The 72089-nt window shown below is 38.9% G+C and overlaps 2 protein-coding genes and 1 pseudogene across 5 annotated transcripts; 2 read left to right on the forward strand and 1 right to left on the reverse strand.

Annotated features, from left to right (window-relative positions):
* The first annotated feature begins 20968 nt into the window (after nucleotides 1-20968).
* On the forward strand, nucleotides 20969-24442 carry SCGB3A2 (secretoglobin family 3A member 2). Its single transcript, XM_054489687.1, has 3 exons — nucleotides 20969-21116; nucleotides 23701-23903; nucleotides 24281-24442. The coding sequence occupies exons 1-3, from the start codon at nucleotides 21062-21064 to the stop codon at nucleotides 24302-24304; spliced, it is 282 nt and encodes a 93-aa protein (XP_054345662.1). The 5' UTR covers nucleotides 20969-21061; the 3' UTR covers nucleotides 24305-24442.
* Nucleotides 24443-30909: 6467 nt separating this feature from the next.
* Nucleotides 30910-50403, reverse strand: C4H5orf46 (chromosome 4 C5orf46 homolog). 4 transcript variants are annotated; one of them, XR_008502824.1, is made up of 5 exons: nucleotides 50297-50397; nucleotides 45437-45581; nucleotides 40807-40864; nucleotides 35633-35676; nucleotides 30910-33976 (listed from the first exon to the last, which is right to left on the reverse strand). XR_008502824.1 is itself a non-coding variant. In XM_054489685.1 (4 exons), the coding sequence occupies exons 1-3, from the start codon at nucleotides 50364-50366 to the stop codon at nucleotides 40816-40818; spliced, it is 264 nt and encodes an 87-aa protein (XP_054345660.1). In that variant the 5' UTR covers nucleotides 50367-50397; the 3' UTR covers nucleotides 30910-33976; nucleotides 40807-40815. The 4 variants fall into 4 exon arrangements, 2 of the variants coding, with proteins under 2 accessions (XP_054345660.1, XP_054345659.1); XR_008502823.1 differs by lacking the exons at nucleotides 30910-33976; nucleotides 35633-35676 and adding exons at nucleotides 35702-36692; nucleotides 39352-39515; XM_054489685.1 differs by lacking the exon at nucleotides 35633-35676.
* Nucleotides 50404-66085: 15682 nt separating this feature from the next.
* Nucleotides 66086-67324, forward strand: LOC129036256 (elongation factor 1-gamma-like; annotated as a pseudogene).
* Nucleotides 67325-72089: the final 4765 nt, after the last annotated feature.

A 72089-nucleotide genomic window follows, 5' to 3' on the forward strand; every position in this document is an offset into this window, starting at 1 on the left:
ATTTTTAGAAAAATGGGTTAACTGCACTAGAGAAAACTTAGAATTAAGATGGCCACAATGGGGAAGTTTTAATTTGGATAAAATTCTTTATTTGTGAGGCACATTAGAAAAAGGGGGATCAAAAGCCCCATGAAAACAGTGGGATGTATTCTTTCATTAGTATGCAGAGGCCTCTAAAAGACGATATGAATCAAAAATTGCCTCCTTAAAATATTCTTTGCAAAAAACAAATGAAAAGCTTAAGCAAAAGACCAAGAATATGATGAAAGAGGACTGTACTCTGACTGAACTAACCTCAACTATTCCTTCTCTTTATGCAACTCTACCTACATAGTCTGAGTCCACTAAACTTTTTGGTAAATTACCCTTTCACCCTGAAGATGATGAAAAAAAAGAAATCAAACAGATGTCTTACAAAGCGAGACCTGACCAGCCGGGCCTGCCTGCTGTAACTACTTTCACTCCATGGTCCAAAACTAAGCTTAGAGCCATTGTGAAGGACTTCCTTGATCCAAGTGAAAAATCCTCAAAACTTCACTGAGGAATTTAGAATCCTCATAGAAGCTTACAATCCAGGACTTCCTGACCTTTATCAATTTATTCACGTGGTGTTGGGGCCTGGGGAAGCTTGGGAATGGATGGCAGCAGCAGACTGGGACAAACCTGAGGTGGATATTAAAGACCACTCCAAAAGTTCTTCATGAGAAGGACAAAAAGTAGCTGTAAAAATTGGTAAATACCCTTTAAATTTAATTCCTAAAATTTGTCCACAAAAAACTGATTGGCCCATCATACAATCTTGTAAACAAAAAAAGGATGAACCAGTTTCAGATTACAGAACTCGCTTAGAAACACTGTGAAACATGTAGGGCTCAAAGTATAGCAAGGAGTATTTCCTGCAGGGATTGAAACGGCGTTAACTGCTCTGTTCATATGGACTCCATCCTGAACTTAGCAGTTTGATGAGAACACATAAACTGGAATAGGAAGTTACAGGAAAGACTAAATTGGTGGCCTTAACTGAACATTTGGAGATGACTCTAGAGCAAGAAAAAACTCAAAAGGCTAACAAACTTATGACCCTTCAACTACAATAGTTACAGGGGCTGGGAGCAAAGGTACCGAAGGGACCTTCTCATTCTCATTTTAAATCACAACCAAAAGGACCTAGAACAAGAAGTTCTTTACCCCAAGATGTCTGCCTTCATTGCAGACAATCAAGACACTTGAAAAGAGATTGTCTGCTTTTATTTCAGTATGCCAATAAGCCTCCCTTTAGGCCGACTTTTTCCACCCCAAAAAGAACCCAAGAGACCTCAGCCCTTCTGATAAAAATCAACATTGATGAGACTCCAAGGAATTCTCTGGTAAATTTCTCCCTATAATACCTTTAAATAAACATGGAGAAACAAAGGTTAAAATAAATGGGGAGTCATGTACAGTCATGGTGGATACCAGAGCTACCCTATCTACCATAAACTCCACTTCAATAAGCCAACAAATCCCTTGGAGTAAAAAGATCATTCCTGTGGTGGGGGTTTCAAATCAAGTACAAGAGGATCTCTCATCTGAATCCATCCAATTAACTCTGGGGCCTTTTCATAATAACACACTTTTTACTATGTGATACTGCTCCAGTAAATTGGCTAGGGCAAGATTTACTTTCAAAACTAAAAGAGCACAAACAATTTTCCTTGCTCCTTTCAAATAGCTTCTCCTGAAAATTCTCATGATAGTACTTATAATCAGAGGCCAGGGGTTTTCATCTTTATATTTTTTCTAGAGGCTGTCCCAGTTATTATGGCTTGTATTACCAGGGTAACAGTAAAAATGAGATCAGGCCACTTTACGGAGCACTATGATCCTTAACCACTCTCACTCTCTGAACAAGGACTGTGACCAATTTGACTCTAAGACTGTCGAACTGCTTATATCGTCTGAACCTTCACTTGGTTAATTTGGTTCAGTTCATTTTCACAAGAACTCCTGTTAAGAAGTACGGCTTGGTATTTTGGTATAATCATCTTCATAGTCCTAATAATAGTCCCCCTGTGCACTGTATCTCTCAAGTCCTAAATGTCTTGTATGTGGCCATCCATTGAGAGTTAAACGGTCTCACTCCAATTGTGTCAGCAACAACATAAAGAAACATTCAGCTGGTACAAAGCTGTGACTTGTAAATTTCCTATTGACATTAAAGAAGACCTGTGAATTCTGTAATGAGACTGAAGATATCTTTCATGATGGTGACAGAGAATGGTGTCAGTTCCTAAAGTTTGGTCAATCTCTCTAAATGGAGAGACCGACCAAAAATGGGGAATTGTTAAATCGAACTAAATATGGCCTGAGAAAGCCTCTGTGACTCCATTTTTGAGTCCTTGTGGATGAACTGTATCCTACCTTAGTGGGTAGATAAGATTGAAAACCTAACTTAGGAATATGCTTCTATGGCAACAGCTGAGTCTCAGCCCATCGCATCAGCCATACTTCAACCACTCATATGCTGCTGACTGTTCAAACTGTGTTCAAATAAGGCAGACACTAAGCTGTAACCAATCCAGCTGTTTCTGAACCTCACTTCTGTTTTCTCTATGCCACTTTCCCTTTTTTTGTCTATAAATTTGCTCTGATCACGAGGTATCCCTGGGGTCGTTCTGCATCTGCTGTGATTCTGGAGGCTGTCCAATTCATTAACCTTTTTTTTCCTTGCTCAATTAAACTCTTTTGAATTTAATTTGTCTCAAGTTTTCTTTTAACAATGTAAACATTTAGCAATGGGGAAATGATATGTAGCCAAGACACTAATCCTGGACCTATAACTTGGCAAAGTACAACATGAACTTTTGTTCTTCTTTGAGTTGCACCCACATGATGGATGACTGGCATTTTTTTGGAAGGGTGTGGAGCTTACATATGCAAGACATTAGGACCAAGGTCAAAGCCTGACTGATTACACTGGTAAAGATACAAGAAGATACTTTTAGATTTAGCCAGTTCATTACTTAGATAGATATCAAAAGAGTAAACCAAAAGTGCCAAACCCCTGTCATTCATGTTCCACACATCAGAAAAGACCACACCCAAACAAAAGGGCCAATAACTGCACTGGGAACTGCTGCTGCTGAGGAGCGAACGCTAGACTGAAGCTAAAAGGTTTTGGATCAGTAGTGGGTGGGGCCGGAGTCTTCCCGGACACTGAAAAATCTTCCTGTCTTGTCTTACACTAATCTGCTTTATAATCCCCATGAGCAGATACTTCTGCTTGAGAATCCATATTTATTCCCAGTGATCAAGTCATTCCAGATCAAGGACAAAGCTTATCAATCAATCAGAGTTTAGGGTTTTGGAGCCACACCCTTGCATCTAACTCATCTTACACACTCTTGGCTTGTCTGATTGTAAACTAAACATTGTTCGATATCTGTCATGGGCAGATGCTATGCATGAAGAGTGGTGGGCATAGAAAAGTGAAAGACACTGTCCCATGCAGCTTTCTTGGCATACCTTATTGTCTCTGTTTTTTAAAATAAGCCTTTGTGAATTCTAATGTTATTTCTCATCTCTCTGCCTATCAAATATTTGAATTCAAGAACCATTTGAATTCATGAGGCCTTCAGTGAAAAATCCAGCCCACATTGATAGTTTATCTCCCCTTTGAGTGCTCTCTAGATTTTGCTTTGATTCTCTCTTATTTGTCATTCTGTGTTTCATCCTCCCAGGCTTACATTCCATTTGAATTTCCCTGCAGCAACTAGAAGGCGGCTAAATGTTAACCAGTATCATTACATGATACTGATTTCCACTAAACAGGATTCAATCAATATGGAAAGCAGTGCTGATAAAAAGAATCAAATTCTGTAAAATATTTAAGAAGATTTATTCTGAGCCAAATAAGTGTGACCACAGCTCATGACACAGCCCCAGGAGATTCTAAGAACATATGCCCAAGGTGGTCTGGCTATGGCATGGTTTTATACAATTTAAGGAGACATAAGACATTCATTAATACATGTAAGTTGTACATTGGTTTGATCAGGAAAGGTGGGACAACTCGAGGGTAGGGGAGAGGCGAGCTTCCAGGTCTTAGATTCAAATATTTTCTCTGGCAATTGGTTGAAAGAGTTTATCTAAATACTTGGAATCAATAGAAGGGAGTGTCTGGGTTAAGATAATAGGTTGTGGAGACCAAGGTTCTTATTATGCAGATGAGGTCTCCAGGTAGGAGGCTTCAGAGAGAATAGATTGTAAATGTTTCTTATCAGACTTCTTTCCTGGATCAGGAAAAAGACCTGGAAAGGGAAAAGGATTCTCTACAGAATGTGTATTTTTTCCACAAGAGACGGCTCTGCAGGGTCATTTCAAAATATGCCAAAGAAATATATTTTGGGGTAAAACAGTTCAATTTTTTTCAGGGACTGCTGTCTGTCATGTTGGTATCTTATTGCTAAAATGAGTCTGTTTTATAGGTCTGAAGGTCTCTGTTTTAATGTTAATGCTGGTCAGCTGTGCGTAAATTCCAAAGGGAGGAAGGTATAATGAGGCATGTCCAACCCTTACTTTCCAAAATGGCCAGAAATAGTGTTTCAGGTTTACTTTAGAATGTCCTTGGCCAAGAGGAGTGGTACATTCAGTTAGCTGCGGTGCTTAGAATTTTATTTTTGGTTTACAAGAGTTAGAAACAGATTGTTTTGCCTTTCTTCAAATTTTGGGAGATTGATGTAATGAGCTGTGACTTTTGGCTATATTTCATATGCTTGTGTTTATAAAAGTAAGTTTAAGACTCTTCTTCTTCGTAATGTAGGCCTGGGTGGAGGTCCCATTGGACCATGCCTTTTTCAGCAAATAAAAGAGAGAAAATTAACTCTACTTCAAAGTCTCCAAAGTCACTTCTCAGAAACTGTCTCCTTTTCACCTGGAAGGAAGGCTATTAGTGATGCAGGATCTTTTGCTCCTTAATTCCGCTTATATCTAGGTTCCTGTCACATGATCAGGAAAATTTAGGCACACAGACACATTGAAAGGTGAAGAGAGTGGAATTTATTAAAAAAAAGTTCTCAGCCAGGCACTGTGGCTCACGTCTGTAATCCCAGCACTTTGGGAGGCTGAGGTGAGCAGATCACGAGGTCAGGAGTCTGGGACCAGCCTGACCAACGTAGTGAAACCCCGTCTCTACTAAAAAATTACAAAAACTAGGCCGGCGCAGTGGCTCATGCCTGAAATCCCAGCACTTTGAGAAGCCGAGGTGTGCAGATCACAAGATCAGGAGTTTGAGACCAACCTCGCCAATATGGTGAAACCCCGTCTCTACTAAAAAGTACAAAAATTAGCCAGGCATGGTGGCAGGTGTCTGTAATCCCAGCTACTTGGGAAGCTGAAGAAGGAGAATTGCTTGAATCTGGGAGGCAGAGGTTGCAGTGAGCCAAGATGGCACCACTGCCTTCTAGCCTGGGCAACAGAGCAAGATTCTGTCTCAAAAAAAAAAAAAGAAAAAAAAAAAGTTCTCAGCAAGGGAGTCCTGCCAACAGGCTCCCACCTCAAAGACTGAATACCAGGCCACCATGCATGAGCTGGAGGCCAGGCTCCTTCCCCCTGTATAAGGCATGAATCCCTGGTGGCTCCACCCCATTCTCCCAGAGTGGAGATGGGCCCCCCATCCATTGCAGGCATGCCCAGTCAAGGCCCTGGGCATGTTCCCTAATCTGCACAAAATCATCTGATATAAACACCTGTGGGTGGGTCAGATATTCTCTGGGAATCCTCCCCCTTATCTGCCTTCTGCGTCTATCATTCCCCCATCTAAAGAAGTACATCTAATTGCCATTAGAGTAAGGATAAGGATAAGGATGAAGACCAATCTTAACTGCTCCCTGCTGACAGAAGGCGCTTTATGGGGACAGTCAGATCGCCCTCAGAGGCCTCTCTAAGGGTCCCTGGTACAAGGGGCCATTGTCCAAGTCTGCAGTTGCATGACTTTTTGAAGTTTGATGGCCTGGAAGTGAGAAGAGACAAACCGAGTTATTAGAAAACATGTATCAAAATGAAGCAAGAGAGATGGCTAAGGACAGCTCAAAAATCCTGAGGCCTTTCACTGGTTTGTACAGGGAGAAGGAGGCCAGAAGCCTGACTGATAAAGAAATAACAAACTTGGCCGGGCGCAGTGGCTCATGCCTGGCACTTTGGGAGGCCGAGGCGGGTGGATCACGAGGTCAGGAGATCAAGACCATCCTGGCTAACACAGTGAAACCGCATCTCTATTAAAAATACAAAAAATTTAGCCAGGCATGGTGGCGGGTACCTGTAGTCCTAGGTAATCGGGAGACTGAGGTAGGAGAATGGTGTGAACCTGGGAGGTGGAGCTTGCAGTGAGCCAAGATCACCCCACTGTGCTCAGCCTGGGTGACAGAGCAAGACTCCATCTCTAAATAAATAAATAAATAAATAAATAAATACAAGAAATAACAAACTTTTACCTTTTTGTCAGCATGTCAGGCTTCTGGGTTCCCTTACCCTGAGCCTAATCCTAAACCAACCAGTTTAAGGTTTGGGAAATTAACTTCTCCCAGTTTGGATGCATCAGAGGGGAGTGTCCTATAGTACAAAGACACAATTACCTATCAGTGAAGAGAGGGCAGAGGAAGAAAAAGGAAAAAATAAGTGTTTTTTTCAGAGGAGTCCCAGAGGTTCAGAATGCATTCAAAAGGGGTACAGAGTGAAGATGAATGGCTACTCATCTAGAAAGAGGGGTCAAGGCATCCCAGACTTCTTTCCCTTCCCATTGAATATCTGGGGTACATGAGGGAGAGAAAGTGAGGTGTCCATTTTTTATTCTTCATCTTTATATCCCCGAGTCTTGGCAACCATGACAGGTTGCTCACCACAGGTGTCAGAGCAGTTTTCACCCATGTTAAGGGGGGCCTAGGGAGTGGGAATATCTGCTCTTACCTACATATGCCCTATCTCCCATGCTGTCAGTAGCCTTTGAGTTCCATAGGCCTCATTTATGCCATAGATACTAGCATGGCCTTTATCCATAAAAATGGGAGACTTGGCTTAATTGGCAGGAATTAGTCATGTTCACCTGCACTGTGCCTTTTAACTTCCATTATCTGCCTCTGAATCCCTCAGATCCAGTTTTCTTTTCTAGGGCTTTGACTCAGAGCTTGGAATTGAGTTTGGGACAAAAATGTGTGTCTCAGGGTAGGTTGCATGAACTTCTTATCATAAACCAAATGCTAAGGTGAAGCTGTGGAATTGAGTTCTCCTCCAGCAAGGGAGAGAAAAGGATGTCCTGTGACATGCCCAGATAACTGGTGGCTATAGTTATGCTTGCTAAGATTTGGGTACATAGTGCTTGGCTTTGGTTAGCTCCCTTGGTTTTATTTTCCCAAAAAGGAAACCTCTGGGTTATGGGCACCCTTTTTATTCCCTTCACCTGGCAGGATTTGCTGGATCATTGCTCAAAATTAAAATGCTAATCCGGATTTTTGCATTACCAATCTCTTTTGTTCCTTCTGAGCTGCAGTTGGAGATTGTTGGTTGGCTCACTGGAATAAAGAGCATTAGTCTAAAATGTAGGCAAAAACTTAAAAACAACTAATGAGTTTAGAATTTAATGACAAATGTATGGTAAGTTTTGAAACATAATTTGTCTCTCTCAAATTTTCCTTTTTGTTAAAAAGCAAATCATAATAAGACTGAGTTTGCAAATTAGACTTGAGTCTTATACTTGGACTGATTATTTGCATAAACTGCAACAAGAATAATTATTTTTGCACAGATCTTTTATACTGGCTTTGATGGAATGCTGTTCCACAAGAAATCTCAGACAGGACTTCCTAAAGCCAAGTCCAGCCATGAGCTTTTACCCTCAAATAACTGTGACTTGGGTAAACTTTCTTCTTGAAGGCTCAAGAGCACGGGGTTCCTGGGCCTGTTACAAAGTGATATTCTTTACTCACTTAGGTTAGAAACCCCATACAAGATATGAAGTCAGTTTTCCCAACGGCTTTGATCGGCTCTGCAAGTTGAGTCTGGCTTCTTAAAGGGAAGCATACCTTTCTAGTCAAAGCCTTGGTGAAACAACCAGTTTCTCCAATTGAGTCCAGTTGCAAAAGAAAATGGATTCTTATTGCATGGATGGAAACAACTATATTGCCATAAGTTAAAAATCCTCACAACTAGTTTCCAAATTCTGGAGAAGTCAAAGAGATAGAGACAAACATGCTCCAAATTTTGTTCACAGGAATATAACTTACTCAATTATTCAAGGCTGTAAATAGCTCAAAATAAATTCCCTTGATTCTGAAAAATAAAACAAGGATCAGCAATATTCCAAGCAAAAGTCAAAAAGATTACTTCAGTTTTCTGTTAGTTCAATCCATAGTTAACTCTTGTTTTGCTTGAACATTTCAGCTCTTCTTTTGTCTTGTACATTTTTCCTTTATTCCAATGGCAAAATCTCCAAAGTTAACAGAAAGCTGCATTTGAGAGCAGCTGTCAAAGTTCTATAGCTGATTATAAACCATCTTTTTAAGAGGATCAACATGAGACAATTGTCTGTGAATAACAAAATGTCCAGGGTGATTACAATCAGAAACATGGTTGACAAAAAAATGTGATTGTCTCTGTGGCTTACAATAACTTAGCATAACAAACGTCACTGTTATTGATAACACATACTGAGACATTATAATTTTAGAAATCCCATACAGTTTTGGAACATATATTAATATATTCCATAAAATATACCCTAAAGAAGATTAAACATCATTTTGGAAATCCCGTGTACCTAAACACGTCACATAATCCTGTTTACCTCTCTTCTGGATTCTCCCAGGGCTCTCAGCAGCACTTAAAAACTAGGTGTTAGGAAAGATAATTTTGAAACTGAAGTTTGATTTTGGGAAGCTTGTTAAATCTTAGAGGTTTAAAACACTTGATGTTATGGAATAGAATTCCAGATTTCCACTAGTTATTTATTTTGCCAAAATCATGACTCAGAAATCTTTTAAAAACCAAAAAAATTTATAACCTTTTTGAATTTTGTCAATCTTTGCAACCGAATTCCTTTTGCAAGATTAATTTTATAGAAACCTTCCATAACGTGTTTAAACTGTTATCTTTATCTTATCTAATTCAAAACAATCCTTTAACCTTAGGTAAAAATTTGCATTTTGATGACATTTGCATTTTACCAATAATCTTTAAGGCTGCTTTTATTTCTCAAAGATTAAGTTCATGTGAACCAAAAGGTACCACTGCTTTTATCTTTCCTTTAAAAAATATTTTGCCTAAGTGTTTATCCTTCTTTAAGTCAATTAATTAGAGCTCTTTTTATAGACATCACACACACAACTACACAGACAGGCAGAAGATCCAGTAGCTATAAGATTTTTCATTTGCCAATATCCTAATTGGATTACAAGCCTCTGGGTAGAGCCCTTTAAGAGCAAGGCTAGGAAAGCATGCAGTTTCTAGGGGTTAATAAACAGGTACAGGTGGAAGACAAAACAGATTTTGAGAGGGATCCATCTACCTCTAAATCCTGGGGCTCTGTGAGGAAAACAGGGGTCTCTCCCAAAATGAAACTTAAGGTGCCTCTTCTGTTTTTCCCAAGAAGTCACAGGCCATAAGAAATTATCTTAGGGCCTCTCATGTAAGCATTAAGAGTGGCAACACAAAATGGAGAAAAATAGTTTAGTCAACCAAGAAGAAATCTTTTTCTGGCAAAACAAGATCCAAGAAGAGAAAAACATAAAGGCCTTTTAACTATACCTATAACTTGGATATCCACTTTTAATTAAGCTGAGTGCTCTTTAAGAAAATCCTTTTAAATCCTGTATTACCTGACTTTAGCCACACCAAATGGCCAATTTTCTGGTTTCCACACTTTATTAAAGGTAACCTCGCAGGTGCTCAGAGAAAGCAAAATTCAAGACAGTTCACTGAGGGAAAGAAAATCAACAAATGGCAAAGGTCACACAGATATCAAACCAGAAAGGACTCATTCCCCAAGCCAGGATTTAACCCGGGTGCCACTGTAGAATGATGGAGAATAAAAAAAAGCATTGCCATGAGGTTACAGGTCATGCTCCCAAGGATGTAAAACAAGATGGAGGCTTGTTTCATGCGCGTCCGTGTGAAGAGACCACCAAACAGGCTTTGTGCGAGCAACATGGCTGTTTATTTCACCTGGGTGCAAGTGGGCTGAGTCTGAAAAGAGAGTCAGCGAAGGAAGATGGATTATCATTAGTTCTTACAGGTTTTGGGATAGGTGGTGAAGTTAAGAGCAATGTTTTGCGGGCAGGGGTGGATCTCACAAAGTACATTCTCAAGGGTGGGGAGAATTACAAAGAACCTTCTTAAGGGTGGGGGAGATTACAAAGTACATTGATCAGTTAGGGTGGGGCAGGAACAAATCACAATGGTGGAATGTCATCAGTTAAGGCTATTTTTACTTCTTTTGTGGATCTTCAGTTACTTCAGGCCATCTGGGTGTATACGTGCAAGTCACAGGGGATGCGATGGCTTGGCTTGGGCTCAGAGGCCTGACATTCCTGCCTTCTTATATTAATAAGAAAAATAAAACAAAATAGTGTTGAAGTGTTGGGGTGGCGAAAATTTTTGGAGGGTGATATGGAGAGAGAATGGGCGATGTTTCTCAGGGCAGCTTCAAGTGGGATTGGGGCGGCGTGGGAACGTAAAGTGGGAGAGATTAAGCTGAAGGAAGATTTTGTGGTAAGGGGTGATATTGTGGGGTTGTTAGAAGAAACATTTGTTGTGTAGAATTATTGGTGATGGCCTGGATACGGTTTTGTATGAATTGAAAAACTAAATGGAATAAGAGAAGGAGAAAAACAGATATAAAAGGTCTAAGAATTGGGAGGACCTAGGACGTCTGATTAGAGAGTGCCTAAGGAGATTCAGCATAGTCCTGCCAGCAAAGATTATTTATTTACTTCAAGAGTTAAGAGTGGCAGTTTGGGGTTAGCACAAGGAGATATCAGCTGTGATGGCTTAGGGAAACAGTGTAAACTGGCAGTGTAAACAAGAGCAGGGCATGTACGAGTAGTTGAGAATGGAAAATAGGAGTATGACTAGACTGAAAATAGTAGGGATGTCAAGTTTTTTGGGGGCACAGTCTAAGTTGGTCCGATGTCTGGAATGAGACTGGGGACTAATAAAAAGGAGCTCAAATGGGCTGTACCTTGTAGCAGTCTGAGGACAGGCCTGAATTTTGAGAAGCGAAAGTGGTAAAAGTATTGTCCAGTCCTTTTTAAGTTGGTGGCTGAGCTTGGCGAGGTGTGTTTTTAAAAGACCTTTAGTCCGTTCTACTTTTCTTGAAGATGGAAGACCGTAAGGGATATAAAGGTTTCACTGAATACTAACAGCCTGAAAAACTGCTTGGCTGATTTGACTAATAAAGGCTGGTCTCTTATCAGACTGTATAGAGGTGGGAAAGCTAAACTGAGGAATTATGTCTGACAGAAGGGAAGAAATGACTGTGGTGGCCTTCTCAGACCCTGTAGGAAAGGCCTTTACTTATTCAGTGAAAGTGTCTATTTAGACTAAGAGGTATCTTAGTTTCCTGACTCAGGACATGTTGAGTAAAGCTAATTTGCCAGTCCTGGGTGGGGGCAAATCCTCGCGCTTTATGTGTAGGGAAGGGAGGGGGCCTGAATAATCCCTGAGGAGTAGTAGACTAGCAGATGGAACACTGAGAAGTTATTTCCTTGAGGATAGATTTCTACAATGGAAAGGAAATGAGAGGTTCTGAGAGGTGGGCTAGTGGCTTGTACTATAGCATAGCCTGCCTTTGCTGGTGTGTGGTGATTAGGCCTGGTGGAACTGCTATCAATAAATCAAGCGTGATCAGGGTGAGGAACAGGAAAGAAGGAAATATGGGGAAATGGGGTGAATATCAGGTGGATCAGAGAGATACAGTCATGGGGGTCAGGTGTGGTATCAGGAATAATGTGGGAGGCCAGATTGAAGTCCGGGCCAGGAACAATGGTAATTGTGGGACTTAACAAAGAGTGGGTACAGCTGAAGGAGCTGGGGAGCAGAAAGTATATGCGTCAGGTATGAGGAAGAAAATAGATTTTGGAAGTTATGAGAAATGTAGAGAGTGAGTTGAGCATAGTTTGTGATTTTGAGGGCCTCTAAAAGTATTAAAGCAGTGGCAGCCGCTGCACGCAGACATGAGGGCTAGGCTAAAACAGTAAGGTCAAGTTGTTTGGACAGAAAGGCTACAGGGTGCGGTCCTGGCTCTTGTGTAAGAATTCTGACCTCACTAACCATGCCTAGGAAGGAAAGGAGTTGTTGTTTTGTAAGGGATTGAGGTTTGGGAGATTAATCAGACACGATCAGCAGGGAGAGCATGTGTGTTTTTACGAGAATTATGCCAAGATAGGTAACAGATGAGGATGAAATTTGGGCCTGACTGAAGTAATGGGGTCTGTCTGTGAAGCCTTGAGGCAGTACGGCCCAGGTAATTTGCTGAGCCTAATGGGTGTCAGGGTCAGTCTAAGTGAAAGCAAAGCGAGGCTGGGATGAAGAGTGCAAAGGAATAGTAAAGAAAGCATGTTTGAGATCTAGAACAGAATAATGGATAGTAGAGGGAGGTATTGAGGATAGGAGAGTATATGGGTTTGGCACCATGGGGTGGATAGGCAAAACAATTTGGTTGATAAGGCGCAGATTCTGAACTAACTTGTAAGCCTTGTCTGGTTTTAGGACAGGTAAAATGGGGGAATGGTAAGAAGAGTTTATAGGCTTTAAGAGGCCATGCTGTAGCAGGCGAGTGATAACAGGCTTTAATCCTTTTAAAACGTGCTGTGGGATGGGATCTTGACATTGAGTGGGGTAAGGGTGATTAGGTTTTAATGAGATGGTAAGGGGTGCATGATCGGTCGCCAAGGAGGGAGTAGAGGTATCTTATACTTGTGGGTTAAGGTGGGGGGATACAAGAGGAGGACACAAAGAAGGCTTTGGATTGGGAAGAATGGTGGCAATGAGATGTAGCTGTAGTCCAGGAATAGTCAGGGAAGCAGATAATTTAGTTAAAGTGTCTCAGCCAAATAAGGGAACTGGGCAGGTGGGGATAACTAAAAAGGAGTGCTTAAAAGAATATTGTCTAAGTTGGCACCAGATTTGGGGAGTTTTAAGAGGTTTAGAAGCCTGGCCATCAATATTCACAGCAGTTATGGAGGCAAGGGAAACAGGCCTTTGAAAAGAAGGTAATGTGGAGTGGGTAGCCTCCATATTGATTAAGAAGGGGACAGACTTACCCTCTACTGTGAGAGTTACCTAAAGCTCGGCATCTGTGATGGTCTACAGGGCTTCTGAGGTGATCAGGCAGCATCAGTCTTCAGCCAGTAAGCCAAGAAGGAGTCAGTCAGAGAGCCTTGGGCCAGAGTTCCAGGGGCTCTGGGAGTGGCTGCCAGGTGAGTTGAACTGTCCAATTTCCAGTGGGGTCCGGCACAGATGGGACACGGCTTAGGAGGAATTCTGGGCTGCAGGCATTCCTTGACCTGGTGGTCAGATTTCTGGCACTTGTAGCAAGCTCCTGGGGGAGGAGGTTCTGGAGGAATGCCTGGCCACTGCGGTTCAGGTGTTTGGAAGTTCTTGTGTGCTGGAGATGTGGCTGGGGTTTGTCTCACAGTGGAGGCAGGGAATTGAAACTTTTTTTTTTCTATTATTGTACACCTTGAAGGTGAGGTTAATTAAGTCATGTTGTGGGGTTTGAGGGCCAGATTCCAATTTTTGGAGTTTTATTTAATGTCGGGAGCAGATTGGGTAATAAAATGTATATTGAGAATAAGATGGCCTTTTGACCTTTTAGGGTCTAGGACTGTAAAGCGTCTCAGGGTTGCTGCCAAACGAGCCATGAACTGGGCTGGATTTTTATATTTGATGAAAAAGAGCCTAAACACTATCTGATTTGGGATAAAGAAAAAGGAGCATTAACCTTGACTATGCCTTTAGCTCTAGCCACCTTTTTAAGAGTAAATTGCTGGGCAGGTGGGGGAGGGCTAGTCACAGAACGAAACTGTAAGCCAGACCAGGTGTGAGGAGGGGAGGTGATAAAAAGATTACAGGGTGGAGGAGTGGAGGCTGAGGAAGAATTGGGACCTAGCTTGGGCTGGCGAGGAGGGGAGAGGTCAGATGAGTCTGTAGAAAAGGAAGATTAGAAAGACTCAGCGATGCTTGGGGTTGGGACTGAGGGGACAGGCGGGAGGGAAAGAAGATTTGGGATGAGTTGCACTGGGCACAGAGACTAGGAAGGGACTGATGTGTAAAAGAATGCCTGGACGTCAGGCACCTCAGACCATTTGCCCATTTTACGACAAGAATTATTTAGATCTTGTAGGATGGAAAAATTCAAAGTGCCGTTTTCCGGCTATTTGGAACTACTGTCGAGTTTGTATTGGGGTCAAGCGGTATTGCAGAAGAAAATAAGGCATTTAGGTTTTAGGTCAGGTGTGAGTTGAAGAGGTTTTAAGTTTTTGAGAACACAGGCTAAGGGAGAAGAAGGAGGAATGGAAGGTGGAAGCTTGCCTATAGTGAAGGAGGCAAGCCCCGAGAAAAGAGTAGAGACACGGAGAAGGGGTGGGGGGTTCTTGCCTTCCAGAAAAGCAGAGAAGGGGTTGGAGCATGGCAATAAGGGATGGGGGCACAGAGATAAGAGGTTGGGGTGTGGAAATAAGCAATTGGGGGGTTCTTGCCCCCTAGGAAAGCAGGACTTGCCACTAAGGGTGAAGGAGAAGGGGTTGAGGGGTACTTGCCCCTGCCCCAGGAAAGCGGGACTTGCCACTAAGGGTGAAGGAGAAGGGGTTGAGGGGTACTTGCCCCTTCCCCAGAAAAGCAGAGAAGGGGTAGAGACAAGGAGAGAAGGGGTTGGGGTGCTTGCCCCTTCCCCAGATAAGTGGGACTTGCCGCTAAGGGTGAAGGACCAAGGCAGGCATCCCTGCATGGTCTCACACCCTTGAAACGTGGGTGTATAATCAGAGAGGTGTCCCTGCAATGATTAAACACCAAGGGAAGGCTGCCTTCCCAGTCCATGACCAGCGCCAGAGTTTTGGGTCCACAGATAAAACGTGTCTCCTTTGTCTCTACCAGAAAACGAAAGGAATTGAAATTAAGAGAAGGGAGAGATTGAATTGTGGTGCCAAGATTGAAAGGAGAAAGAGGTTGAGGGATAGTGAGGGAGGCTGGAGAAGAGAGTAAAAAGAGGCCACTTACCGGATTTGAAATTGGTGAGATGTTTCTTGGGCTGGTCGGTCTGAGGACCTGAGGTCGTAGGTGGATCTTTCTCACGGAGCAAAGAGCAGGAGGATGGGGGATTGATCTCCCAAGGGAGGTCCCCCGATCCGAGTCACGGCACCAAATTTCATGTGCATCCGTGTGAAGAGACCAACAAACAGGCTTTGTGTGAGCAACATGGCTGTTTATTTCACCTGGGTGCAGGTGGGCTGAGTCTGAAAAGAGAGTCAGGGAAAGAAGATGGATTATCATTAGTTCTTATAAGTTTTAAGATAGGCGGTGAAGAGCAATGTTTTGCAGGCAGGGGTAGATCTCACAAAGTACATTCTCAAGGGTGGAGAGAATTACAAAGAACCTTCTTAAAGGTAGGGGAGATTACAAAGTACATTGATCAGTTAAGGTGAGGCAGGAACAAATCACAACAGTGGAATGTCATCAGTTAAGGCTATTTTTACTTCTTTTGTGGATCTTCAGTTACTTCAGGCCATCTAGGTGTATACGTGCAAGTCACAAGGGATGCGATGGCTTGGCTTAGGCTCAGAGGCCTGACAGCTTGTAGCAAAGTTTGCTACTGATCATATAGAAAGACATGCAAAGCACATCAGATTGGCTACAGCTTATGAACAACTTCAAAAATTCTTTCTTATAATTAAAACTTTACAGAGAATATAAACAGTGACAACTGGAGTCCTCGCCTAGTAAAATATCACCTAAAAGGAAGATAAAAAGCCTTTCACATAACTCTTGACCCATTGGAAAGAAGAAAAAAAACCCCAACTTAAAGTGCAGGGCTGTGTTAACTGCTGACAGGGTTGAGAAAAGGAAAAAAACAGACTCTCAAAGTGCAGGGTTGGAAAGATGCCTGAGGGAAGAAGCTCTCATTCTTATGCAAATGGATTTCTCCAAGAGGGAGAGAAACTTAATTGCTGTTTCTTCCCTGGGGTTCACATGGAGCTGGATCCCTCAGCCAGGAGAGGGGAAGACACTGTGGATGTGTGGCTAGGAACACTGGCCAGCCTGCCACATGTGGCCTCTGGGCCATGAGCCCCAGTCTCTTCCGGGAGGGGAGTGGGGCAGAGAGCTGCTGCTCACCTGTTCATTCCAAACAAATCAGGAAAATGTCATAGAAAGCCTGGCTTGGACTGGGGCTGACATCCCCAACCACCAAGAGTGTTGGTGGGGTGGGGGACAGTTTCCTTTACCCTCAGAAGAAGCCTGAGGGAAGAAAGACTCTGGAACAAAAGGGAAACAACACCCCTACTTCCCCTTCTTGCCTGGGGACTAGAACGTCTTTGTAGGACTAACAAATTAGCCATAAGATTAGAAATTATGGTTTGGCAGTCATGTACCTGGAGGTTACAAGATTCTGACTCTCATCAAATTGCCCCTGGGGATAACATCACTATTGTAAAACCTGAGATCAGTGCTTGAGAAATTTTGCAGACCTGCACTTGATGGATCAGTTGGCACCACCCAGATGGATAAACTGGCTCATCTTATCTTGTAGCCCCACCCAGGAGTTGACTCAGTGCAACAGGGCAGCTTCAACTCTCTGTGGTTTCATCTCCAACCTAACCAATCAGCACTCCTGACTCACTGGCCCCTCACCCACCAAGTTATCCTTAAAAACTCTGATCCTTGAATGCCTGAGGAGACTGATTTCAGTAATAATAAAACTCCAGTCTCCTCCACAGCCAGCTCTAAGTGAATAACTCTTTCTCTATTGCAATTCCCCTGTCTTCATACATTGGCTCTGTCTAGGCAGCAGGCAAGGTGAATCTATTGAGTGGTTACAGTAACAATACCATAACAAAGGCACAAGAAAAGGCTACATGGCTGTTTTAAAATGTAGATTCTATTCTTCTTGTGAACAGATCAGGAGTTGACTGCTGTTGAAAAGAGATTTTAGTGTGCTCAGATCCCAATACAAGGGGCCATGACACACCATGGGGCTGGAGGCACACGGGAAGCACCAGGGTTATTCAAGAGACAGATGGAGTGGAGGAAAATGTGAGCAGGAGTCTTTATTGTGGTTTCTGAAGGAAGACAGCAGAGATAGGGTAAGCAGGTTTTAAATGGGCTAGTTTGAATAATTTTGGTGGGCTCTGGGGTCTTGGGGCTGTCCCTAGTTGGTCATGGGGTGATTAAGGCATGGGAATAATGGCCCACAGTGCACAAGCCCAATAAAGGTCGTTGGGGCTTTGGGCTCTGGATTGGTTAATTTGCTTATGAAAGGCATGCTCCTGGTGATATCTCTAGGAATTAGCTAGTCCTGGGAAGGGCAGTCCTTTCAAGGTCAGCAAGGCCCCAAGGGGTCAAAACATCAAAAATACAGAATTAAAATACATGATTAATACAATGGCTCAAAACATAGGAAGCACAGAAGTAAACAAGTCCGAGTCTGTTTTCAATTCTGAGCATACCCCCAATCCACTTGTTGTCTATCACAGCTTTCTATTTGCTTCTTCACAGCACTAACCACTAGTGTTTTCTGTTTACTTATTTCTTGCCTGTGTATCTCACTACATTGTCAGCTCCAGGAAGGCAAGAAATTTGCTTGTCTGGTTTTCTGCACTAGTCCTAATTGCTGACACAGTGCCTGACACATAATGGGTACTCAATAAACATTTGTTGAACAAATGAGTGAAAACAATAGTGCTTGTTGGTTATGTGTGTATGTATAATATGATTTGCATGTACACACATACATACTACTGTTCTATTCATATATGTATACGTATGTGGATATTTGTGGGTGCTTTTGAGTTGATGTTTTTCATGTAGGTTCCAGTCAAGACTGCATATCTGGTGATTACTAGATAGACCCAACAGAAATCTATTTGCCCAGGGGTCTCAGGAATCTCCTGGAAAGAAATTGCCCTCTAGGACCAGCAGAGAAGCCTGATACAGTACCAATCATTTCAGAGGTTAAAAGAGAGAAGGATTTCTGCATGTATAATGCTGTATTTCACCTGAGGAGGCCTCAGTCCTGTCCCTCATGGATTTATAACTTGGCGTTTATAAGAAAGAAGTCAGTTTAGAAACTGGAAAACCTATTTTTTATTGAAAGTGCTACAATATTTTAGGATGCTGCGTCAATCAGAGTCCAGCCAAAAAGTTGAAACCATACCAAGTGACCACACAGAAAGAATTCCACATGGAGGGTAATTTACGAAGTTCTAGAAATGCAGTTAAAGCAACCAAGCAGAAGATGAATCAACTCTGAGATCAGAAAATGCAGAAAGCTGTTACTCCTTCTAGGTCAGGAAGGACAGTGATGAGAAGGTGGGGTCTAGGAGCTGGGGCCATGCAGTAAAAGCTGGAACAATGTTGGCCTGCATGGCATAGGGGGAACCACAGATAAAAGACCTTTCTGAAAGGAGATGAGCTTTGGAGAGGGTACAGCCACTACCCAAGATAGCTCCTGAATTGGAGAGAGGGAGACATATCCCTTCTCCTTTTCTCTCTCTCTCCACTCTTTCACCTGTGCCTTCCGCTGGCTTAACTTAATCAGATGCAGTTGGCAAGGAAGCCTGGAAGCAAGGAAGCCTGGAAACCACATTTTAAAAAGTCAACTTTCTATAATACAGAGCCAGGAATGAAAGTGAAGAGAAAGGATTTAATAGCAAGCAAACAAATTTGAGGGCAGCACTGGTTTAGTATTCCAAAAGAGACCATAATAAAAAACTAAAGGGCGTCATTGTGGCAGGCTGGATCTCCACAAGCACCCAAGTCTCCATAAGCCCTTTGCTGTAATGATGAATGTGTAAGTTAAACATTAAAGAACTGAAGAAACTGATGCCTGAGTAGGAGAGCTGGAATGCAGAAACAAACCCGTTAAGACCCTACCTGGGCTTTCTCATCCTCAGACCTGATTGAGTGATAAAAGCATTCATGCACATACAAACCATACCAGGACCCATGTAAAATTAACAAACTTTCCAGCCCACAGACCACTAGTTAAAGATTAGATTTAGGCTAAGTAGAAATATTCCTGCATGTAGGCATAGAGCTTGAAATTCATTTATATATACTAAAGGAAAAACTCATAACTTTTAGTTGGTCTGGTAAATTACTCCGACCTTCTCCCTGTGGCTGGTTACAAAAATAAACTCTCTTCTTTCCCAGTTCACCTGTTTCTCATTATTGGACCATGAGAGCAAGCAGCTGGACCCTGTTCCTCTGGCAACGGCATCAATCTTACCACCACTCATGCACACAACCTTGGCTCTTTGAGGGGCTTGGTATATTAATATCACTGGCATCAGTGGGAATATGTAGGAGAAATGGAAGCAGTACTGGTAGAGAAAGAAGGAGAAGTGGCAGGATTGAGGTGCATGGCAGGCATTCATGGTGTCTTTCATGTAGTTTATAAAGTAGTTTATTAAGTAGCAGAAAGATAAAGAAATGACAGTTACAACATGGTAACATAAAAATTAGTAAAATGTGACATAAATTAGATATTAATTTTGGTTTGGCATAGCAGAATGTTCGGTCTGCATAATTTTATTAGATCCTCATTACAGTACCACACCCTCAGATGAGGACAAATAAAGACCCAACCTCTGGCCTTGCATCTTAAGGTGTGTTTTCTCAAAATTTTCTGGGTTTCACTTTGGTGGTGGGGATGGCTGGAGCCAGCAGTACCACGTGGCCGGGGAGCTCTGAGCTGGTCCTGTGCCCATATGGATTCTGCTTTCTATTTCACCCCTTCATGGTTCTTTCTTACCCTCTTCCTTGCATGTCAGGCCCACTCGATGCCCCAAAGAACTCCAGGACTTGTGCTCACAACTGAAGTTGTCCTGAGGTCCTGTGGCTGAACCCTGGATCCAAAAAGACAGCCTTGGAAACAAATTACTACTCCTGTAGCCAGTACCTTATAATTACGTATTTTTGAATGATTTTATCAGATTTGATTGCCAAAGAATCTTGCAAAAACAATTTTTTCCCCAAGCTACACACCTTATGGTTGGTCATGTTATTTATGTTCCCATTTTAGATAAGAGGACCAATATCCTAGATTAAAAATGTCAAATCCAAGATTAGACAAATAGTGAAAATTGAATCCCAGGTTTTTCAAAAGGCACTTTGATTTTAGATCTTAAGCCTATTATTCTATTCAAAGGCTCAGAGAAGACATGCTCTGAACATACTCAAAATAACTGACACTGGAAAAGGTAACAGAGATGTGAAAATCTTGCCATAGTAGACGTGTGAGTGGGCTGGGGGCAGGTGAATTCCAGAGAAATGTGGCACTAAATGTCATTAAGCTGACTCTGTATTATACCAGGGTGGCCTCCAGATTGCTTTCACAACTGGGTAGTTCATCAGCTAATATGATTCTCCAAACTTTAAGTGATTAGAAAACTGGGGAAAAATGTAGAAAACTAGAGGAAAACACTCCTTCTAATCCCAATATAAATTCTTCACTTCTTTTCAATGTTCTTCCAGGAGAAGGATTCTTTGGGCTCTTTGCCTTCCACTTTTATTTCTGTGCAAGGGTTTATGCAAGAGGTACTTGAGAATGCTATACTGTAGAGCTTTGTTTCTCATGGGAACACAAGGGAAAGCGGAAAACCCTCCAAATTGTTTAGTGAGAAAACATAACCTTTATCCCTTTCTTTGGTGGGGTGAGTCAAGTGGTAGGGACTAGAATTCAGGTCCTCAATGGGCATATAAATACGTGTGTGCAAAAGCAGCCATCACACTTTGTATGGCAAGTGGAACCACTGGCTTGGTAGATTTTGCTAGATTTTTCTGATTTTTAAACTCCTGAAAAATATCCCAGATAACTGTCATGAAGCTGGTAACTATCTTCCTGCTGGTGACCATCAGCCTTTGTAGTTACTCTGGTAAGTAACTGGAATACATCTGGAATACTTGACATTTCTTAACTTTTCTGTTAATAAGAGCACAACTAGTAAGCCTTGCCTCACTGACAGTGGAATATGGTGGTAGGAATTTTATTTTTTTATTTTATTTTTAACTGACACATAATAGTTGCACATATTTGCAGGGTTGGAAGAAGTTTTGGAATCACAGAACATGGTGATGTTGGAAAGTATTTCAGATCCCCACCATCTAAGCTCTAGCCCAATATAAGTATTCTAATACATCCTACATAGGAAGTTAGCCAACTTCCACGGAGGGTCAACAAAGCACATTTCACTGCTGGATATTGGTTGCCGTTCGTTTTTCTTATTTTCCTCAATTTTGAGTTAAAATTTGACTTTATAATTTCTTTTGTGCTTTTGAACTATATGGAGTCATTCTTGCTATCATCTCCAGTTATCCAATTTGCTAGCTTCGTTCTCCTGAGATAGCTACATTCATCTGTTTATCCACTCAATGGATATTTATTGAATGGCTACAATTTGTTGGGCACTGGATAAGCATTGGAAGATTTAGACATGAAGCAGTCATAAATATTGTTCTTAAGGTGATAGTCTGGTAGGGTAGATAAGGCTTCTACCTAAGTTATTATAATTCTAGACTACTGTAAATGTACAGTGAGATATCCAGATAGAACTCTTTTAGTGCATTGGTGGGTGATTAGTTTAATTTTCAGGTAAGGGTATAGAAGCTGGCTTCTTGGAGGAGAATGGGAACTGATTTATTTTTTTGGAAGGAATCATTGTAACTATCAGGAAGACAGTGTGGGCACATGGGAAAAAGAGATTTCATGATAGCCACTGCTCATTGAGAGAACAGAAGGCTTTGAAGATCTTCTCCCAGGAAGCTGTAAATACATACAGAGAAGATATTTACCAATATGTCTGAAATAAGAAGTATGGAGATTAATAATGAAAAATTGATTGCTGCCCACACCTACACTGGCAACTTTGGCTTGTGATGTTTATTGAATTTCTGAAGGAATTTGTAACTTCACCAGTTTTGGATATTTCATTGTTCTCTAGTGTCCAGGGACAGGTATCTATGGGCAAAGCTGGCAGCAGAAAGGAAGTGGGGAAAATAAATACTGCCCTCTCTGGGTGAGAATTTTGGAGGGTCAATAGGCGATTGAAAATGAAAAAAAATATATACAGGCTCCATTTTAATAATTTGAATGGGGAAATAATAAGTTTCCAATAGAAAATAAACTATGGCAGGTCTTAGCCAGTAGGAGGATGTGTGTTCTTACATGTGTGCTCACATGCATGTGTACATTTATATATCTGCACATGTTTTTGTAAAAAATATATTGTACATGTTTTCCTCAATCTCTACTTTTTCCCACCATTCATCTGCTATGGGAAAGTTATCTTCCTAAAGCCAAAGATATAAAATGTAATTTTCCTATGTAAAAGCCTTGATAGTGCCCCACTGCCCTCAGGAAAAAAAAATCCAAACTCCTTTGTGTGACATCCAACACTTTAAAAAATCTGACCTCACTCAACTTTTGCAGCCTCACTCCCTTTATCTTCCATCCTTTGGTCATAGCCTATTGGAAATCTGCACTCCAGCCTTCTGGGCAGAAGGCTCACCATCCTGTGTATGGACTTTTATCCTAACATTTCCGTGCCTTTATTGGTCATGTTTCTAAAATGCTTCTCCTCTTCTTTACCTTATGATCCTGACATTTGCCTCAAGACATAGCTCTAACAGCACTTCTGGAAAATTCCTGCAGCACTCTCTCATGTTAGAATTAGTCATCCCTTTCTTGTGTTTCCATGGAGCTTTGTCCATAATGTTAGCATAGCACATGCTACACTGTGGCGTACACAGATCTTCTATCACCAGTTGGACTGTGTGAAGCCTCTGAATGGGCATCCTTGTCTTATTTGTCTATGTATCTGCACAGACTAGACAGAGTTGGTGCTCAGTTGTTTGTAGTGTTGAGTTGAATTGGTTGGGAGCAGTTTCTTGGGCTGTGGTTGGGTCCATTCCTGTCCTTATGTGGAGATTCACTATGGCATCTCTCCTTTAGCCTCAAAGCTGTGAGCTGTGGAGACAGCCACATACAAAATACCATCCTCTTCAGTCAATCACAATGATCTGTTGAATGCTTACTCTGCCAGGGTCAGTTCTAGGCATGGGTGCAGTAGTGAAAAAACACACATTCCTTGTTCTCATGGAGCCTCCATTCTAATGAGAAAATAAAGACAATAAAAATAGCAAAGGAAGAGTTGCTTTTTTTAGGTAATGGTAAGAAAAAATAAATGACGGAGAGTGACTATGGCCATTGCAGGCTTCTCTGAGGAGGTGATATTTGAAGAGAGGCCAAATAATGTGAGAAAGAAAGGTAAGTAGCTAGCTGAGGAAAAAAGTTCTAGGGAGATGGAACAGCAGGTGCAAAGGGCCAGAGGCAGAAGTTTTCAATGGAAGTTAAGATGAGTGGATCTGGAATGGAGCTATTGATGGACACAGGGAGAGATGATGAGGTCATAGTCTGGGCCCAGATGTGCCTGTCTTACCTGGTTTCTCTTTTTCCTGCAGCTACTGCCTTCCTCATCAACAAAGTGCCCCTTCCTGTTGATGAGTTGGCACCTTTACCTCTGGACAACATTCTTCCCTTTATGGATCCATTAAAGCTTCTTCTGAAAACTCTGGGCATTTCTGTTGAGCACCTTGTGGAGGGGCTAAGGAAGTGTGTAAATGAGCTGGGACCAGAGGCTTCTGAAGCTGTGAAGAAACTGCTGGTAACCACAGCTTGGGAGGCTAATCTGCCAAAGGGGAGGCATACTCATGCTGAATGTCTACCTCCTCTTCTTGTCCCTTGTAAATGTGCATTTCCACTTTACTGATTATATTCATAGGAAGTTTACATGTCCTGGAATCTCAGGAAAAATACAATTTCTACATTTCCGGAAGGGTTTTTGAATGACAGTGACATGTGTTATAGTTGTGACATTACCATTTACCACCTTCGTGATTTTGGATAAGACGTAATCACTCTGAGTTTTTGTTTCCCCATCAGTAAAATGGTGGCCAAACAGGATACTGGAAGTGAGTATGTTTTGAAACATGCGAATTACATGTAAGCTGCTCTGAATTTTGTTGTCCTTCTGCCTTCCAGGAGGCGCTATCACACTTGGTGTGAGTCAAGATAGACAGCGGAGGTGGATGGGGATGGAAGATGACGCTCCTATCCTCCCTGGCTGAAACCTGTTCTACCAATTATAGATCAAATGCCCTAAAATGTAGTGACCCATGAAAAGGACAAATAAAGCAATGAATAGATTTTCAGTCGTCCTATTTTTATTTCTGGGGACTCTATTCAGAAGGACATATCCAGGTTAGTTTTCCCTTGGCTGGTTAACTCGAGAGATCCTGTTTTTATAAAGAAAACCTGGCATCTTAAGTAAGACATAATCATTCCTTCTCCTTTCCTTATCTCTAAGTTAAACATCTATATTTTTCCCAACTGTTTTTTATCTCACGGTGTTTTCAGACCCTTCACTTTCCTATCCCCCATCCTAAATAAATTTTTACATTTAAAAAATGAAAAAATAATTTTCAAAATATTGTCTTATAAGACTAGCATCTTACTAACTTCATTGGTTTGGCTTCTGTTTCACTAGAATGCTAGTTTTTGTTAAGTTTGTAGTTAAGCTATGGCCACTCAATAGCGTTCACCGATCCTTCCACCAAGTTAGGCCTTTATTACATCATCCTTAGGCAAATGGGTGATGAACTATCTTTTCTTTCCTCTACTCTGTCATCTACAGTGATGACAGAATTATCTTTCCAAGGAATTATTCTGGTAATATCATGACGGCCTGTAGGGTGGATTTCAAGCTTCTGAGCATGGCATGCAAGGCTGTTCATGATCTGGCTTTTGGTTACACGTCTAGTCTTCTTATCTACATTCCTTTCTTCACAAGTGCTCTACTCCAGCCACACTGAACAGATAACTAAATCCTTTTCCCTCTAACACTCTTACACCTCAATGAAAAATCAAGTTTCATCCTACCTAGAATGTCTGCCACCATTGGCCTTCAGACCTGGCCTGTGTCAGTCTTTCCCCTGTTCTGCTCTGCTCTGCTCTGGTATGTGTTGAGGGAGGATAGGAAACATGATACTGATTGCTGCAGCTTGCATTTCTCAGGTTCCCAAATCAGCTTACATTTGGGCTAGGTTCTGCCCCTGGGAGGCGCAGGCAGTAGATAGGAAGTAGGAAGAGAGAAAAATTATTGTATGACCCTTTCTGGCTCTGTATTTGGGAGAAGTCTCTGGAAATGACTGTACCATGTCTGAGGCTCCACGTCCTGCTAGATAGGCCTGCCTTGGTCCCAGCTTTTCCTGGGTGAGTCCAGCCTCTGGGCTCTGGTTACACCACCTCCTTTCTTTTTCTCTCCAGCTGAAGTTAGTGGTTTCCTCCTGTTGTCAGTTTCTGGGTGCCTTACCATCACCTAGTTGACTTTTTAGCTCTTCTAATGTCTATTCAATCAATTCTTTGCATTACATTCCTCCTGTTCTAAGTACTTTGAGTAGTTTCTGTTTCTTAATTGGTTTCTGACTAAGATGATGTTAAGTGTTATCTCTAGGGATATTATCTTAATTTCCTACCATTGCTTGACTTCCATTTTTTGGCAACTAAAATAGTTTTCACTCTGTGAAATTTCCTATTTTATTTCCTTATTTTATCTATGCCTATAACGATAGATTAGGTTGCTCAGCTGCAGTAATAAATAATCCCAAATCTCAGTGGCTTACATGCACAGTGTGTGACTTGTTCATCACACTATGTGGCCATCTTTGGTTGGCTGTAGCTATGATCAGTGTTTTATGAATTCTATAACAGGAGCTGATGGAATAGTCTCTCTTGAGCATTTCGCTTATTATGTTTACAGGGAAAGAGAACTTGGTGAACCACGAGCTAACTCTTAAATCTTCTTCTTAAAAGTGAAGTATATGACTTCCAATCATGTTTAATTGGCCAGAGCAAGTCATCTGACCATGTTTGACTTCTTTAGGAAGGGGATGTATAATTCTCCTATAGGAAAGAGCAGTGCCAAATATGATTAATGTAATGTAATTGACCACATTACTTGATGACTTCAAAGTAATTGTCACCTTAGATGCCTCTATCGTACTTGCAATTTTCTTTTCTATTGAATTATATGCCATCTTTCCTCCTACCTTAGTTTTCTGCTATTTGACCACTATTTTTCAGTTTCTTTAAATGGCCCTTATTATATTTGACTTCCCTTGAATGTTGGTACCTCCAAAGATTCTAAACTTGATTCCCCTTCTATTTTTACTCTGTATATAAGCTTTACTGTAGAATCTTATGTACTACCATGGATGCCAATATAATCTTTACGTTAGGAACTCCAAAATCTGTGGCTACAATCTATATCTTTTTTTTCTAAGAAGATATTTAGTTACCTATAAGACACCTCCAAGGGATGCTCTTTTTTAGATTCAACTCAAACATTTTTACCTGAACTCATTGTCTCTCTTTCAAAACCCACTCCTATGTTCTAATTTGCTATTCAGTTTACAGCACAGACATTTTCATGGATGCCTGAAACAGAAACTTGGGAATAATCCTAAGTACTCTCTGTCATCAGCCTCCTTTCTGATTGGTAAGCAAGCCTTATCAACCCTTTTCACAACTATTGCACACATTTTTCATGATCACCACTGGTACTGTTCCTAGAACTTTGTTCTTTGTTTCTTTGTTTCTTTCTTTCTTTTCTTTCTTTCTTTCTTTCTTTCTCTCTTTCTTTCTTTCTTTTCTTTTTTGAAGTGCTATGGTGCCATCACAGCTCACTGCAGCCTGGACCTTCTGGGCTCAGGTGATCCTCCCACCTCAGCCTCCTGAGTAGCTAGGACTATAGGCACATACCATCATGCCTGACTAATTTTTTTTTGTATTTTTTTAGATACCATGTTGCCCAGGCTAGTCTTAAACTCCTGGGCTCAAGCGATCCTCCTGCCTCAGCTTCCCAGAGTGCTGGGATTAGAGGCATGAGCTACTGTTCCCAGCTGCAGATCTTGTCATTTCCCCTCAAACTACTGTGTTAATCTCTCAAGTGACCTTTGTATTCCCAAAGGTCCCCTTCTAATCCATCAGCCACACACAGAAGGAGACTTCCTAAAATACAGGAATTATTCCCCAACTTCAAATTCATCCATAGTTTTTTAATGCTGATTGAAAAAAAAAAGTCGGACACTACGTTAAATCAATAGACACATTAATAATATAAGTGTAAACGTATTTGTTTTCACACTTATTTCAAAGTCTCTTTTCTAGACTGTGAAGTTAAATGGATAGTGACTCTAACGTACATGTCTGTATCCTCAGCACATCGCACAGAGTCTGAAGATAGTGTTGGTTTTGTTGAATAAATGGGATTGTTTCGGTTAAGTTGTGTCTGATTGGGTTGGCCCCTTTGTTTTGTTCCACCAGTCATATTATTAAGCCATTCATTGCTCTCTCTCTCAGTGTTTTGCATATTTGAGGAGGATGCCTCTCTATGCCTTCACCAAGGTATTAAATGGAAAAGATTGGGGATAAAGTTCTCTGCCACTGTACTCTGAGTAATAGCAGTAATCTGGCAGTTTACTGGGTTGGAAGGTTTTTTTTCCAGGGGTGTATCAAAGAGAGTGATTAAGAAGGAATCTGGGGAAAAATTATGTTTGGGAAGCCAGGCAGAAACTGATAATAAACATTATCATAAAAGTGACAACACCAAATGCTGGTGAGGATGTAGAGAAGCTGGATCACTCACACATTGCTGGTGTGAAAGTAAAACAGTACAGCTACTCTGGTAAAATAGTTTGACATTTTCTTAAAAAACTAAACATGCAACTACCATAAAACCCAGCAAATGTACTCTTGGGCATTTATCCCAGAGAAACAAAAACTTATGTTTATGCAAAAACCTGTATACAAATGGTCATAACAATTTTATTTTAGTAGCCAAAAACTGGAAACAACACAGTTGTTCTTCAATGGATGAACGGATAAATTTTGGACATCTTTGTAAGGAAATACTATTCAACAAAAAAGGAGAACAAACTATTTATATACACAGTAACTTGGATGCATCCTTAGAGAATTATGCTAAGTGAAAAAAAGTCAAACCCCAAAGGTTAAATTCTGTATACTTTTATTTATGTAACATTCTCAAAATGACAAAATTATAAAAATAAAGAACAAATTTGTAATTTCCAGGGGTTAAGGAGAGGGTGGAGCAGGAAGGAAGTGAGTGTGTTATATAAGAGCTGTATGAGAGATCCTTATGAGGACAGAAAAGTTCTGTGTTTTACCTGTATCAGTGTCAGCATACTGGTTTTGATGCAGTAGCATAGTTTTGCAAGATACTACCATTGGAGGAAACTTGGTAGAAAATTGCTGGATTGCTCTGTATGATTTCTTTTTTTTTTATTATTATACTTTAAGTTTTAGGGTACATGTGCACAATGTGCAGGTTAGTTACATATGTATACATGTGCCATGCTGGTGTGCTGCACCCATTAACTCGCCATTTAGCATTAGGTATATCTCCTAATGCTATCCCTCCCCGCCTCCCCCCACCCCACAACAGTCCCCAGAGTGTGATGTTCCCCTTCCTGTGTCCATGTGTTCTCATTGTTCAATTCCCATCTATGAGTGAGAACACGTGGTGTTTGGTTTTTTGTCCTTGCGATAGTTTACTGAGAATGATGATTTCCAATTTCATCCATGTCCCTACAAAGGACATGAACTCATCATTTTTTATGGCTGCATAGTATTCCATGGTGTATATGTGCCACATTTTCTTAATCCAGTCTATCATTGTTGGACATTTGGGTTGGTTCCAAGTCTTTGCTATTGTGAATAATGCTGCAATAAACATTTGTGTGCATGTGTCTTTATAGCAGCATGATTTATAGTCTTTTGGGTATATACCCAGTAATGGGATGGCTGGGTCAAATGGTATTTCTAGTTCTAGATCCCTGAGGAATCGCCACACTGACTTCCACAATGGTTGAACTAGTTGACAGTCCCACCAACAGTGTAAAAGTGTTCCTATTTCTCCACATCCTCTCCAGCACCTGTTGTTTCCTGACTTTTTAATGATTGCCATTCTAACTGGTGTGAGATGGTATCTCATTGTGGTTTTGATTTGCATTTCTCTGATGGCCAGTGATGGTGAGCATTTTTTCATGTGTTTTTTGGCTACATAAATGTCTTCTTTTGAGAAGTGTCTGTTCATGTCCTTTGCCCACTTTTTGATGGGGTTGTTTGTTTTTTTCTTGTAAATTTGTTTGAGTTCATTGTAGATTCTGGATATTAGCCCTCTGTCAGATGAGTAGGTTGCAAAAATTTTCTCCCATTTTGTAGATTGCCTGTTCACTCTGATGGTAGTTTCTTTTGCTGTGCAGAAGCTCTTTAGTTGAATTAGATCCCATTTGTCAATTTTGGCTTTTGTTGCCATTGCTTTTGGTGTTTTAGACATGAAGTCCTTGCCCATGCCTATGTCTTGAATGGTAATGCCTAGGTTTTCTTCCAGGGTTTTTATGGTTTTAGGTCTAATGTTTAAGTGTTCAATCCATCTTGAATTAATTTTTGTATAAGGTGTAAGGAAGGGATTCAGTTTCAGCTTTCTACATATGGCTAGCCAGTTTTCCCAGCACCATTTATTAAATAGGGAATCCTTTCCCCATTGCTTGTTTTTCTCAGGTTTGTCAAAGATCAGATAGTTGTAGATATGCGGCGTTATTTCTGAGGGCTCTGTTCTGTTCCATTGATCTATATCTCTGTTTTGGTACCAGTACCATGCTGTTTTGGTTACTGTAGCCTTGTAGTATAGTTTGAAGTCAGGTAGCGTGATGCTTCCAGCTTTGTTCTTTTGGCTTAGGATTGACTTGGTGATGCGGGCTCTTTTTTGGTTCCATATGAATTTTAAAGTAGTTTTTGCTCTGTGTGATTTCTTAAAACTTCATGTGAATCTATAGTTTAAAAATTATTTTAAAGATCATCAGACTATAGAAATATATAATACTCATATAATTATATGGAATATAATTAACATAAGTTATATATAATTATAATATATACAACTATAATTATGTATAACTGTAGTTACCTATGCATATATATAACTTTCATTCTCTTCATTCATAAATTCCACAAATTAGAGGAAACCACTGTTCACATTTTGATGTGCTTTTTTCAAGACATTTTCTAAATATTTACAAACATATATGAATGATACATTGCACATATGAATGACATATGCCTTATTTAAATTGTTATCTATGTGAATATTAATTTAATTTATATAATGTATATTGTTTCTAATATCTAATTATATTTTTTGTTATTATAAAAAGTGCTATAGTGAGCATGCATATTTTGCATACATTTTTGTCTTTATGTCTTCAGAAAAACCTTGAAAGTGGAAGTGCAAGGTCCAGAATTATATGATGTCTAAAATTTTGATAACTAGTCACACATTTCAATTGGAAAGAATAGTTGGTATCTCAGGTGACTGAGGACGGAGAAGTGCCATTTCCAAAGATGGGATTAGGAACCCAAGACAATGCCTAGGGTATGATTGTTCTCCCTGAGCTAGCTGTAAATCCCTTTTTATTATGTGCTGGAGGGTCAAGCCATGCAAGCTGTGAATTATATGATTTCTTAGTTTCATGTCTAAGATAGGCAGTACAAACAGACAGGTATGTACAATTTATTTGCTACATCATTTTTTATTTTAGAAAGCAACCAGATGAAGAGCTCGCAGGCTATTGAGGCAGATTAAAGACAGAAGAGGGCGCTCATAGGTTATTAGCCAAATCAAGGAAAACATTTGTGTATATATGCAAGGTAGATAATAAGGAATATCAGCACCTTCTATCGCATTAAATTTTTCACTGGTGATTCACAACTAAATGGCAACTACCTGATGCTCCCCCCTTTCTAGTAACTACCTCTGACTTCATTTCAAGCATTGTTAAATGGTGCATTCTTTGTTCTGTCCTTAACTGTCTCATTATCAAATGAGAACTTGATTTCTGATACTGACAATGACCATAATAACAGTGACAGCTATTGGTCATTTATTGTTTCCTCCATATATTTTCGATTCAGCAAATAATTATTGAATATTGGTTGCAGGATCTTTGCTGGACAGGAAGCATACAGTAATAAATTGTCATGTCCCATATCTCCATAGATTTTACAGTGTGAAGGGAGAGATAGAAACCACACAAATAAACATAGGTAAAAGGATAATTATAAGTTATGATAATAACAATAAAGGAAAAGAATAGGATCCTAAGAAAGGTCATAGTGATAAGAGATTACCTGTTTATTTTAGGTCATTTCTATGGACATGCCAAGTTGGGACTTGAGGTTGGAAGAACCCATCTTAACCAAATAATATTCTGTGTGGAAGGTACTAAGTGCATGAATATCCTGAGGATAAGGAGAACTTGGCTTCTTCAAAGAACTGAAACATCACCTGTGTTTCAGTGCACAGGTGGCAGCAGAAGCACAGGGACACAAGCCAAGGTCAAACCATGCATTAGGTGTCATGGTCATGGCCCTGTATTTATCCTAAGAGCCCAGAAAAGCCTTGGGAAATTTTGTGTCCAATGTTCTCCATATACCTGAGTGGCAACACTGCATATGCAACCATATCCACTTGCATTAGTCAGACTCCTACAAGTCATTCCTGATACTTCCCTCTCCCTGACACGTCATATTGAACTAATCACTATGTCCTGACAACCTAATGTCTTAATATTCTCTTGAATCCTTCCACATGGTTCTGTCTGCATTGACCCTTCCTTGCTCAAGAGCTTTTGGCTGGCTTCTTGCTTTACTCTGGACCCCTCCGTCTAGCCTGAACAACAGCCAACTGATATTTTTAAAATGCAACAATGATCATACGTTTTCCAATGCTCAAAACCCTTTGGTGGCTTTCCGTTGTTCTTGGATTTAAGAATAAAATCCTAACCATAACCTATGAGGTCCCATAAGACTTACTTTCTTTCTTCTTATTTGCTTTCCAGCCACCTTGACGTTTCTTCATGGCTAGAGCACAGTATACCTAGCACAGGGCTTTTGCAAATGCCATTCACTCAACTATAAATGCCTCTTCTCCTTCATTGCCTTATGAATTTTGTCCTATTCAACCACTTTATTATTTCTCTTTTGAGATCTCAGCACATGTCTCCCTTCCTTAGGAACCTTCCCTCACCCAGTTGATACACATTTGTGACAGCTTCCAAGAGAACCATCTTCCTTCCTTCCCGAGCAAGTCTCTCAAAACATAATTATAGGTTTATGTAGGATTATTTGATGATTATTTGTATCTCCCATTTATTTGTGAGCTCCAAGGTTGTTCAGTATTTAAATTGTGTGGTTTTGGGAGTATATACATATGTTTAAATTCTTTAAGTGTATACTTTAAGTGCATGCAGTTTTTGTACATCAGTTATAAGTTTAGAAAATTACTTATATGCTGTGAGTCCATAAAGTGTCCATTTGGGCCAATAAGGGAGTGGCTACATTTTGAAGGCTTTTTCACAGTGTCCATTAGCATTTTTTAAAATGCCCTTTGATCTTGCAATTCAATTTTTGAAAACCTTTTATAAAAACATTAAATAAAAATATTTATATATAAATATTAGTGCATGTGCTTATACATATAAGCTTGTTTATTGCAGAATCCTTTGAAAAGCTGAAAAAATAGAAGCAATATGAAAGTCTATCAATGGGGAAATAATGAGATATTGAATAGCTTTTTAAAGATTTCTATCTCTTTACCTAAACTAAATGCCATGAGAAATTATTCAATGACAGTCAAGCTGCAGAGTAAAGCACTCATCCAAACCCCACTCTACATGTGAATATGTTTGGATATGTTTGAACAGGCAGGGACAACAGCATCAATATTGGTTGCTGATATGGCTGGTTTGGGAATAATGGGATTAGTGTGGGAGATTGTTAACTTTTAGAAGTATATACACATTTCCATATTCCCCTCATTTTTCCCTCTCACATGGTAACATATGCCACTTTAATAATTTTTGGATCTAAATTTTGAAGAAAACATTTTGTCTATTAGTACACATTAAAAAGTAATTCCTCTCACCTAGGTAATGGGTTGATAGATACAGCAAACCACCATGGCACACGTTTATCTATGTAACAAACCTGCATGTCCTGCACATGTATCCCAGAACATAAAATAAAATTAATTTTTTTTAAAAAGAAAGTAATTCCTCTCACTCTCAAAATAAATACAAAAGGAAATCAGTCACACAGACTTTTGTTCAAGTTTGGCTCCAGCGTTACTCAGCGGGGTGATCTTGTCAGATTCTCAATTGCATCATTTCAAAAGGGAATAATCATATCTAATTTTTGTACTAAGTATGAGGATTCAATGAGGTAACGTTTATGCAGGACCAAGCATGGAAGGTATCCTAATGAAATCTGTTTCTTAAAAAGGTAGGTAAGTTTGAAGGATTATAAGGCTATCCTTGAATGTCAAGCATTGCCATAGTCTGAGTTTCGGTGTAAGCTTTCTTCTGTGGTTGAAATGCCCTTCCTTCTCCTTCTCCATGTCTTCAAATCCTTTATCATCCATCAAGTCATGGATCAAAGATTATTACATCAGAGAAATCTTTCCAGATTTCCGAGGGAGCATGAATGGTTCTTTGTGCTGGTTCCCAAGTTCCCATGTCCGTGCCTCTGTTATGCTGTACCATGCTGAATATGTTTAGTTGGTTATGCATGCATATCTTCTGCATCAAGACTGTGAGCTAGCTGAAAGCAAAAATCATGGGATAGTCAACTGTGTACCCTTATTATCTTGCCCTTGGGTAGAAGCTCTATCATTTAAATTTCTTTACTTCTTGCAAAATACAAGAAACATTTACAGAACAGCTGCTCTCTGCTAGACACTGTTCTAATTGCTCATGATTGCACCAGGAACATTGAACAAAAGAGGCCAAATTCTTGCCTCGTGGAGATTACATTTTAATGAAGGTAGGCAGAAAAAATGAAATAAATAAACTTTTAACATTGTGTTAAAAGATATATATTAAAAAATATATATCCATAGGAGGAAAAATTAAGCAGCCAAAGAAGATAGACGTATCAGGGCAGAAGACACACTTTTAAATAAAATCATCAATGAAGGCTTCACTGAGAAGGTAATATTTAGTACAAGACCTTAAAAAATGAAGGAGCAAGCCATGTGGCCACCTTGGGAAAGAGTAATTTCGGCACAGGGAAGAGGAAATTTAAGGCCCTGTAAAAAGAACATACTTGGACTATTTAAAGACTGACAAGGATCCCAATATGGCTGGAGTGAAAAGAGAAAGCTAATGAGTAGGAGAAAGGAAGGGAAGTGAATAGCTCAGGTAGGATCTTTGCCAGCATTGTAAAGAAATTTTTAAATGTAGTGTTTGTTTCAAATGAGATGGGAAATGGCAGAAGGAATTAATCTGAATTGAATTTTATTTAAATAGAATTACTCTATCTACTCAGCATTTCTGTAAAAAGCCAAGTGTAAATTCCCTCAAGTACTTGAGTCATGATAGAAAGTTTGGGATTTGGGACAGAATAGTGATAATGTAGATTGTGTCCTCAGCATGTTACAGGGGAATTCTCTGCTGGGAGTTAGACACACCTGGTTGGAGCTCCCATGTAGCCTGTAGCAATTTTGGTATCTTAGGCATGATACCAATCAGCCTCCTGAGCCTCAGTTTCTTCACCTGTCATATGCAGAAAACAATGCCTCCCTAATTCACTTCAATCGCATTGCAGTTATGAGGTTATAAGGAGATGATAGTGGGAAAGAGTCGCAAAACAAAAAAAATTCTATGCAGATGAAAGAGATTCTTGATCTTTAAGAACAGGTGTACCTGCTGGCTGAAGACATGGGTCTTATTGGAGGGTAGGGGAAGAAGGCAATGAAGGGGAGGAAGAGGAAACACACATTGTAAAGCAGTTGGGAAATCTTCAAAATCTCTATAGATCATTGGAGATCTTTGTCGGCAACCTGTTAGGAATTTACCAAATCCCATATTGATATGGCACTTTCCCAACCCTCAACATGAAAAAGTGATTTCAAAATGTACAATAGACAGGTGAAGATAAAGGCAGAGAAGTTCTGGTAGAGTGTGTTTCTCACATGTAGGTAGTGTATTAATTAATATAGTTGTAGTAAATGTGTTATCCAGGCACAAATCAGTGAGTCAATATCAGAGATTTTGCAGCCACATTTGATGGGGAGAAGCAGTTTGTGTGCCAGATACTGAATATAATAGACATCCTAGGTAATTTAGTTAAGTGGGATGTGATATTTGAAATTGACACAATCCCTAGAAAATGCAGAGTGTGAGTTGTCTGAATTTATTGTAGAAAGTAACATGCATTTTTCAACATTTAGTAGGAATTCACTCTTGGTTTATCTACCTGTATTATTAAAATTCTTTGTGCTGCATGCAGACCTCTTCTGGCTAAGTAAAAACAGGAAGACAGACAAACAAACAAAAGATTTATTAAACATACACTTGAGTTACTTTCAGAGTTTGTGTGCTTGGGAAGGACAAAACCCAAGATAGTTTTTGAGAACTCAGTAGAAGCAGCATGCAGAAACTTTATTCTAGATTACAGCACTGCTTTAATTGGCATCTTGCTCATGATAAGATTTCAGTCTTGTCTTACTGTCCACATTAAACAATTCTGGGAGATTACTGTATTTTTAGCTCCGCTATGTCACATTTTACTTCTGATAAGTGGGCAAGAACCACAGCCATGGCTGCAGAGGATCCACCTCTGTGTAATAAGGTGGTGGCATGAAAGGGCTGCAACTAAACATTTCAATGACTCTTCCATCCCTGACACTGCTATTCTATGAGAAAAATAGTGACTCTGTGGGAAGGCAATGATTTTATTAATTTTAAAAAGGTCAGTTTTTAAGTTTACTAGCATAGGAGAGTGGGCTCAGATAGTTTCAAAATACTTTCCAAAAAAGATGTGTAAAACTTTTAACTCTGAAACTGCATACATTTTTAGGAGTTGAGAGCTTGTTTTGAGGTCAGGTTTTAATCCTCTTTCTGTCACTTATTGGCTCTGTGAATTCAAACTTGCTACATTATCTGGGCTTTAGTCCTCTTATTTTGAACAATTCTTTGGTTATCCTGTTGAATATATAAATATATAAATATTCACCTAGAGATTTATATTTGCATCATTAAAACTTTAAACATGACCAGAAAAAATTACTAATAGCAACACAAATCTTCTCCATCAACTATGTGATCCCAAAGTGCCATATTTATTCTAACTTTCTAAAAGCAAAAATGCAGTCAGGGTGTTCAAGATGAATTCTCTTTGGCTGAAGCCAGAGCCTGAATCCTGAGAACTCGCTGGGAGTTGCTTTGAGGGCTCTGTCCTGGAAGACTTGTGAAGCCAAACTGGAAAAGCAGGATTTGGCTGCTCTTGGATTGTCCAGGAGCCACATGGGTGTGTCCTTTGAAACACAGGCCAAAGAGAGGAAAACAATTACCAAGTAGAGAGGGTTTAAGACATTGAATAAACCAAATAACTTTTAACCTTTTCCTTAAAATTTTTATGCTTCTGCACTTTAAAATAGAAGAGGTTTCATAATAAAATCAACTATAATACATACTTGAGGAAATGAGCAACAAAAACAACAAAAGCAAAAATTCAGAGTATATAAAGAAAGAATCAGAAACAAGAATGAAGGGAGAATGTACATTGAATAAACTCCTAAGGATAAGTTGAGTCACCAGTTTCACTGAGTTTCTGGATAGATAGGTGACGAAAAAGAAAAAAACTAAGTCACATAAATAATTTTTTTTTTTTTTTTTTTTTTTTGAGACAGAGTCTCTCTCTGTCGCCCAGGCTGGAGTGCAGTGGCTGTGATCCTGGCTCACTGCAGCTTCTGCCTCCCAGGTTCAAGAGATTCTTCTGCCTCAGCCTCCCAAGTAGCTGGGACTACAAGCACCCGCTACCACACCTGGCTAATTTTTTGTATTTTTAGTAGAGACACGGTTTCACAATTTTAGCCAGAATGGTCTCGATCTCCTGACCTCATGATTTGCCTGCCTCAGCCTCCCGAAGCGCTGGGATTATGAGCCACAGTTTCGCTCTTGTTGCCCGGGCTGGAGTGCAGTGGCTTGATCTTGGTTTACCACAACCTCTGCCTCCCCGGTTCAAGCGATTCTCCTGCCTCAGCCTCACGAGTAGCTGGGATTACTGGCATGTGCCACCATGCCCGGCTAATTTTGTATTTTTAGTAGAGATGGTGTTTCTTCATGTTGGTCAGGCTGGTCTCCACCTCCCGACCTCAGGTGATCTGCCCCCTTGGCCTCCCAAAGCGCTGGGATTTGGTAGGCGGCTGTAATGGCATGAGCCACCATGCCCAGCCGTCACATAAATCTTATAAGCAGAAAAGAGGAATCTGACTTTAGGGAAGGCATTTTTTTTTTTTTTTTTTTGCCTAATTTCTAAAAGAAAAATTTTCCATAAGACTTCATGAAAAGATAATCAAGTGACATTGTGGCCATGGGCAGTTTTGCTCATCAGGTGCATTGGAATTTCCTGTCTGACTTACTTATTCCTAGATCCCTCCCTAGGAAGTTCTGACTGAGCAAGTCTAAGCATAAAAGTCTAGTGTGTCCTATAGTAGATTTTGCCTTAATCCAAAACACTTGTATAAAAATTAAGAATTCATAAAGTGACTTTCTATCCATTACCTCTTTTGATAATTTTAGTAAACTAGTGAGGTTCATCCAAATTTGTTTTTAAGCAGGAAAGAAAATTTATACTTAAAATATCAAATGACTTAAGACACAGAAAAAGATGACTTGAATTCATATGGTTTTAAACAATGCAGGACAAATGGAGTTAAAATTTTAATTTTATTGAAAATATTAAGGCCAGTAAAAATCATGCCAATGTTGTTCAGTAGAGGCTGAGAGGTTCTCAGATGAACTAGGTATTCAGTTATTGGATATTTTTCCAAATACTGTACCTCCCTCTACTCATCATATCAAGTTGTGTGCAGAATCTCTTCTCTCAGAGTTCACCTTATTTGTAGAGCATTCATAATGCTCATCCCTTCCTCCAGATATTCCTTCTTATCTTTTCCAAGGCATTCCCAAGGCCCCTTTATACATAACTTTATCATTTCCTTCCACAGTTATGAGATACACAGAGCTATGTGATTGCTGAGTCCATAAACTTCTCAACAGCCAGCTAGTTATTCATTTTAGTAGCATTGGCTGTTTGATACAGTAGGTATGGATTAAAGAAGCATTAAAGAAATGTGTAAAAAAAAAAAAAAAAAAAGGGAGGGATCAGCCGGGAATGGTGGCTCACACCTGTAATCCCAGCACTTTGGGAGGCCAAGGGGGAGGGGGGGGTGAATCACTAGGTCAGGAGTTCAAGACCATCATGGCCAACGTGGTGAAACCTCATCTCTACTAAAAGGAAATACAAAAATTAGCCGGTCATGGTGATGCGCACCTGTAGTCTCAGCTACTCGGGAGGCCGAGTCAGGAGAATCACTTGAACCCAGGAGGCAGAGGTTGCAGTGAGCTGAGATGGCACCACTGCACTCCAGCCTGGGTGACAGAGTGAGACTCCATCTCAAACAAACAAACAAAAAAACAAACGAACGAACAAAAATCAATGTAAATAAGAGGAACATCAGATCTATCTATCCAATTACCTATCTTAATTTAGGAAATTCTGGCTGCATGCCATGTCTCATGCCTGTAATCGGAACAGTTTAGGAGGCTGAGGTGGGCAGATCACTTAGATCACTTGAAGCCAGGAGTTCAACACCAGCCTGGGCAGCATGGTGAAACCCTGTCTTTACTAAAAATACAAAAATTAGTCTCTCCCTTAGTTGCTTCGTTCTCCCTAGTTTAATGCTTTTTATATTACATCCCTAGATTGAGCCATTCCTCCTTGCTCATCAGGACATCTTAAGTTGGTTCGTGCAACAATTCCAAGTTTTTCATGTGCAGTTAAAAAAATTATGGCATTAAGATTCCCTATGTTTTAAAAATTCATAAGGAGAAAAGTGGGGCTCAGGCAGGTAAAGTGGCCTGACCGTGGTTACATAACCATTAAGTGGCTGATTTAGAAGTTGAACTTACATCTTGCCCATGTCTTCTGCTCTTTCTGCTCCTCCGTGTGGCCTTGCCTATTAGATTACATCATAGACCAGACATGTAGGATGTACTCCAAGGATTTGGAGTGTGGGTACCAAAAATTATAGGTGTGTACCAGAAGCCGGAATGAAGGCAAAGTATTAGGACACCTGCAAGAAGAGGTAGGCTGTTCTCTGAGAAGATGGGAATGAAGGCATACAAACATAAGTGACTGAGTTTAAAAGCTTAATTGGCCTTAGGGTAAGAGTCAGGAGTGTCCGGGTTGGGCATGTTTTGATTTCAATGCCCAAGCCTGATTCTCATCCTTAGAAGCATATGGGAAAGGGTGGGCTAAGTTCCAGGGAAATATGATAGTAGCTTTCTGAACTTACATTAATCACACCCGGATTATGAAATGGAGCCAATGGGGAAAAGGAGCATTTCCAGACCAGATCACAAACAGAAGTTGGGAAAGGCCATGCTTCCTGAATATGCAGATAAAGTAACTCAACTAAGCAAAGGGGTAGTGTTGTACTTCTATGAACACATTCAGGTATGACTTAGATTACTTAGCTTAATCATTATTCTCCACTGCCTTCTCCTATACTATTCTGCTCTGTTTCCAGTAGCACTATGGCTTAGAGATACAGCACAGGCCTTGGAATCAGGCTGCTTGAATTCAAATTCTGTCTTCCTCCTTTATTAATATAGCCACATTAGCAAACCTCCCTGAGCCTTTATTTCCTTATTTATAAAATTTAAGAATAATAATATCTATTTTGCATAGCGATTATGAATTAAATACTACATAGCACTTAGTCATTAATCACTTAGCTTAATGCCTAAAACAAAGTAAGAACACAGTTCATACCAGCTACTAATATTACTACTTTTCCAGATCTAACACTTTTGTTTTTGTATTTCAATATGCATTTTCAGGAGAGACCCGAGTAGGGAAAAAGCAAGTATTTCTGAGCACTCAAACTATATTGTTTGCCCATATATCTAACTGTGTGAGATAGAAAGTTTGTTATCCTTTCCTTTTGAATTAGGTTCAGCAAATTTCACTCTTCTCATGAGTAACTAACTGCACGATTACGTGGGTCCTTAGATTGTTAGTGCGTGCTAGCCCCTCATTTCACAGGCTGAACTTGTACAAAGCAAGTTCCTAGCAGATTTGTGACAGGAACCAGATCTCCAAACTTGCCATCCTTATTCACTTCATCTCACAGTTGTACCTCCTCTCTTAAGAAAATTTTATTATTAGAAACTTGTACATGATAAAAATACATTCATTTAAAATTAATTTTAAAAAACTACGGTAAGAATTTTTTAAAAATGTACTTTTTCTGCGTGTAGGTAGACATGGGTAACCAAAATTATTAAATAAAACTGGACAGACTCTTTTTCCTTTGTCCAATACACTGTCATTTCAGTTGTAAATTTTAAGTGAAAAATCACCTGAGGATGTCACTTTGATGAATGTTTTCCTTCATTATCATCAAATTCCATAAATCCTCTTGAGAAAAAAAGAGAAAATAAGAATTACAATTCAGACTGAACAGGAGTGTTAGAATGATCACTAAGACGCTGTATAATGTTGGACCACACTGTTCTTCTCTAGATTTTTCTACGTCAGAAAGAAATAAGACCTAAAATTTCTACATAGTTCATAATGGACAAGTAACTTATGCATAATTATCTTTTTGCACCTGCCAACAAACCCATTAGTTAGGTATCTATTCACACATAAACTCCATAAAGTCATATATTTTGGTATATTTTTCCAGTAATATATCCCCAGCACTTAGAACAGTGCATGGCAAATAGTAGAAATTAATAAATATTTGTTGAATACATCTTTATTATCTCTTTTTATGTGTGAGAAAACCTTTGAAGCTTAAAGATTAAACAACCTGTCCAAAGCACATGGCTGGTAAGTTGCAAAGAAAATTTAAAAACTTGGCTCTCCAGAGTCATTACTAAATGCTAGAAACATTATGCCCTATGGCTTAAGGACTGGGTACCAGGGTATCTGCTGAGATCGTAAAAGATAACTAAAATATGGTTTGTGAATTATAGTCTAGTGGAGAAAACAGACAACTCAGATACAAGTAATTTAATACAATGTGGGGATAAAAGTTGTTATGAAGATTTCTGCAAAGGATTATGAAATCCCTGAATATGAAAAACTGAAATTTCTGATGTTAAGTGTCTATGACTTTTTTACAGAGTTTGTTTTTGAATTGGGCTTTAGAAAATGATTAGACTTGCCAAGTGAACAGAGTGGGGTTTTGGCTTTGGGGCTAGGCATTTTCAGCAGAAGGAAAAATCACATGCACAGATATTGGGGGTTTATACAAACATGATCTGCTTTAAAATGAAACTCATTAGTCATTGGGGCTTCAGGTTGCAGAGGTGAGAAATGTGACTGAAAGACATATTGGCATCAGAGAGGACCTTTGACATCAGCCTAATGCATTTGCTTGAATTTTGGAGGCAATGGAAATTCATGAAAAACTTTCAAGCATGGCAGTGATATGACCAAATTTACATTTTTTTGATATAAATTTCTGGTAGTAGATAGAAGATGGATTGGAGAGACAGAAAGTGGAACTTATTAGAAATCCAATAAAAAGAGAGACAGAAAAAAGTGGAACTTATTAGAAATCCAATAAAAGGAACTTGGGAAAGAGATGATGAAGGACTCAACTTGACCAGCTAGTCAGTGGAGCTGAGGAAGAGAAATGTATACAGGGTGCATATACATATACCCGAGAATATTCAGCAATTCGATGAAGGTGGTGATGAGCAGGAAGGATTTGAGAAGATCCTTAGATTTCTGGATTCTGGGTGGATGATGATGTGACTTAATGAGATATGGAGGAAGGTTTTGAGTGAGACGATGGGCTTGGGTTTAGACCAGTGGAATTTGAAATAGTGGTAGAAAAACGATGGAATTTTGTAGCAAGCAATCAGTTATTCTATCTGGAGCTCAGGAAAAATTGCAACAGAAATGTGAATTTGAAACTCATAAGATTATAGGCAGTATTCCCAATGTGTAAACTGCAATGTGAAAAACCAAGCACATTTGGAATTCTGAGGAACAATGACATTTGGAGGGCAGGTGCGTGAAGAAAAGTCAAATAAAAAGAATGAGAAAGAACGGCTAGTGGTAGGGAGAGAACCAGGAAAATACATCATGGAACCCAGAGGGGAAAATATTCCCTAGAATTAAGGGCTCTCAAAGGGTGAGAGGAGTTAAGAATATGTATATTGTTCAGAAAAATGAAGAGCAAAATGCAGTCTAGGTAGCTCCAAGCTGATCCAAAAGCAAGTGGAGAGAACAATCCAGTCAATTCATTGTCCCAAAAGCATGTCTCTAGCATTTAGTATGCATCTGACACACCACTTAGGCATCAGACATATTGGAGTAAATAAAGTAAAATTCCCACCTTTATGAATCATTGTTATTCCTCTCATTCTCTTCCAAATCAAATCTTGTTCAGTCATTCAGGGCCCAAATTACATCTTGCTTGTGCCATAAACACTTCCCTAAGCACACTGGACCCATTGAGAACTCCTTTTGCTGGAAACTGCTTGTGATCTTTGGCTGACATTTATCTTGCTAGGCATTTTTAGTTATTGCATTGTGCATTGGCTTAAGTAATTTTACCATAAGGACTGCAAATTATTTGAGGAGAAGGGATTAAGAGCCTAGACTTTTCCTTCACAATCCATGTCCCTGCTTTGTACATGTTAAGTGCTTAGCAATACTTTCTGATATCTCCTCCTATCCTCCACCCCCTATTTTGCTTATGGTCTTCCTTTGAACAGGGAGTTATGGGTATGTCTTAGGTCCTGGCTCTACCACCCGCAGATTTATCTCTTGAGCAGATATTGCTGTGTCTTTGAGCAAAGATCCTTCAGGATTTCTCAGTCAAATTGAGGTAGATGGGCTTTAGGTCTGATCTGCAAGATATCTTTCCTTAATTAATTAATTCAAGTGCCTGACACTATATGCCAGGTACTGTGCTCTTGCAAGCAGTCAGGTGATCTAGTTTCTACTTTCACTTAGCTACTTGATTAAAAATAAATAAGTCATTTCAGATGGTAACAAATATTATGACACTGTAACAAGGTAAAGTGATAGAGAATAACAGGCAGTGGGAATGGAAGAAGACAGTATTAACAAGTATGGTCATAGAACAGTTTCTGAGGAAGTGACTTTTAGATTAGCTGCAGGCTCAAGAACTAGTCATGAGAAAAGGAGAGTATTTTAGGAAGGAGGGAGAGCAAGGGAAGAGAGCATGAGATGGTAATAATTTCTAGCAACAGAAAGAAGGCCATTTACTCAGAATATAATGAGGGAAAGGGAAACCAGTAGATGAAGGGCCATTTCTGAACCTAGAGCGGACAGCAATTCTTTAGCATATCAGAGAGTCTACTCTTACGGTTAACACAGAGAAAAATGTCCTATTTTATACTTGGAAAATTCCCTAGGGAAGGAATGAAAAGAACTATTAGTGTTCTAACTCCTTGCTTTGCTGTGTGAATGTAACAATACTAATTCAACTGGAGTCTAATCTTTAGTTTGTATCTAATGGGTGGTGCTCCTATTTTTTGGCCTATGACTTTCCTTCTTGTTTACATTAACAATCTTGGAAAGGTAACACTTGCAAAAGCAAACAAGCAAACACAACAGGAAATGTAACAATTAAAAAAAACACCTGTGAGTTTTAACAATTTGTGGGGAAGGATTGCCTGTAGATCACAGCCCAATCAGATGACAATCTATCCCTTTAAGCCGATCAGAGATTACAAAACCCCTGATTACTCCTACATAGAAGTGGTTCTTAATCTGCTATTGGTTAAAGACCCCTTTGAGAATCTAATAGAAGTCATGAACACTTTCCCCGGAAAAATGCAAAAAAAAAATAATAAATCACACTGATACAAAATATTAATAAAAATGTAAAGGCTTTGTGGATCTTTAAGGCCCATCCATGCAACCCAGAATGTCTGATCAAGGCATGGCTTTTGAAAATTTCTGTATATCAGAATTACCTGAAAAGCTTGTTGAAAACCATATCTATGGCCTTGTCCCCAGAAAGATGCAAAATAGGATGCAGAAATCTTCATTTTTAAAAATAAATTCCCCCAAGGGATTCTGTATCAGGTGGATAGACCACACCTAGTCAAACTCTGCTTAAGGATCTATATGGGAGAAAATTAGAGAGCAGAGGCTTAGAGCAGTGGAAATCGAAAGCACTTGGAAATTCGAAAGAGTGAATTTCATCTTGGAGCACTGAAATTCAGGAGATTAATATGGGGAGAATAAAGCATACAGTGAGGTAGTAATGTCAAATCAGAATTATGTAGGCAAAAATAATATGTATTGGGAATTAGATGCAGGCTTGGAAGCAGGCTGAGAACATTGGGAAGACTCGGGGATTGGTGATCTGCCCGAAGGCAGTCCCTCATGATGAAAACCAACACTCATGCTGAGAGGTTCTCTAGATTGTCTTTAAAGAGAGGTTATCTACTGTTTCTGCTAACCTTCTTGAGCTACTCAAGCTAGAAAATATAGGCAAGACTCATCACACCCATTACTAATGAACGTATCACTACCTCTTACCTTCATCACATAATCACAGTGCTTACAAGGGGTGGGCCATCTATTATTTTAACTTTACAGTTAAAATATGAGCAAATAGAGGCCTTCAGAGTGGGAGGGCCTTGTTCAAGACCGCCTAGTAAAATAGCAACTGAGTTAGGATCAGAATTTGGCTTTTTGTTCCTTAGTCTAGTGTTCTTCCTCCTCCCTATTTGCTCCTGAGATTTAAAAAAAAAAAAAAAAAAAAATCCTGTATAGAACCACTTGATGGGAATGTGCTTTCCCTCAAAAAGCTCAGGGCAATTGATTCAGATGCAAAATATATTTTAAGTAGGGCAACATTTGTCAACGAAAAATAACACATTTACTTATGCCAAAAATTTTGTTTCTCATATATTTTAATGCCATATGGTCATTGTGTGGTCATTATCAACAGAGACCTGGACAAAAAGCAACGTTTTTCTCAGTGCTTACGTGCTCCTGGACATGGAGCGGAGGATGAACTCGACTGCATTCTCAATGATCTCTGTGCCCAGGAGGCTTAGGAATTTAGGGAAGTCTGGCTTTGGGTCTTTGCCCGAGTCGTCTGGCTTGTCGTCTGGCCTGTCTGGTTTGTCGTCTGAAAAACAGAACAGAATCTCAGAGGTGATTCTCAGCAACGAAGAAGGAATCCTCCTTTCTGTGTGGGGAACGCTTGGGATTCTTTCTGACCCACTCACTAATTTCACAGCCTCATATGGTTATATTCATCGAACATGTAATGCCTGTCTGGATAAAATCTTCGCATGCATTATCTCATTTATTTGTAAAAACAAACAAATAGACCGACTGATATTGATACTTAGACACAGGCACCGCCTGGTGAGTGAGAAAACCAAAGTTCCTAGAGGCTAAGTACTTATCCCAGAGTTAAGCAGCCAGTAAGTGCCAGTGCCAGGACTGACATACAGAATGTCTGTTTTTTCATATGATCTCCATGCCTACGGTAATAACAATATTAAAGATAAATTATAAACTGGGTGAGGTGGCTCATGCCTGTAATCCCAGCACTTTGGGAGGGTGAGATGGGAGAATTGCTTGAGGCCAGGAGTTTGAGACCAGCCTGGGTAACATAGTGAGACTTCCATCTCTACAAAAAGTAAAAAGTAGCCAGGTGTGATGGGGCACACCTGTAATCCCAGCTACTTGGGAGGCTGAGGCAGGAGGATCTCCTGAGCCCAGAAGATAGGGGCTGTAGTGAGCCATGATCGTTCCACTGCATTCCAAACCTGGGTGACAGAGTGAGACCCTGTCTCTAAGAAATAAAGTAAATAAATAAAAATGAAATATCAATGGGTAACATTTGTTGAGTACATGCCTATGATGATCTACATGGATTGTCTTATTTTATCCTCATAGCAATTCTACAAGGTAGGAACAATTATCCCAATTTAAAGGTAAAGTAATATAATTTGAGAGATGTTTAGTAACTGATTGAAAGTCACACAGTTAATAAGTGGCAGAAATACAATTCAAACCCATGTCAGTTTGGCATTAAAATTTGGATTCTGAAGTACTCTATGATGAGCTGTACAGTCTTTGATGGAAAACTTATGCAATTTGCACTTCTTTTAGAAGATTCAAAATAGCATGACAATAATGATGACAAAGAAATTTGGAAAAGTTACACAGTTTGCACTTCTTTTAGAAGATTCAAAATAGTATAACAATAATGATGACAAAGAAATTCTATCACTTGCATATCACCTAGTAGTTTCATAAATAGTGATTTTACAAACATTGTGTAATTTTATCCCCTGAGCAATCTTACAGAGTATGCATTTTTTAGCTCACAGAACTGAAAAGTGAAAAGATTAAGAGGCTTACACAAGACCTCATAGAGAGTAAGAAAAATGCTGGGACGATAACTGCAGGCCTCTTACACTAGATTCTTAAGGGCCCATTGGAATGAGGGCCAAGGATCCAGAGTGTGGTTGGTTATATTCAAGATCCCTTGGGGGCTTTTTGACTTTGCTTGGTTGTCTTTATTCCCAGGAGATGAGAAGAGATGGAAGAGTGACAGTAGCTACATGTGGTCGCCCCTCTGAGCCCTGGTCACAGGATAAAGTAGGACCTTTATTTTTTAATTGTATTGTACCCTGACAAGTAATGTTACCAGACTGGGTAAATAAAAATACAGGATGCCTAGTTAAATTTAAATTTCAGATAAACAACAAATACTTTTCTGGTACTATAAGAAAGATCCATGCAATAATTAGGACACACTAATGCTGAAAGATTATTCATTGTTTATGAGAAATCCAAATCTAACTGTGTTTCTTGTATTTTATCTGGCAACCTCAGCACAAGTTTTAACTCAAGAAGTCCCAACTTCTAGACGATGTACCCCTGACTTTGGATAAAGGAGATGTAACTACCTTTTGTGTGGAGGCTGCCAAATTATGTCAGAAACTTTACATCTATATTATATCCTAAAATGGAAACTATTAGTAAAAACGATTGGCAGGCAATTCTATGAGCATTTATTGTTTACTGTGATACAACTAAAGATTTGATAGAAGCACCAGTTTGGGACTTATAACCAAAATCAATATACTAATCATCACCTATTCATATCTCCAATTATTGGTTCCTTCATTCAAAAAGTATTTTTGAGCCTACTTTTTTAATGTTTTATTTTTGAAACAGGGCTTCACTCTCTCACCCAGGCTGGAGGACAGTGAAGTGATTACAGCTCACTGCAGGCTTAACCTCCTGGGCTGAAGACGTCCTCCCACCTCAGCCTCCAGAGTAGTAGGGACTACAGGCATATGACACCACAGCTGGCTAATTCTTGTATTTTGTGTAGAAATGGGGTTTTGCCATGTTGCCCAGGCTGGTCTTGAACTCCTGGGCTTGAGCGATCTGCCCACGTCGGCCTCCTGAAGTGCTGGGGTCCCAGGTGTGAGCCATCGTGGCTGGCCTGAGCCTACTATTATGTGCATAGTTATGCTAAGAGTCAAGGTAAAAAAAAAAGACAACTATAGATATGACCTTCACATAAAGTGCTGGGCAACCCAGGTACTCAGAAGGATTGGTTTGTTTTTATTGTGGGAAGGAGGTGGAAGTGGAACTCATGTGTAAGGTGCCTATTGTGCAGGTACTACATCAGTGCTTTCAGCACATGCCTTAATCATCGTTCAGCTCAGCAGTGGTATCACAGTTACAGGAGAGAAGACAGATGCTCAGGAAAGTTAAATGACTCACCTGAAATCACTCATCTAGAAAGTGGCTGACCCAGGGTTTGAACCTAATTTTTTTTTTAACTCCACAAAGCACATTATTCACATTGTGTAACACAACCTCCAAACAATTGTTCTGTAAAGACATTTGCCAAGTGCAAAGCAGTAATTTCTTGCATGAAAGATGAGATTTTTTTCTCCTGTGTTTCTATCTGGCTACCTGCAAAATAAATTCTATTGACTTGTTATTTTAATATGACACTAAAAGCTGGCTTTTCAAGATGTGAGAAGCCTGGGATTGGAGTGGGTGGAAATCAAAATCTTGGCCTTAGCTTGTGAACCCCATATATATTGAGAGGTATTAAAGTGTGATGGATTGCATGCTCTGGAGTTTTATAGACCTGTCTGATTCCTGCCTTTAACAAAAAATTAGCCATGTAAACTTGCACGCAGTGCTTAACTTTGCATCTCTCAGTTTCCTCATATGTTGTCAGGATTGAAAGATATTTTATATATTATATACATATACACACACATACATATATCTATATTATATATACATACATACATCATATATATACCACTTATCACAGTACCAATCCCAAGATAAACTTACCTTATATAAATAAATAATAAATGAAAGAATGAATAAATAAATGTTCTCTGTTTTATTGTTACTATTAATAATAATAGCAACAAAATGATTTATAATTCACTTTCTCCTCTAGTGCTTTAGAAGATAATATAAATTTAAAAAATGCTATTAAAATATCAAACAATTTATATCCTAGAAACAATCTTCAAAGCCAATAGTTTAATATTTTCTTTTTTCAAGTATTACATGGGATAGCCTTTATTTACAGTAACTACCTTGTTGAGTTTCTTAGTGAATGTGAATATAATGTTCTTAATAAACAGTATTGCTGATATTTGTACAGTTTTAATAGTTTACAAAGTAATTATAAAAGCATATTCATTTGACCTGGTGAAGTTGATAGTTATACCATTTTACAGATAAGGAAACTGAGGTTCAAAGCAGTGAACTGATTTAACCAGTTTCGGAGTTTATAAGAGACAGGGTGGCGACTGGTCTTGGTATCAAATCTTTCCTTTCACTTCACTGTAGTGATTTCTTTAGGAGTAGAATGGACTTAATAATATCTGTGGCCACATTTAGAGTAATTCTGTTGTAATGTCTGTCTGTGTGTTCTTCAGCCAAGTTACATTCAAGGGATTCTGTCACTAAATGTTTGTACTCTCTCTGTTTTCTGGTCTATCATTCTGAATGGAGCTCACAGTCTTTTGCAGACAAACAATAAATTAATTAATGAGAAGGCAGCATACAGCATGAGCTTCTATGTGCTTGGAAAAGGTGGGAAAGAAATAGTTGCTCGATAATAGTAGAAAGAATCTAGGAACCTAGGTTTCACTCCCAGGTGCCACTTCCACCTGTATGTATGCTCAAGTAGCTTGCCCTCTGCAACCTGTTTATTAACCTGTAAAAAGGAAAATGATAAATCCGTACATGTTTACATCATTGGATTACTATGAGAACCAAATGAGATTATACATGACAACAATAGCGGGTAATATTTACTGCATGCTTACTGTCAACCAGGTACCCTTCCAATTTGTTTCATTCCTTTTATTTAATTTTCATGATAACTTTACGAGAAAGTTAAATGTCCCCATTTATATGTGAGGCCTAGAGAGATTGAATAGTATTCCTAAACTCACCTTTCTGGTTAGTGGTAGAGCCAGGTCTAGGAGTTTTATTCCAGAGTACATATTCTCCACCATTGAACATTATTAGGTATAATTATCAAAAAATAAATGCCAGCCAGCTTTCATGGAATTTATACTAGAATAGTGTCATATCATAAGAGCACATAAAACATTTCAAACTTCATACATCCACTGAAAATAGAGGCTAGGTTTTTATTAAAGTTCTTTCTTTGTGTTAGAAGATATACCTCTTGTCTCCCAGGCCAGTGCTCTTTCTGCCGTGCCCAAAGACCCCTTCTTTCTTTTCTGTTCTGAATCAGTGCCACCAGCATTCTCTAGTCACTGCTAACTACTGAACAATTCATGGGCTGTGATCAGAAGCACTTACCTGCATAGCAGGTCAGGATTAAGACAAGCAGTCCCAGGACAACTGTCAGGCGAAGTACTGAGACAGCCATTCTGGTAGCACGGGGTATTCGTGCAGATAAATTGTTCAGATACATGTGAAACAATGCTCCATTTATAGGGCATAGATAGGTGACATCATCTGCTTTGGAATTTAGATTGTTGCACAAGATGTCTGCACAGCTTGCTTTTGGATCTGTACTAATGAGACATACCCTATCATTCAAACCAAACATTTTTCATATAGGGAAAGAAAAACCCTCTTGATTTTTAAAATTTGTATCTATAAAGGGTTCTGGAGTGAATCTCTTGAGGCTAGTTTCAAGGCCAACATTGATCATTAGAGGGATATCAGGTAGAATTACTTGTCAGTGTCAAGCAGCAGGCAACAAATCAGATTGGCAAGGCAAGCCTATGCACTCCCTGTACACTCTATCCTTCCCTCATGCTCTGGGACAATCCCTTGTTCCCACATGGGCATGCCCTTTCACACCCCATGCCTCTGCTCTTGCTCTTCCTTCTTCCTCAGATACCCTCCTCTTCTTCTCCCTTCGGATCACTCCTACATATTCCTCAGTTCAAATGGTCCTTCTTTGTGATACCTTCATGATAACCACTCCACCCTTCTCCAGGCAGAGTTTGTTACTTCATCATCTGTCCTATAGCACACTTGACCCCATTGTATAAGAACTAAGTGTTGGCTGGGCGTGGTGGCTCACACCTATAATCCCAGCACTTTGGGAGGCCAAGGTGGGTGAATCACGAGGTCAGGAGTTTGAGACCATCCTGGCCAACATGGTGAAACCCCGTCTCTACTAAAAATACAAAAAATTAGCTGGGCATAGTGGCAGACACCTGTAATCCCAGCTACTTGGGAGGCTGAGGCAGGAGAATTGCTTGAACCCTGCGAGGCGGAGATTGCAGTGAGCTGAGATCACACCACTGCACTCCAGCCCGGGTGACAGAGTGAGACTCTGTCTCAAAACGAACAGGCAACAACAACAACAACAACAAAAAAACTGTCTTATTTATTTTACTTTTATTTTTCTCTTTTATTTCCATCAACTTTTATTTGAAGTTCCGGGCTACACATGTAGCCAGCAGGATGTGCAGGTTTGTTACGTAGGTAAACATGTGCCATGATGATTTGCTGCACAGATCAACCTGTCACCTAGATTTTGTTTGTTTGTTTGTTTGTTTGTTTGAGACTGAGTCTCGCTGTGTCACCAGGCTGGAGTGCAGTGGTATGATCTCGGGTTCACTGCAACCTCCGACTCCCTGGTTCAAGGGATTCTCCTGCCTCAGCCTCCTGAGTAGCTGGGACTACTGGCATGAACCACCATGCCCAGCTAAGTTTTGTATTTTTAGTAGAGACGGGGTTTCACCATGTTGGCCAGGATCATCTCAATCTCCTGACCTTGTGATCTGCCCGCCTCCGCCTTCCAAAGTGTTGGGATTACAGGCGTGAGCCACCACACCCAGCCGGCACCTAGGTATTAAGCCCAGCATCCATTAGCTATTTGTCCTGATGCTCTCTTTCCCCTTGAAACCCTGACAGGCCCCAGTGTGTGTTGCTCCCCCGAATGTGTCCATGTGTTCTCATAGGAGAACTAAGTGTTTTAACAGCTGTCTTCTCTTTCAGCTTGTGGATCTACTTATTTGTTTATTGGCAAAATATTGTACATACTCATGGTGCACAATATGATGTTTTGAAATATGCATATATTGTGCAAAGGCTGTATCTGGCTATTTAATACCCAGATTACTCATACTTATTTTTTTTTGTGTGGCGAGAACACTTAAAATCTGCTGTCTTAGCAATTTTCAAGTATAAAATACAATGTTATTAACTATAGCCACCATGATGTACAATAGATGTCTCAAACTTATTCCTCCTGTTGAGCTCAAATTTTATATCTTTTGACCAACATCTCCCCAATCCCTCCCACTACTCAACTCCCAGTCTCTAGTAACTATCATTCTACTCTCTGCCTCAGTGAGTTCATCTTGTTTAAAGTCCGCATGTAAATGAGATCATGTGGTATGTATTTGTCTTTCTTTGTCTTTCAGTGCCTGGTTTATTTCATGTAACGTCATGTCCTCCAGGTTCAACTGTGTTGCAAATGATAGGATTTCCTTCTTTTTTAAGGCTCTATAGTAAATAGTATTCCAGTGTATACATATCATGGTTTCTTTTTCTATTCACCTGTTGATGGACACTTAGGTTGATTCCTAGCCTGTAGGTCTCAAGAGAAGAATGTTTTATTACTTCTGAATCCTCATGGAGCCTATTCTATTGCTTGGTCTTGGTCTCACCTTTGACTTCACCTCCTCTGAAAGTTTGTTCTGGTTTTTCCAAACAGAGATGGATGATCCTCTGATGTACCTGCTAGGTCCTTTTTAAATGTCTTTACCAATAGGCTATAGGCTTCTCAAGGGCAAAACTATCTTTTTTAGAGTTGAATACATATTAACCGAGGCACATGGCAAATACCAAAAACACACACACACACAACACAACAAAACAAAATAAAACAAAACAAAAAAAACAGAAGAAGAAAAAAATAATTTGGGAATTGATTAAGACCAATCTTTCTCTCCGACTGCCAGACTCCATTGCTGTGGTCTCTATACCCATACCCATCACCATGGTTCCCCTTGAACAAAGTCTATCTTACCATCTTTTTTTTTTTTTAAAAAGAAATAATTAACTGGATTAAATATATTTGCACTTGGTGAAACAGAACATTGGATTTGAGATGCTGCTATGTATTTCCGGTGTAAAATAATCTCCGTTTGCAATATACACAAAAGAATAAAGTTTGGTTCAAGTCTAGATGATATTGGTTATCCTGAGGAATGCTATAAATTCAGTTAATTGGAATGTGGACTTGGGAATACCTAAACTTATTGATTTACCAATACTTATACTTTGCATGTGTCAAAAGACCATTTTATAAATGGGAAAATTAACTAAAGTATGGACAAAAGGAAGTTCATCCAGCATCTCAGAGCCAAGGCTAGGGCAATGTTTCTTACTTACTAGTTAGTACTCTTCACAAGGCACCCAACCACTTCTGGAAAGTAATCAGGGACCTCTGCTTGCACCTTGCATGGTGTGGCCTTCCCAGGCTTCCCCAACCTATCTTCTCAGGAAGACACTGGTTTTGTCTCTCTTGTACAAAGGGTTGAATCTAGACTCTAGATTCTAGACTCTAGATCACCACTGTTTGTAGAGGACAGACAAGGCCAGAGCCTCTAATAAAATCTAGACATTAGAAGGCCTTCATTGAGGTAGATTTATGTCATCAGGGTCACTACTGATGACTGGGCACTGTGATTGTCCAAGAGGCTAGTGGGGGAATGACATTCAAGTGTCCTCTCTCAGGCCATGGATCATGACGTATTGCTGTGTTTGCCTGGGAAAGGGTGCATATTTTTCTAATCATCACAAGGGCACTCTATGATAAGTGAAGGCTGTAGATACAGCAACTTAAGACAGAAATTTGCTTGCTTCTTAGGAATAGCAGCTGGATAGGGCAAGCAGACAAATCCTAAATCAGCTGCTTTTGGAGGTCTGGTATCAAAAAGCTAGCACTGTCCTGAGTGTCAGGATAGCTGGCCTCGATTCCTGTCAGTAACACTATCTCATTGCATGGCCCTGATTCAATACCCTTCGTTTTCCCTGCTTGTTGTTCTTATTCTTTCTCTCCTCTTGGTTTGTTCCTCACAGCTTCAGGTCTCAGCTAAAATGTCTTGTCTTTGGTGAAAACTTCTGTGACTCTCTAATCCAATTCAGATCCCTATATGATTAACTTTTCTACACTCTGTATTCTTTCTTCTCAGCACTTAAATTTCGATAACTTAATGTCTCTCTTTCCAAGGAATGTTAAAATCTCAAAGGGAAGCATTCTGATCCATCTTGTTCAGGGAAATGGCTTTGCTGTCTAGGATAGTGCCTTGTTTGTAAAAGATACCCAACAAATATGCATTGAATATATGAGCTAATAAATAATTCTGAGAAGAGGGGCCAGGTTCTTTTGCTTATTATCTGTGTGACTCTGGCAAATGATAGATACCCTCTGGGTCTCAGTTTCTACACCTGTAAAAGGGACATAATATAAATTTCTGCCTATATATCAGCACCATTGTAAGAATATAGGAGATAAAAACGAACACCTGATAACTGTAAAGAGCCCTTAAAGTTGGCCATATAAATAACAATTAAAAAGCTGTGATTTATCTTCCACTGCCATAAGCAAGTGAATTTGCTTTAGGTTAGATGAGAAACTGAGATTATGAAAGAGGGTTTTATCCAAGCTGGGAAGAAGAGGAGAACCTTCTTCTACAACACTATTCTACCTTGGTAAGAAGGTATAGGAATGAAGGAAATAAGAAATGTTTTAATTCCTATGGACTTTTCCAGACTTAATTAAAAATCATCTGAGTGTTTTTTTTTCTCAAGGTAGAAAATAATTACAATTTGGGTTGGCAATCTCATGGAGAGATTTCAATGTATGCATTAGCGGTTAAAAGCATGGGTTTTGGGATCACACAGAACTGAGTTTGAATTTCAGATTTGCCCCTTACGAGCTGTGTGACACTGTAACCTTAAAATATTTTTAATTTCTCTGTGCTTTGGATCCAGTGTCCATAAAATAGGAATAATGATACCTCTTGGTGTTGTTATAAAGATTAGATAAGAAAATTTGTAAAACTAGCACAGTGCCTTGCAAATACTAAGTGAAAAATAAATAATAAACTTGTCTATTCTATTCTATTCTATTCTATTCTATTCTATTCTATTCTATTCTATTCTATTCTATTCTATTCTATTCTATTCTATTCTACTTTGAGTTGTCTTAGAGGAGGGAGTGACATTTTAGGACCACCACCACCACCACTAATAATAATAATAATAGGCTGCCTCTTCTGGTTAGGTGCTGAGTTAGATACAATGTATCAATAAAATTGTTGAGAGGCCACCATTTCCTCATTTTATATATGGAAATTTAAGCTTAGAGGAGTTTTCCCAGGGTTACAAATCATATACCAGCCAGAGCAGGGAATTGGACACATGAACCTTTGATTCCAATGTTCCTGCTTTTAGCTATTCTGTTAAGTTGCACTGGCATATGCTTATGGTTGCTATTGGCAAAATGCCTGGGCCAAGAAAGGAACACCATGTTACCAACTTGTTTGCCCACAGATTCATCTGTGCCAACTCTGCTTTTTTTCATTAGCCTCTGAATAAAATTCTGGCCTATTTCATTCACTATGTTTTTGCTCAGTTTGATATAGCAAACATGCAGTTTACACAGTGTCTTTTATATCCTCAGCAGAAATAGGACTGGAGATAGGGCTGTAGGATAAAATACATGATGCCCAATTAAATGTGAATTTCAGATAACAATGAGGAATTTTTTTGGGATAAGTATATACCAAACATTTCACAGGAATACTGATACTAAAAAATTATTTGTTGTTTAGCTGAAATTAATTTTTTCTTACATTTTTAGCTGAAATTTAAATTTAACCGGGCATCTGGTACTTTTATTTGTGAATCTACCTGGAGAAGCCCTCATAATTCTTTTCTTATTAAAAAACCCGTGATCAGGGAGTGCAGAATAGGACTGAGAGAAGTTCCATAAAGGATTGAAGAATAGTATGTAAGAAGTTGAAATCATATGAGGAAACTAGAAGTCATTAAAGGGCTCTAGTTCCTCTTTAATATCACATCTGGAATATGTTTCCTCCTTGCAAGTCTCATAAAGAAATCATAAACCCCTCTCTTGTTCTTTGTTCATTCCAGCTAAAGTTTCAGACTAGTCTTGGAAGGGATGCATGTGGCTTCAGCTAGGGGTCCCATTCCTATGGTGTCTACATGCTGAGGAGTGGACACACTCTTTGTTACCCTAATCACCTTCCTCTATGTGGCTTATACATTAGTCAATCTGCATGCCATAGGTCCATTTAACAGTTACTTTTTCAGTGAACATTTATTTATTGAGCTTATATTATTTGCCTGGTACTCTGCCAGGCACTGGGGACAAGAAAATACAAAACAACAGTCCCTGACCTACCTTTGTTGAGGAGGCAAACACATAACCAAATAATTGCAATTTAAATATGAGAAATGCTAATGGAGTTGTGAACAGATTCCTATAGAAGACTAGCAGGGAGTGGTTAATGTTGCCTGTGGGAGGGGGTCATGGACAAATCATTGTTTGGGCCTTGAAAAGTGATTGTGTAGGTGTTCACTATGCAAACAAGGTGTGGAGAAGACACCTCAGGTAGGAGGAATGGCATCTGTGAAGACACAGAAGCATGGAAGAGCATAGCATATTTCTAGGAATGAACCTCAAATTCTTCAATGTTATTAGAAGTGAAGATTGAAGTGAAATAACTGAATCTCAAAATTTGTTTTAATTAATAAACATGTTGGAAGGAAAAAAATGGAGGGGAAAGAGAAGAGAGAAGGAACAGAGAATGTTTGGGAGTGGAGAGTAAAAAATCATTAAGTATTTAAACTCATAGCTAGGAATTTTTTCTCTCTTCCTGTTCCCTAATTAGAATTTCAGATAAGGACATTGACATGCATCAAATTATGTTAGAAATGTGAATTTTCTTTACCTTTTATTACCACAGAACCAATTTTCTCACAAAGTGCTATCAATTTTCCTCTTAAATATCCTTAAAATTTATCAACCTCTTTCACTTCCACAATAAGTGTCACAGTTTGGGGCTTCGTCTTGACTCTTGCAATAACAATCTAAAGTCTCTCTGATGTTTGCCTCTCCCCATTCCAGGCTGTCTTCCACATTGCTGCCATTTTTATCACTCTATAACATAATTATGTTTACATCCTCTGTCATTTCTCTAATAATTTCAATGGCTCCTGATTGCATATAAATAAGGCCTTTCATACTTCATTCACAATCAGTATCTCTAGCTTCACTTTAGGAGTAGTATAGAGTAATCTCAATGCACAAGTTCTAGAGTCAGGTAGCCTACATTCAATTTCTGACTTCACCAGGGCTAGTATTTACTGGGCATGTACTGGGATGCTCATATCCAGTCTACTAGGCTGGGTTGGTGCTTGCTCCCTAGTTGTTGAATAATTTAATATCTTCTCAGCTACTAACAATGTGATTTGGCAGTTCGCTTATACTCTCTAAACTTTAGTTCTCCATCTTCAATATAAAGATAATAAAAGTATCAGTCCCAAAAATTTTAATAATCTGAAACAAAATATCAATGAAATAAATAAATTATAAATGAAATCGTGCTATAAAAAGCTTGGCATCATGTATGTTTAACAAATGCTGACTATTTGTATTATCGCTTCCCACCGCTCTCTAACCATGTTATCTCCTGTTTTACCTTATCAGGCATGCTCCAGAACTTGACTTATTTTATCACTCTACTTGTTCTGCTTGAACCAATTCATCCCCACCAATTCATCCTTCAAACATTAAATCCTTCAGAAAGACATTGTAGCCACATCCCTGACTTAATCCATGGTACAATTAATCACTTTTCCTGTGTGCTCACTGTGCACACATCTCTATTATATTAAATCATGAGTTATTGTTTATATATCTGCCACTGCCATTAAGTTACGAAAGCATTCTCTGCATCATTTCAATTTTGTTAAATTTGTTAAGGTTGGTTGAATGACTCCGTAAAGTCTATCCTGATTAATGTTTCCTCTGCACATACTAAAATTTATATTTAAGTTGGAATATTTTATAAAGGTTAATTAGGTCATTTTTCATTAATTGTGATAATCAGGTTTTCTGTATCTTTACTGATTTTCTATCGGTTTAATCTATCAATCACTGAGAGACTAGTTTTGAAGTCTCCAACTAGAATTTTAAATTTGTATACTTCTCTTTTCTTGTCTGTCAAATTTTACTTTGCAGATTTGAGAATCTATTGTTACTTGCTTATACATATAGGATTTTTATGTTTTCTTAGTTAATTGACTCCTTTCTGATTATGCAGTGTTCCTTTTGTTTGTTTGTTTGTTTGTTTTTGTTGGAGACGGAGCCTCGCTTTGTCGCCCACGCTGGAGTAGAGGGCTATGGCGCGATCTAGGCTCATTGCAACCTCCGCCCCCAGGGTTCAAGCAATTCTCCTGTCTCAGCCTCCCAAGTAGCTGGGACTACAGGCGCACCCCGCCACACCCGGCTAATTTTTTGTATTTTAGTAGCCACTGGCTAATTTTTTGTATTTTAGTAGAGACGGGCTAATTTTTTGTATTTTAGTAGAGACGGGATTTCACCGTGTTGCCCATGCTGGTCTTGAACTCCTGAGCTCAGGCAATCCGCCCGCCTCTGCCTCCCAAAGTGCTAGGATTACAAGCATGAGCCGCCTGTCCCGCCGCAATGTTCTTTTTTATCTCTGATAGTATTCCTTGTTCTGAATACTATCTGTTCTCATGTTAATATAACCATTCCAAGTTTTTTTTTGTGTGTTTAATAATAAATCTTTTTGCATTCACTTACTCTCATCTATGTTTTTATATTTAAAGTGGATTTTTTTGTAAACAGCATAAACTGACTATCTCTGTTTTATAATTAATGTGTTTAGATTGCTTACATTAATGTAATTATTAATATAATTGCTTTTAAATCTACAATGTTGCTAGATGTTTTATTTTCCATCTTTTGGCCTACTTTTGGATTAACTGTTTTTTTACGGATCTGTGTTACCTCTATCATTGACTCAGTAGATAAACCTACTTTAACTGATCACAGTTACTCTTCGATTTATAGTTTGACAATTTATAGCTTTCATATCAATTATGTATTTATTACCTCATTTGGTCCCACAAAAACCTTGTAATTTAGGTATTATTATACCCTTATCTGGCATAGATAAATTATGCATAATTGGCATAGAAATATTTACACTATTAATTTTGTACTATGGCCTTCTTAATTTAGGGGGGAGTCACTATTTCCATGTAATTAATTTATAATTTTGTAAAATGTTCCCTTCACTCCATCCTGTGTACCAAAGTGAGGCATGACATAGTACCTGTTTTGAAATGTTGCCTCCACCCTCAGCCATAGCTCCAGCTGCTAGAAAAACAAAAGCCACTGGACTCTTAACTGCCTTCCTTGTTTACATCTGATTCCTTGGGTTGAGCTTTGGCTATTGTTCCAGTGGGGCTCTGGAATCACCTCTGCCACTGACATTTTATATAAAACAAATCATACAATATGTGGCTTTTTGCGTCCAGCTTCTTTTACTTATCATGTTTTCAAGGTTCTTCTGTGTAATAGTGTGTATCAGTACTTCATTCTGTATTACTGCTAAATAATATTCCAGTGTATAGATATACCACATTTTATTTATCCATTCACCTATTGATAAACACTTGGTTTGTTCTACTACCATTTGGCTATTATGAATAATGCTACTGTGAACATTCCTGAATAAGTGTATGAATGAATATATATTTTCATTTCTCATGGGTATACACATAGGAATGGAATTGCTGGGTCATATGATAACTCATTTTAAACTTGTGAGAAACTTCCAGACTCTTCAAAGCATCTACACTATTTCACATTCCCACTAGCAATTTAAGAGAATTCCAGTTTCTCCATATTATAACCTACCCTTGTTATTGCATCCTTTTTATTCTAGTCATCATAGTAGGTATGGAGTGGTATATAATTTTGCTTTTGATGTGCTTTTCCCTAATGGCTAATGATACTGATCATAATTCATTGAGCTTATTGGCCCAATCATTTTGGGAAGCCAACATTACCCTGATGCTAAAATCAGAATGAGAAATGACAAGACAAGAAAATTACAAATTAATATCCCTCAGAAACATAAAAATAAAAATCCCCGCAAAACTACTAGCAAATCAACTAAGTAGGGTTTATATCTGAAATGCAAATCTTATTCAACATTTGAAAAATCAATAAATTCAATTTATCATATGATCAGATTAAATATGAAAAAGCATATATCATTTCAATAGATACAGAAAAGTCATTTGACAAGATTCAGTATCTATTATATAATATACATATATAGTTATATACATGTATATAAAATGTCTTTATGCATATACCTCTCAGAAGACTAGCAATAGAAGGGAAATTCCTCTACTTGATAAGGAACATCTATAAAACACTCATGCTTAAAGATTTTAACATCACACTTAATGATGAAAGATTAATTCATTCTTCTTGGGTCAAGCACAAGACACAAATATCCTCTCTCCCTATTCCTTTTTGATGTTGAACCAAAGGTCCTTACTAGTGCAATAATGGAAGAAAAAGAAGTAAGAGGATTGAAAAGGGAGAGGTAAAACTGTCTGTATGTACAGAAGGCATGACTGGCTATGTGGAAAATCTCAAAGAATCTACAAAAATGCTATTAGAAATAATAAGTGCATTTAACAAGTTTGAAGGATACATGGTTAACCTACAAAAATCAATTGCATTTCTACATACTTGCAGAGAACAATTGGAAATTGGAATTAAAATGCACCTTTTCTAATAACACCAAAACCATAAAATTCTTAGATATATGTCTAACAGAATAACTACAAATTATGTTTGCTTATAACTATACAGTTCTGTTAAAAGAAGTAAAAAATGACCCCTATATAAATGAAGATATTTATTGTATTCATGAATTAGAAGACGTTGACTCTTCCTAATGTGATCTATAGATTCAACAGAGATCTAATCATAATTCTAGCATGATTTTGTATAAAAACAAGCAAACTAATTTTAATATTAAATGGAAAGGCAAATAACTAGAATAACAAAAAGAAATGAAAACAATAAAACCATGTAGAATGAAGTCTGAGGCACCACTCAAACTAATATGAAGGCTTGCATAAAGCTCAATGATTAAGACAGTATTATATTGGAGAAAGGCTAGGCATATTGATGGAACAGAAGGCAGTCCAGAAATACACTTACATTTGTATGGTCAATTGCTTTTCAATGAAGGTGCACGGATCAACCAATGAAGTAAAGATAACGCTTTCGATACATAATGGGAAGCAATTGGACAAAAAAGAAATAAGGAATAAATGTTGATCTATATATTGTTATATAAAAAGTAACTCAAAATGGGTCACAGTCCTAAATGTAAAAACTTTTACTCTAAAATTTCTTGAAAAAAATATAGAGGGAAATATTTGTATCCTTGGATTAGATAAAGGTTTCTTAGACATAGTACCAAAAACATGATTGCCACAGACAGAAATACACAGACAGAAATACAGACAAACCACAGATTAGGAAAAAACTCATATATCTGTTAAAAGATTTGGAGCCAGTATACATAAATTATGGTTTCAAAACTAAGTAATATGAAAAAACCCAATGTAAACAAAAGGTGCAAAATATTTGAATAGAAATTCAGAGTAGACATGTGGAGGACAGGTATATGAAAAGATAATCTGCACCATTTGACATTAGAGAAATGAAAATCAAAACCATAATGAGATATTGCTACCCACCTATCTAAAACTAAAAAATTAAAAACAAAATTAAAAAAGGTAAAAAAATCAAAAACAAAGTAAAAAAAATATCAAGTGCTAAAGAGTATATAGAGAAACTAAAACTCTCATTCCTTGTTGGTGGGAATGTAACATAAGAAAACAGTTTGGCAGTATATATCGTTATTGTATAACCATGTAAGTATTTACCCAGCAATCTCACTCTTAGATATATACTCAAGTGAAACCAATACTTACATTTACACAAAAACCGCAGATGAATGTTTATAGTGGCTGTAATAGCCCTAAACATAAGCTCTAGTACGTCCACATAATAAGATATTACTCAGCACCATTAGGAATGAATCACTAATCTGTGCAACACCAAGAACGAATTTCAAAGTATTATTCTAAGTGGTAGGACCCAGACTCAAAATGCTGTAACTGTATAATTCTAATTTCATTTATATAATGTTTTCAAAAAGCAAAACTGTAGCAACAAAAAGCAGAACTTTGGTGGTTAGGGGCTGAGCAGGGAGGGGAAGGCTTACTATAAATGAGCACAAAGGAATTCTTTTGGATGGTGGACATTTTGTGTCATGAGTATAGTCTGGTGACAAAATTGTGTTTGACAAAACTCACAGAACTTACTTTAAAGGGTAAATTTAAACTGTATGTAAAACATACCTTGATGTTTAACTTTGTGTAAATTATACCCTAATAAAGGAAAAAATATATTTATAGTAGCCTTGTTGATAGTGGTGGTAGCGATTAGACTATATGTGAAGTGGTGGTTATGCTTGCATGTCATTTCTGCAGCAAACTCTCTGCGTAATCTTGAATACCTCTTTTCCCCCTTGCTAGGTCCAAGTTTCTTCATTTTGCAATGATAAATTTGGATGGGATGATGGCTAGAGTTTCTTCTAGCACTGGCATTCTGTGATGACCGAAGAGGTGATTTCTGAGGTTGTTTTTATGTTCCCTCAACCTTTGAAACCAATGCTTTGGTTGAGGTCTGGGCTGGGCCCACATTCTGAGACATTTCCATACATGACAGGTAGGTGTGTGTTTGTGCATGAGGATGGCTAGAGGTAATCAGGCCACCACCCTTTATCTTTCTCATGCCTCCTTCACCAAGCTGTTTATGACTAATCTGTGAACAGCTGCCATTAACAGCAACCCAGAGCCCGAAGATGAATTTAAAAAAACAAAAACCCCAAACGTCTTGTACACTATCAGGTATCCTGTTGTGTCTCTTGATTGAACAGCTCAATAGAGTATAACAAAAATAATTCCCATTCTTAATGTCTGCTCCCAAGTGGGAACTCATGCATTCTTTACAATTACCCTACCCACAAATGTAGGTCATTGTGGATATAATTATCCTCATTTTGCAAATTATTAAAAAGAAAAAAAAACAAACAGCAGCAATGATACAATAAAACAAAGGCGTGAACATTTGAATTCACTACCCTATTGTCAATCTGCTAGTAAGTGGCAGAGCTAGGACTTAAACTCCCTGCTATCTGATACTAAAACCATTAATAAAAATGCATCTAACAGGGTTCCAGTCTGAAAAATGAGGACCCGGTTACTGTTCATATACTTATTTATCTATTCCTTAATTTATGCATTTATCGACAGATATTTTGTAACTTGCAAAGTGTCAGGAAATATACTGTGCACAAGAGATATAACAGGAGATTGGATAGGCACTATCCCTGCCACCGTGGAACCTACATTTTAGTCGGGGGGAACGAAAAAATTCAGCAGGGAATTATGCTTCAGCATCGTAATTGCTACAATAGAATATTGTGGGCAGATAAAGGAAGACCAAAGAAATCTCCCTGAGGAAAGATATCTATGCTGAGATGTGAGAGATAAGTAGTTGTTAGGCAAAGATTTACAGGTAGGAAAAAGCATGACAACAAATGAGAAACTTAAGTAGTTCAGTAGGACAGGGACTTGAAGTAAAGTGTCACGGAGCAGAGTGAAAAAAACTGAAAAATATCTAGGACTTGACTCATCCAGAATTCTGTGAAGTTTTTAAAATGGCTGGGACTTTTTCTAAGAGCAATATGCAAGGGTTTTAAATAGAGAAGTGACATGATCAGTTTTTATTTTCCAGTTTCTTTGATTGGTAGTAGAAAATGAGAGTGAACCAACACTGAAGGCAAAGAGACCATTTAGGAAATCATTATTATCATTATAATCACATTGTTATAATAATGACCATAATGATAGTGCTTGGAGATGGGGTTGGAGCCAGTGGTAATGTAACCAAGTGGATGGACTTGAGCAGTAAGTTTTTGTAACTTTATTAGCCCTAATGCTGCAATCTTGACATATATTTTGTAATATACCTTCCATTCTATTAAAATTAGTAGATAAAATATCCTACTAACACACATAATTTCAGAAGTCCATAAAAAATTAAAAATAATAAAATAAGAATTAAAATAAATAATAATATAATATGTATTTTAATATGGGTAATAAATAATAAACAAATATATAATATAATATGTATCATAATAATAATATAATATGTATTTTAATATATATTTTAATTTAATAGTATAATATGTATTTTAATATATATTTAATATTTAAATATAATCTTATTTTAAAATAAGAATTAAATAATAATATAATATGTATTTTAATATAATAATATAATATGTAATTTAATATAATATGTATTTTAATTTCCACCAGGAAATTAAGTCCTCCATAGAATTACAATAGAATTACATAGAATGCCTCCCTGAAGCATTGCCATTTCAATAGAGAACTGTGAGGTTTGAATGACATTCAGTCAGTCCCATTGACAGGTGTCAGTGATGACTGGATTTGTTGTGTGAGGCCCAGGGAGATGTCAAGTATGTTTCTGTCTTTGGTGGCAGTGTGGTTGTGATGTATTACTCAGCGTTGTGGATACCCAGTGAAGAGAGCTGGGGACAAGGGAAAGATTGTGGGTTCCGTATTGGACAGGTTGAATTTAAAGTGATTCTGAGGCATTTACATTGGAGATGATTGGCAATTAAGAATTTTGTATGAGTAAATATAAACCTTAAGCCCAGAAGGGAAGACTTTACTTGAGAGATTGATTCGGGGTCATCATTTTACAAATGGAGGGAAAAAAAAAAGCCATAGAGCAGATGAGACTCTCCAGGGATACTGGGTAGAATTAGAAGAGTACTTAGGTAGGTGCTTGAGGACCACACATTGCAAGAAAGGCCTGCAGGAGAAACTTCAAAAAGGCTACTCAAGAGAAAAAAGAAAAAAGAGGATACTTGGATCCCATAGAAACCAAGGAAAGAGAGAGTTTATGAAAAGAGGAACTGTTCTGCTGTGTTGGCTACTGCTTAGAGATCTAGGAAGATAAGGTTTGGGATGCTTTACTCATCTAGAAACAAGGAAGTCTTTAGTCACCTACAGGAAAATTTTCAGTGCAATGGTGGGATGAGCCTCATTACATTGGTGCCTGGAGGTAGCAGAAGGCAAGGAAATAGATTCCATCAGGTTCCACATCTCTCCAAGGGCTTGCATGTCTGTGAAACATGTGTGTTGATGTCCCCTGTCTACTTCTGATGTACCTCAAATGTAAAGAACTTCAACATAACGCAGAATAAGATACATCTGTAATGCTGGCGTACGTAGGAGAAGGGGAGAAATCATACTTTGCTTTTGCTAATTCTGCTGCTTCCATCATAACTGTCTTCTTAAACTCATCTCTGAATGTTGTAAAACTACTCCAAACTTGAAGTTCTCATGTTATTGGGAAGGCTAAAAGCCCACAGTTGTAATCGTTCTCAAAAATGTTTTCCACCGGGTCAGTGGCTCATGCCCGTATCCAAGCACTTTGGGAGGCGGAGGCGGGTGGATCACCTGAGATCAAGAGATTGAGACCAGCCTGGCCAACATAGTGAAGCTCCGTCTCTACTAAAAATACAAAAATTAGCTGGGCTTGGTGGCAGGTGCCTGTAATCCCAGCTACTCGTGAGGCTGAGACAGGAGAATCGCTTGAACCCGGGAGGCGGAGGTTGCAGTGAGCTGAGATCGTGCCATTGCACTCCACCAGCCTGGGCGACAAGAGTGAAACTCTGTCTCAAAAAAAAAAAAGGAAAAAAAAAAAGATGTTTTCGTTTACTTTGCTTACTTTGCTACAGCGTGGAGACCCCCACCCCCTTTCTCTGCGAAATCACCAAGGCGGCTGGGAGCCTGAACACATGTCCTGAAAACCGGAGGGCGGGTGTATGATGAGCAGGCCCTCATTCTGCTTGGTAATGCGGGGCTCAGATTCGCGTGCTCTACGCTCACTTTTACTTTAGCCAAACCAACTGTACCCCTGAATTTCCTTCCCACAAGGTTCTAGCATTTGAGGGTGATGATGGATTCTCTGTGTGGGAGAGCAATGCTATTGCCACCTGTGAGCAGTGAGGAGCTGTGGGGAAGTCCTCCAGAGGCAGCAGCCCAGGCGGTGCAGTGGGTGAATTTTGCTGATGATAGCCAGTACCAGGGTGTTCCCACCTTGGGCAAAATGCACCATGACAAACAGGCCACCCAGGATGCAGGGGAGGAGGTGAGGTGAAGTCTGGGGTTGCTAGATGCTCACTTGAAGATGAAGACTTTTTCTGGTGGGTGAGCGAGTGGCATTGACTGACATCATAGTTATCTGCACCTTGTTGTGACTCTATAAGCAGGTAGGTTCTAGAGCCTTCTTTCTACCAGGCCATTCCCATTATCAACTGCTGGTTCCTCACCTACATTTACCAGCCCCAGTTCCGGACTGTCTTGGGTGGAAATGAAACTGTGTGAGAACATGGCCCACTTTGATGCTAAAATATTTGCAAAGAGCCAGCCTAAAAAGGACACTCCACGGAAAGAGAAAGGTTCACAGGAAGAGAAGCAGAAGCCCCAGGCTGAGCGGAAGGAGGAGAAAAAGGTGGCCACCCCTGCTCCTTAAGCGGAGGTGAAGGAATGTGAGCAGCCCAAGAACACCATTGAGTTGAATGAATTTAAGTGCAAGTACTCCATCGAGGACACACTCTGAGGCAATGACATGTTTTGGAGAGCACTTTGGTAAAGACGGCTGGTCCCTGTGGTACTCTGAGTATCACTTCCCTGAACTCACCAGACCTTCATGAGTTGCAGTCTCATCACTGGAAAGTTCCAGCGATTGGACGAGCTGAAGAAGATGCCTTTGCTAGTGTCATCCTCTTTAGAATCAACAATAGCAGCTCCATTTCTTGAGTCTGGGTCTTTCAAGGCCAGGAGCTTGCCTGTCTGCTGAGTCCAGATTAGCAGATGGACTCCGAGTCATATAAAAGGCAGAAACTGGATCCTGGAAGCAAAGAGACCCAGACACTGGTTGGAGAGTACTTTTCCTGGGAGGGGGTCTTCAAGCATTTGGGCAAAGCCTTCAGTCAGCACAAGATCTCCAAGAGAACATTTTTTTACCATTGCCAAGAAGCCTGCACCTGCCCTTCACGAAGATGGGAATCATTAAAGGAAACTGAACATTGACAATAAAAAGATGTTTTCGTTCAACTGCTCATCAGCTATTTAGAACCCCATTCTATTTTTTCCCTGAGTGTAATCCAGATTTTGTTTTCACACTTCCAAAGGTGAGTGGTTCACTAGGGCAACTTACCAGGTGCTAGATAGCATGGACTCTGAAATCAGACGAAAGTTGGTTTGGATGCTGCCTCTGCCAAATCTTTGACTGTGATATCTTGGACAAGGAATTTAAGCTAAGAGTCTTTTTTTTTTTTTAATGTGAAATGGGAATTATAACACCTAGCTCTCAGACCTGTTAAAAGACTCACATATGATGATGCATGTAAACAGAAAATAGCACAGCCTTTGGCACAGAGAATATGTTAACATATAATAGATCTAAAATTTTTCCATTTTTAATTGAAAAAAGAACAATTAAAAAGAATTATTTAATTGAAAAAGCATTCTTTTCAATTACAAGATTCTTTTCTAATTGAGAAGAATTTTAATTTAATTTTCAAGTAAAAAACAATTATTTTCAATTAAAGAAGAATCCTGTAATTAAACAAGAATTATTTTTCAATTAAAAAAGAATTTTTAATTAAAAACACAAGAAAGATTCTACCAGTCTTTGATTGGTGAAATATTTCTTAATCGTTTTGGCTGAAATGTCTTTCTCTAATTCCCAAGCATTGGCCATAGTTATTGCTCTTGGACCTGGCCAACAAGTGTAATCTATTTTCCCTTTATAGCTCTCCAATCATTAAATCTTCTCCCCTCCATGGTAAGCATCTCAATTTCTTCAAACTTTCCTTAAAGAACATGCTTTTAAGACCCCTCTCTATCATTGTTGCTACTTTTTTGAATTCACTCCAAGGTGTCCCTATTCATCCAGAATGGAGAAGGTGGAATTTGATCTGATAGTTGAAGGGCTATTGGATTTTATGGAATATATTCAGAGACTTTAGTCTGTTTGTGGATCATCTGAGGTCGGGAGTTTGAGATCAGCCTGGCCAACATGGTGAAACCCCCTCTCCATGAAAATACAAAAATTAGCTGGGCGCCGTGGTGCTTGCCTGTAATTCCAGCTACTCGGTAAGCTGAGGCAGGAGAACCACTTGAACCCAGAAAGCAGAGGTTGCAGTGAGCTTAGGTCGTGCCACTGCACTCCAGCCTGGGAGACAGGGCGAGAATCATCTCAAAAAAAAAAAAAAAAGTCAATTATATTCATTTGACAGCAAAGATTCCTCAATGTGTTTGGAGTGGGTGTGAGACATGATGAGATGGTCATTTTGGTGCATTATTCATATGGTGGGTGTAAGGGAAAAGAGAGAGAAATAAGGGAATTGTTCGTGTGTATTAATTGAGAATCAATATTAATAGTAGTGTGACTTGGAGAAAGGGACAGATTTGAGGTCTATGTTAGCTATTTACAGGAATTATTTTAACTTTCCCTATTTCCTAGAATATCAAATATGAATATACTTGTCCACTTTTCTCCTTTAAAAACAAATGCTTACTAAATGTCAATTTTTTAAAAAACAGAGCATTATTATAAATGCCAGGACTTTAGTCTGTTTGTGTTGTTATAAAGGAATACCTGAGGCTATAATTAATACAGGAAAGAAGTTTATTTGGCTCGCAGCTTTGCAGGCTGTACAAGAAGCATGGCACCAGCATCTGCTTCCAGTGAGGGCCTTAGCAGGAAGGTGCAGGAGAGCAAGTATCACATGGTGAGAGAGGAGGGAGAGGAGGAGGAGCCAGGCTCCTTTTAACAGTCAAATCTCACAGAAATGAATAGAGCAAGAACTCCTTCACTGGGACAGTTCATGACAGATCTGCCTCCATGACCCAAACACCTTCTACCAGGCCCCATCTCCAACATTAAGGATCAAATTTCAACATGAGATTTGAAGGGGACAAATACTCAAACTAGATCATGCAAGGAATTAAAAAAAATCAAAAATAAAACATTAGGGATGTTTATAGTTTGGGACAATGTGATTTTAAAAAAGCTTCATAGAACATGGGGCATTTGAACTTTACTTATAAGGATGGTTGTGTATTAATTATGTATTTATTTAATTATGTATTTATTTAATTATGTATTAATTACACATTAATTAATTATGTATTTCTTTTGTCTTATTTGACAAAAGAAAATAAGACATTCCAAGTGGAAAAAACAAGGTGAGCAAAGGAAGGTGGAAAGACTAGGTTACAGTCAGGGAAAATTTTATTAGTTTACAGTTGTATTGTCTAATACTGTAGCCACTAGCCATATATGAGCACTTAAAATTAGTTAAATCAAATTAAAAATTCATTTCCACAGCCACACTAGTCACATTCCAAGTGCTTATAAGTTGTATATAGCTAATCGCTAGTATACTGAACAGCACAGCTATAGAACATTTCCATCATTACAGAAAGTTCGATTGAGTAGTACTGGGCTAAAGAATGATGCTGCATATAGAGAGTAAGAAATTATCAGATTTACACACACACACACACACACACACACACACACACACACACACCAGATTTTGAGTCTGAATTTTACTGTGTTGGTGTATCAACATCTGTTTTGGTTAAAAGAAACAAAATGTAACTTAAACTGGCTTAAACAACAAATGGAGTTTATTAGCTCAATTATCTGAAAAGTCCAGAAATAACCTTGTCTTCAGAAATAGCTGCTTCAGAGTTTCTGCTGAGCTTTTATTTGATTTTCTCTTGTCTTTTCTTCTATGTATTGGCTTTATTCTCAGGCTGGCTTTCCAATATAGAAAAATAGCTGAAATAGTTCTAGGTCTCAAGCTCCCAAATGACACTGTCTTTGTTTTATGTTGCTATAACAAAATACCTGAGACTGGGTAATTTATAAAGAACAGAAATGTGTTGGCTCGCAGTTCTGGAGGCTGGGAAGTCCAAGACTGAAGGATTGCACCTAGAGAGGCTCTTCCTCTTGCACCATCGCATGGTGGGAGGTATTGTGTGGGTGAGAGAAAGAAAGAGAGAAAATGAGAGAGAGAGAGAGAGAGAGCGCCAAACTCACTTTTATAACAAATCCAGTCTTGTGATAATAAACCCACTCCTGCGATAACAACATTAATCTATTTATAAGGAAAGGGCCTTCATGACCTAATCACCTCTTAAAGGTCTCACCACTCAACACTGTTGCATTGGGGTTTAAGCTTCCAACACTTGAACTTTTGGGGACACATTCAAACCACAGCACAGATGATTCAGAAGAAGAGAGTTGCTCTTCTTCTTCTTCTTTTTTTCTTTTTTTGGTGGAGTTTTGTTCTTCTCGCCCAGGCTGGAGTGCAATGGCACAGTCTCGGCTCACTGCAAACTCTGTCTACCGAGTTCAAGCAATTCTCTTTCCTTAGCCTCCCAAGTAGCTGGGATTACAGGTGCCCACCACCATGCCCAGCTAAGTTTTTTTGTATTTTTACTAGAGATGGGGTTTCACCATGTTGGCCAGGCTGGTCTTGAACTCCTGACCTCAGCTGATCCACCCGCCTCAGCCTCCCAAAGTGCTTTTCTTCTTGATCTTGACCACAGGAAAATAAATTCCTGCACCTTTTTGAACTTGCCCCATTTATGTCCCTGCCCACTCCTGCACTGTTTTGCTGTGGCCAAGGGAGTGTCATGTACTGACTGATGCCTGACGCAATCAGCGTGGCATGAGAGATAGGATAATGTAGATGGGCTTAGGCTGGTCTGTGTCAGTCTTTGAGGTGAGGGTGGAGTCAGTTCTACCCATAAGCCATCTGGGTGCCACCCAGCCTGGGTGGGGTTAAATGGGGCTCTTTTTAAAAAGCAATTCCTGTTGCAATTCCCAATACGAAATCATTATGTAACTTTATTTTTTTAAATAACAAATCTTTATTTGACTTGATTAGGTCTGAAAAACTTTAAACTGTAATACAGATAAAACAGAGAACAGATACAGCAAAGAATAACCAAAATTGCCTTTTTTTATAAAAAGTGTTATGATTTTATTTGAAACATAAATTCACAGAAGATAATTAAGTTCAAAACTTTAAGGAACGATTTGTAAGGCACTTAACACACAGTATATATACTGCTATACAAAGAATATTAAAATCCATGCACCACATAGTCAAATAAAATCATTATCTTATTGCTACTCTCTAAACTACTCTTGTGATAAAACGAATGAACAAATAAACAAATTCTATAAGTTATTAAAAATATTACCAAGCAAACAAACAAACAAAAAGCCTTCAAACTAGAGATCTTAGAGTCAGCTATGAAAATGATCAACTTGTCATGAAAAAAATGGTTTGACACATTATGAATGAAGTGAACCACATTAAACCTGTGTAAAATTAGTCATGTCTTAATTGATGGCTAATCATCACTAACAAAAAAAATGAGAAAGGCTAAAATTCCATATAAATAAATGTATATGGAACTTGACAATGATCTCAATGAAAATTTTCTCCCTATAAAATATTATCACTAACATATTAATAAATCTTATTTTGCAAAATGACAATGTGAAAATAGTAGAACACATACTTCCATAAAAAGTGACATGTTACTTTCTACAGAAATAACCATCAATGACCATCCTATTGCAAAAGTAGCAGGATCAGGAAGTCTGGTTTTAGAATGATCTTGTTATCTCTTTCGCTCTCTTATTCTTAACATCTTTTTTCCTCTTTTTCCCTCAAAGGTATTCTTTTTATCTTCAACTCTTTCTCTCTTTGTCAACACAGCTATCATAATATTTATTCTAAAATTATTCTTTCTTTGAAAATGA

This window comes from Pongo pygmaeus, chromosome 4 (assembly GCF_028885625.2).
Source record: "Pongo pygmaeus isolate AG05252 chromosome 4, NHGRI_mPonPyg2-v2.0_pri, whole genome shotgun sequence".
Taxonomy (NCBI): Eukaryota; Metazoa; Chordata; class Mammalia; order Primates; family Hominidae; genus Pongo; species Pongo pygmaeus.

Coding starts and splice junctions, on each gene's coding strand:
- SCGB3A2 (XM_054489687.1), top strand. CDS start 21,062: ATGAAGCTGGTAACTATCTTCCTGCTGGTGACCATCAGCCTTTGTAGT. Junction 21,117..23,700: donor CAGCCTTTGTAGTTACTCTG/GTAAGTAACTGG, acceptor TTTTTCCTGCAG/CTACTGCCTTCCTCATCAAC. Junction 23,904..24,280: donor AAGCTGTGAAGAAACTGCTG/GTAACCACAGCT, acceptor TCTGCCTTCCAG/GAGGCGCTATCACACTTGGT.
- C4H5orf46 (XM_054489685.1), bottom strand. CDS start 50,366: ATGGCTGTCTCAGTACTTCGCCTGACAGTTGTCCTGGGACTGCTTGTC. Junction 45,582..50,296: donor AATCCTGACCTGCTATGCAG/GTAAGTGCTTCT, acceptor TCTGTTTTTCAG/ACGACAAACCAGACAGGCCA. Junction 40,865..45,436: donor CGCTCCATGTCCAGGAGCAC/GTAAGCACTGAG, acceptor TTTTTTCTCAAG/AGGATTTATGGAATTTGATG.